Source organism: Lissotriton vulgaris, unplaced genomic scaffold, assembly GCF_964263255.1.
Source record: "Lissotriton vulgaris unplaced genomic scaffold, aLisVul1.2 SCAFFOLD_712, whole genome shotgun sequence".
In the NCBI taxonomy this organism is placed as follows: Eukaryota; Metazoa; Chordata; class Amphibia; order Caudata; family Salamandridae; genus Lissotriton; species Lissotriton vulgaris.
In genome coordinates this window covers 26,738-98,826 of record NW_028253998.1, presented here as the reverse complement: position 1 = coordinate 98,826, position 72,089 = coordinate 26,738, and the positions used below count along the sequence as shown (strand labels likewise).

The window sequence follows — 72,089 nt, the reverse complement described above, 5'->3', positions numbered from 1 at the left end:
GTAAGGCTAAGAATTAATGTGTTAGAAATACACATAGAGCAACGTAAAGTGTTCTGAAAGGCATTAATGCTATGTTAACCTAGAAATGTCGTTTGCAGTGAAGAATTACTCTAATTAAGAGATGCTCGATAGATTACCATTGTGTTTTAGATCTGCTTTATTAAACTCACAGTTATACCTAAACGTGATAGAATTGCTTAAGTTGGAGAAATGTATTTTGCTTTAATGATGAAGGCCTAAAGAACAAAATGTATTGTTCGTGTTAGGATGTTGGAGCACAAAACGTGCTGAGGCCTAGTTCATGGAAATCGTGTAGACTCGATTTAAAATGCTTGCTTAACAATAAACCATGGAAATGTTTTTGAGAAAGCTGCTTTTAGCTAAAAGTCAATTGCACCATTATGAAATTGTGAGCCGATTTGCATGTGTTCCTTTGCAGGTGCAGGACTAAGTAGATGGTGCAGAAAAAGGGCCCATTGTGTATGAGTGTTAGGATGGTAGGCCCAGACGTGGAGGAGTGCCTAAGGAATTTAAGGAAGCACCTTGAAGCGAAGAAGAGTCTGGGACCCAAGGACGATTTAACGGACAAGGATGGAGAGATGCCATGGTGGAAAATTCTGAAAACTAACACTTTCGAGAGGGGCGTACCTTAGGGCGTGTCGTCCGTATTGTGGGATTTTGAATTAGGGACAGTGCCCCGAGGGAATAGGCAGAGCAGATGCGCTGGAGGGGGAAAGAAAGCGGTTGATCAGGCAGAGTGCTTTGCTATGAGCGAGAAGTGCTTAGACTAAGTCCGGAGAAAGTGAGTGTACTTCTTTGGAAGTCACCACGGCTGACACCTTTGTTAGGAGGGAACATTGTTGAGTAGGGATGTCACTTAGTATAGTGTAGGAACAGATTAACCTGGATTTTATTCCTTTTCAAATGCATACTAAAACGCAAGTTATAGCGATTCTTGTTAGCCTGATGATTTTGGAACTGATCCTTGTATTATTTCTGAGCCGTCTGAGACTCTTCCGTAGGATTATGTTTGTATTAGTGCCTGTTTATCTTCTGAACCTTTTGCTGAGATGTTTATACATCCAGTTGTTTTTTGCTTTGTAATAAATCTTTGAACTTGGTCCTTAGTCGGTGGTTCTTTGGGGGAAAACTGTGGGAATCGTTGAACTTTGATTGACAAATCGTTTAGATAGATTGCCTACTTCACTCTATGACAGGTAAAAAGGTCTAGTCGACCTGTGACGGGATTCTGGAGAATACTATGATGATTCTAGAGAAGAAATCCCGCCTTCCCAGTTGGTAGCAGAGTAGGATGGTTTATCTTCTGGAGTGAGGGTAATCTAGAGTAGATTAAGATTTCCCCAAGGCCCATAGAGATCTGGCGATGAGCGTCCAGAGGACCGCGGACGGAGGATGGCGTTCCATGGAAAATGATGGAAAGTGACAGTGCGGCGGAAAGCAGCAGGTCGTAAGAGAGTGAGTATGAAAAGGGTCATGCGTGTTAGATTGCGGTGTGCATTGTATTGTTGAGTTGTATTGTCTTGCGGAGTTGAGTGCCTGTAGTGTGAAAGGAGATCAGGTTGTGAGCGCGCGCAAACAGAGAAAATCTTAAAGCTCAAAGAGAGTTTAAGTGGTTCGGGTGTATCGAACACCCATAGTAATTGTCGACCACTGAAAAGGGGGTCATGAGGTACCATTGATCGCCCGCAGGACCGAGATAGGGGGAACGAATGTGTGAGTGCGAGGGTAACGGACGCTGGTCGGAAGTTGCCGTGTGTTTGTAACCTATCAGTTGAGGCGATTGTCCGGTCGTTTGGTGGACAGACATTTGCCAGTTCGGTGACAATTACAGTCAGACTGTGGACGTACAGTCAAGGAAGTGGTAGCTTGGTCGGAAGTGATCATTTCCAGTGTATGAATGGGACGCATGCGTGACCAGGAGACAAGCTGAAAGAGGAGGGGAACTGCTGCGAAACGGAGGCGAGTGACGTCAGAAGGAGCCGCGCTGGGATAGGGCGGTTAGTGTGGAGCCGCGCTGGGATTGGTGGATTTTCATCGGGAAGTAAAAGAGCGCTGTAAACAAAGAAACGTTGTGGGTTTTCATCATGAAATGCTTAAAAGTGTTGCGAAATTGTTTCAAGGGAGAAAAGATGTTAGAACCTCGGGGTGGGGAAGAGGCTCCACCTGAGGATACGCCAGCTCATTACATGGCTACGAATGTTGGGTTGCATATCATATTGTGGCTTGAGAACTGGTGTAAGATGACTGACGGAAGCGAGGAATTGACTTTTCCTAGATACGGAAGGTTTAGATTTGAGGTGCTGAATCAGTTAAAAGCGACTATGGCTTCTTTGCGGCCTTTGCCTAGACCAACACAGTTTGAAGCACTAAATGCATGGATCAGGACAGCCTATGAAAAGAACAGAGATAGGAGACAGGAAAGAGTGAAGAGATCAGTTAGGGCGGTCCAAGATGCGAGATGGTATGCACTGGCCAAGAGGTGGAGAGTGCAGACCATCGAAGGAGACAGGCTATACCCGTTGTTGGTCAATGCAGGGGATGCACAGAGAAAGAGCACGGAGGATGACAACAGTGAGACAGACGACAGCCTGATAGAGAGACTGTTGTCGGAGAGACCACCTCCATATAATCCTGAGATAGAGGGGAGACCAGCACCAGCAATGGGCAGAGAAGCGTCTGTCGTGGACGGTGGCGTCCTAATGGAGAGCGGCTTGGGCCCCTTAGGGGACAGGTCCGGCTCGGTGGAAGGAGAGAGGGCACCTCAGCGTTCTCCTGAGACGAGAGTAGTGGGAAGATTTACGGTACAGAAGGTATGCAGGGAAGAGGGGGTCGATTCTCAGAGACTGCCAGACGCTCTTACGGTACCTGTCACCATAGGTCCCATAGTATCAGTGTACAATCCAGAACAGACACAAAGCGAGGGTCTGCCACAAATAGACAGGGAGAGAAGTACCAGTGAAGGAAGGAGTAATGTGACGGACGGGTGGAGCCAATTGCCAAGGCCTATAGAAAGGAGCACCCCTTTGGCAGCATCGGCAGATTCATCTGGAGAGCAGGGTAGTTTGAGAGGACCGATGGATCTGAGACGACCACGGCCAAGGTCGCTTAGGGAATTAAGGCCAGATTTGAGGACTTGGGAGACGGTTGTGGATACCCAGAGCGACAGGTCAAGGGACGATTTTGGGCATGGAAGTCAGGAAAATAGGGGGGTGTCTCACTCCACGTCTAATGGAAGCAGGCACGAATGGGACCGTGGGAGTGAGGAGAATAGGGGAGTGTCCACCCATGCACCTAACGATAAAAGACAGGAGTGGGACCGCGAAAGTTGGGAAAGAGGAAGGGTTCCACATAACACACCTGAGGAAGACAGACGAGGGAGTCAGGATTGTAAAGGGAGGGACTTTAGTGGAAGCTCTGGTCAAGGTACATTGAGGGCGGCAATAAAGGCAAGGAGAATTGATGTGATGAGACTTAAATCAGAGGTGGAGGAAATAGTGGAAGGCACCTTGCCACTGGAGAGAATAGAACTCTATGAACCAGATGAACTGTTGTTTGTAGCGAAAGATGTTACCCGAAGGGCTAGGACAGCTCATGAGAAACTATCTGAATTAGCGAACAAGTATGCTGTGGATTTGACAAGGACGAAAACCTTACAGGGTGGCCATAGTTTGCAGTACTCGGACCAAGATCTAGAAGAAAAGAGGGTGATCGGATTAAAAACCCACATCAGGGAATTGATTGTGGGACTCCAAACATGGGTCCAATTGGACAAATGGGAGGAACGGTGGTCGAAGAAAAAGAGCGTTAGATGGAGCGCTATTGAGACATCTCCGGGAGGGGGGTTGCTGAATGTGGAGGCGTACCCCTTGCGGGAGGTGGCTCATGGGGGATATGTGCATGTACCCTGGAGTAGGGGAGATTTTGCTGCCTTTACGAACACATTTCCGAAGTTGCGTGAGAGTCCAGTGGAATGGTACAAGCAGGTAGAGTGGTTCGTTAAGCTATCAAAGGTACTATGGATTGATCTGAACACATTGTTTGACATTGTGGTTCCAGGAGACCTGTGGATAGCATGTAAGGTCAGTGTTGAATGGCCCACAGTGGAGCCAGAAAGGGACACTGCCAAGAACGGACCCTCACCCAGGGTGATGATAAAATATGAACAGGCGATCACGTGGTTGAAGACTAAGGTACCACCACAGGACATCGACTGGGTGAAAATAGATCGACTAGGCAGGAACCGAAGGAGACAGTTCATGAGTATTACGAGCGGTTATTGCAGATATTCAAGCAGTACAGTGGATTGGATGTGATGGATCCAAAGGACATGGGACAGTTTGTGTCCAAGTTTGTTCTGGGATTGAGACCTGATATCTGTCTCATGATACAACAACATTTAATTTGTTGGCAGAACAAGCCTCTGGACGAGATTCTGAGGTACGCGAGGTACTGCAGTGATGAGATAGACTCTAAGACAAGGAAGCTTATGGATAAGGTGATGTTAGTCCAGATGCAACCGGGAGGACAGGGTCAGTCAGGAAATGGAACATTAGGAAGAAAATCGGGTGGTCAGGGACAGTGAGGACGGTCCAAGGCCAAGGAAAGACCTAGCGACTCAGAAAAAGACAACTAAGTGTCATCAGTGTCATGAGGTCGGACATTGGAGCCGCGAGTGTCCCCATAACCCGGAAAACCAAGTACAGGAGGAAGAGGAGGAGGAGGTTCAGGCCCCTCCGGCGCTGAAAGTAACAGTAGCCAAATTCAAGGCCACTAAAGGGGGGACTTCAGCTCCTAGGGCTCCGGTTCCCCAACCACCGAAGATAGTGGCAGGGAGCAAGGTCTACCAGCAGATGCCTTTCATATTTGAAGGGGACGAGTACTATTACTTTGACCCAGTGACAGGACGGTGCCTGAGTGGAGAGGAAGACTGTACCCTCGGGGCAGTACTGGAGGTAGACCAGAGGGGACCATTTGTAGAGGCAGATGTAGACAGACATCCTACCACCTTTTTGGTTGATACTGGTGCTACCCGTTCTACTGTACGGTCTGCAGTAGTCCCTAACCTACCTCTTTCCGGACAGACTATCCAAGTCGTAGGAGTTGCAAACAGGAGGATGACGAACCCACTGACTGAGCCGGTCCCAGTAAAGATAGGAAATTTCAGAGACAGACACCAGTTCGTGGTGTGCGATTCCAGCCCTGTGTGTCTGTTAGGAAGAGATCTCCTTTGTAAACTCAATTGTACCATCTACTGTACACCCAAGGGAGTGGAGTTGCAGACAAATGATGATAATGCTGCCTTTAAGGTTGCGAATACGCATGTGTGCATAGAATTGTATTCTGCGTTAACGGTGGAGGAACTCCCCTGGGGTTTGAGGGATACAGTCAGACAGGAGGTGTGGGACTTTACAGGAGAGGAGATCGGTTTGATCAGAGGAGTAGAGCCAGTTAGGATTCAAGTAAAACCGAATGCCGAGCTTCCAAGAACACCCCAATACAAGTTGACACCGGAAACTATTGCAACTATTAAAACCTGTGATCGAATCCATGATTAGACAGGGAATTCTGAAGGAAGTCATGGGCAGTCCATGCAACCTCCGATCATGGGCTTGCAGAAGCCTAGCGGGAAGTTCAGGATTGTGCAGGATTTGCGAAAGGTGAACATAGTTGTTCCCTGCTGTCCAGTGGTACCGAATCCATCAGTGATATTGTTTCAGATACCGTTCCAGGCTGAGAGGTTCACTGTGATTGATCTGTGTCAAGTTTTCTTCTCGATACCATTGCATGAGAAGAGCCAATTTCTTTTTGCGTTTAAGCTGGAAGATCGTGTTTTAACGTGGTGTCGTATCCCTCAAGGGTATACAGAGAGCCCATCGATCTTTAATCAATTGCTGAAAAGGAATCTTGAGAGTATAGTACTACCACAGAACCCGGTTCTCGTACAGTACATAGACGACCTCCTTGTTGCGTCAGAGACAGAAGATGCTTGTAGAATTGACACTATTGCCTTGTTGAACCATTTGGCAGAAAATGGGCACAAGGTATCCCCCAGCAAGTTACAGTACTGTTTGTCTGAAGTACAGTATCTGGGTCACAGGATAGAGAAGGGGAAAAGGAAAGTGTCGCCTGACAGGATAGAGGCAATAATGAGAATGATGGTGCCCTCGACCCAGAGAGAGGTTAGAATGTTCCTGGGGATGGTTGGCTTCTGTCATCAGTGGATTGCCAATTTTTCCCTGAAGGCAAAACCATTGCAGAAACTGACGCACAAGGACGTGAGTGATCCGGTACCATGGGACAAAGACTGCATGATGGCTTTCCTTGAGCTGCGAGAGGACTTATGTCACGCTCCGGCTCTGGGAATGCTTGACTACAAGTCATTTTCATTGTTCTGTTGTGAGCGAGAGGGTTGTGCTTTGGCAGTCTTAACACAAGATCATTGAGGTGTCCGTAGACCAGTTGCTTACTTCTCGGCTACCTTAGATCCAGTAGCCGCAGCGTTGCCCGGATGTCTCAAATCCGTTGCCGCAACAGGTGTCAGCATTGAAAGGTGTGAAAGCATTGTGATGGGACATTCACTGATGGTACATGTTCCACACTCAGTAGAATTGCTGATGACCAGGACCAAAACGCAGCACTTGACCAATAATAGGCTCACACGCTACGAGCAGGTCATACTGGCCGTGGAGAATGTGACCCTTAAGAGGTGCTCGGTTTTGAATCCTGCTACGTTAATGCCATTGCCAAATGCTTTAGATGATGATTGTGAAGACCACGATTGCCTTGATGTGACTGAACTTTGCACCAAACCCAGACCGGATATTGTTGATGAGCCTTTGATGGACCCTGATGAAATTTACTTTGTTGATGGCTCATGCGTAAGAGACAATGCTGGTCAGTTGAGAGCAGCCTTTGCTGTCTGTACGATTCATGGGATAGTCGAAGCGGCCTGCCTGGAAGGAGTACACTCCGCTCAGGTGGCTGAGATAATTGCGTTTACACGTGCCTGTTTGGCAGCCAACAAAATTCGGATCACCATATATACTGACAGCCAATATGGGTTCGGTGTGGTTCATGACTTCGGTCAGTTGTGGTCTCAAAGGGGTTACATGACATCGTCAGGTTCCCCTATCCGGAATGGAGAATTTGTCAGGTTACTATTGGAGGCTTTGCAGGGTCCAGCAGAGATAGCGGTGGTGAAATGCACGGCACATAGCAAGGGTACAGATTTTGTGTCCCTGGGTAATCGCTATGCTGATGAAGTTGCACGTTACTGTGCCGAGCAGGGATACTCATTTACTGAACAAGCTGTCGAAGGGGCACAGGGAAGGACCGAGTTAAACATGATACTTGAAGTGGCTGATACGTGGGATGAGTTGAGGAGCATGCAGGAACAAGCGTCAGACTACGAGAAAAAGTTGTGGGGGACAGCTGGTTGTGTCAAAGGAGAATTGGATCTGTGGGTTTCGGCTGATGGGAGAGCTGTGTTACCGAATGAGCTGGTGAGTCCGATGGCACGACAGATACATGGTCCTGTACACCTGGGAAGAGATGCAATGGTGCGAGTGTTCAGGCAGACTTGGTATAACCTAAAATCCCGAACGGCTGCGGAAGCAGTATGTCAGAGGTGTGTTACATGTCAACAAATGAATGTTGGGAAAAGAACACCAGTCACATTGAGTCACATTGGAAGGTCTGGTGGACCTTTCAAGAGGATGCAACTGGATTTCATTGAGATGCAGAGGTGTAATCGCCTCAGATATGTCTTGGTGATTGTGTGCGTGTTTTCCAGGTGGGTTGAGGCATACCCAACTCGTAGGTGCGATACACTCACAGTAGCAAAACTATTGTTGAGGGAGCTAGTGCCACGTTTCGGGGTTCCGACCTCTTTGGAATCGGACAGAGGGACGCATTTTAATAGCAAAATTGTGAAAATGCTCTGCTCTGCACTGAACATTGACCAGAGACTGCATTGTAGCTATCGACCAGAGGCTTCTGGCATAGTGGAGCAAATAAATGGAACACTCAAGGCCCGAATGGCGAATGTATGCTCATCTACGTCCCTGAAATGGCCAGATGCTTTACCATTGGTGTTAATGAGCTTACGTAGTACACCAGACAGGAGGACAGGTCTCTCACCCCACGAGGTGTTGATGATGAGGGCTATGAGATTTCCATCTGTCCCTTCAGCGGCCTTGCTAAATATCACAGATGATCTGATTCTTGATTATTGCAAAGGACTTTCTGATGTCATCCATTCTGTGTTTCTTCAGGTGCAGACTGCTGAAATTCCGGCCTCTAGAGACCTTTGTCATGACCTGTGTCCAGGTGATTGGGTCTTGGTGTGAAAACACATGAGGAAGAGCTGCCTAGATGTGCGCTGGAGAGAACAGTTTCAAGTTATCTTGGTGACGAACACCGCCGTGAAGTGTGGTGGATATCCGAACTGGGTACATGCTTCTCACACCCGAAGAGTTCCAGCACCCCTGGAAGAAACAGCTCCTATCGTTGATGAAAATCCAGCTGTGAAAGAAGATCCACTAGAGGGGACAAGCTGTGGGGGTGACTGAAGGAGCTGGTAACTCATCTGATCGAGCTGAAGGAAGTCACGACGACAGTGACACAGAATCTGCCTCTGAATGGGGAAGTTGCTGTGAAGGTGATTTGAACGCGGAACAAGCTGAAAGCAGTGATGAGCAGGGGGTGCAACAGAGAAGCAGAAGAGTGAGCAGCACAGAGACAAGTTGGCCTGAAAGGCGAATACGACTGAACGTAAGGTTGGCTTCTGAAAGGGATCTCGCCCCTGTGTCCGAAGAATCAGACCCGGAAGAGGGAAAACAAGAGTCAGAGCAAAGAGGTCTGAAAAGGTCAAGGACGGTGAGAGTACCTTGTCGAAGATACGCCACTCCTGAGTGGACCTACCATTTGACAAATGCCAGGTGTACTGAGGTCAGGGAGGGTGAGGTCAGTGACTGTGACCAGTACGATCCCAAACGTTAAGTTGGAAGTGATACTGTTGGTACCTGGACTGGAAATTGAAGGCGTACTGACACTCACAATCCCTAATCCCCCTTACCTAAGCAATATACGTGATTTAATCCTGGATAGACTGTTTTTTCCTACATTTGGTCCTTAAATACCATCATACGAAGCGGTTGTCCTTCGCATGGAACTTTTGGATTATGTGCTATGTGCAGTTGGAGCAAATATTATCATCGATTAATAAAGACTTTTGTAAATAGCTGTTGAATTTACCTAGAGCCGAGTGGAGGAAGAAGAAATTTAGGGACTTCCCTTAGAGGACGGAGAAGGGTTAGGGTTGTCTGTTATTGATGTAAATGAAGAACTAAAAAAGGAGGATTTTGCTTCAAGGTGTGGTTCGAGAGATTCAAACAAGACAAGAAAGAGACTTTACGTTGTCGATAAAAACGAACTACACTGTTCTGAGACCATGGAGGCTGGAAACCCGACTCGTAGAGCTAAGTGCATTGTAGGCACACTTATAGGTGGAGTGATATTCTTTATATTCTTAGTAGTTATAGTTTCCTATTTAGCACCACAAGAGCAGGCAGTGGAGGTTGAGGGATTCCTACACCCACCACTCCTAGCCAGAAAGAGGTCAAAATAGGAGCCGAGAAGGCTTTGCTAGTAGAAGAGAGTCGTAGATTACATGCAGATCTGACTAAAGGCAATTTTGGGCAAAACGCGTATGCGAAATTGTTGTATGAATACATTGATGCGATGGATGCAAAAGATTGCTATGTGTGTATGCAACTGCCGGCTTCAGTAGACGAGGGTACTAGATACCATCATCTTCCATTGACATATGGAATTTCATGTAATTTGCTGCTTAGCATATTTTATGGGCGAAACCATTTTGAGTATTTCTTTTCGAATTATGATGCTGTGCCTCCAGAAGTCCCTGCTTATAAACACCTGAATAAGTTTGATTATTATAAGTCAGAGGACAGACTTGGATATTTTTTCATTCCAACACAAGAGTTAGACACCTCATATGCTCACCGACATAATTTGACATGCTCGTTATCAGGGATAGAGAAGAAGTTCATAGAACAAGTGGAAGATAGATACAAAAAGCAAAAACAGTTGCAAGATTCAGGGCAAGGTAAAGTTGACTGGACGGATGAGGAGAAGTTGCACAAGATAAAGGGAAGTTATGGTCCGATAGCTTTAGATGAGGTGCAGAAAGGGAAGTTGTGCCTTCACAGACCACAGACGTATTATGAAAATGTGTATGTGGGTCATACAACCTGTGAGCACACTTTCACATTGGAGTATTACACAAAGGATTTCCTGAAGAGTGTGGTACAAGTGATCCCTACTGTGTACTTTGTCTGTGGGAAAAATGCGTATGTGCGGTTGCTGGAGAAGTGGTATGGAACATGTTATCTGGCGATTATTTTTCCCAAGATATACCATACTGAGGACTTTGCTCTCCTGGAGGGTGGACACCAGACGAGGGTGAAGCGGGGAGAGAGTCCAGTGCAATAATGGGTGATGTGTTTGGAGCAGCGATACCAATGTTGGGAGTGATTTTGAATTATGTGAAAATACGGCGGTTGGCAACTGTGGTAGATGAACTGTCAATGAGTACAGCTAAGTCATTGGTGTTGGTCGAGGGTGAGATGTTGTCGATAAGGACAATGGTTTTACAGAACCGTCTTGCCTTAGACGTCCTTCTAGCGAAAGAGGGAGGAGTTTGTAAACTTTTGAAGGTTCAGGAATGTTGCACGTATATCCCAGATAATTCCAAGGATCTGAAGAAATATATACGTAACATTACTGCCATTCATTACGAAATTGAGGACTTGACGCAAGAGAACGTGTGGGAGACAGTTGGCAAGGGATTCGGAAATGTTGGAAACTGGTTTGCAAGTTTGGGAAGGAGTTTCCTTGGATACGTATTGAAACCCCTCATCATCGTAGTGGCATGTGTGATTGGGTTGTGGGGTTTGGCTAGACTGTACAAGTGGTATAGGTCAACTAGGTTGGCAAGATCGATGAGAGTGCAAGAGCAAAGAATGGAGAGACTGCAGGACAGTCAATATCGGAGCTTGAGAGCGTTGGAGATGCTCAAGCGAGGAAAGGTAGCGACAAGTTCGGTCTAACTCGGTTCTTACCCTCAGGGATGGTGTGGTGATGGTGATGACACAGGTCATCAAAGGGGGGAACTTAGAGAGCGCTAAGCTGAAGGAAAGTTATAGGGGTGCATCATATGTACGAGTAGTCAGCACCCACATATATAGAAGACTTACTAATCGTGTTTAAATGTAACGTAAGGCTAGGAATTAATGTGTTAGAAATACACATAGAGCAACGTAAAGTGTTCTGAAAGGCATTAATGCTATGTTAACCTAGAAATGTTGTTTGCAGTGAAGAATTACTCTAATTAAGAGATGCTCAATAGATTACCATTGTGTTTTAGATCTGCTTTATTAAATTCACAGTTATACCTAAACGTGATAGAATTTCTTAAGTTGGAGAAATGTATTTTGCTTTAATGATGAAGGCCTAAAGAACGAAATGTATTGTTCGTGTTAGGATGTTGGAGCACAAAACGTGCTGAGGCCTAGTTCATGGAAATCGTGTAGACTTGATTGAAAATGCTTGCTTAACAATAAACCATGGAAATGTTTTTGAGAAAGCTGCTTTTAGCTAAAGGTCAATTGCAACATTATGAAATTGTGAGCCGATTTGCATGTGTTCCTTTGCAGGTGCAGGACTAAGTAGATAATGCAGAAAAAGGGCCCTTTGTGTATGAGTGTTAGGATGGTAGCCCCAGACGTGGAAGAGTGCCTAAGGAATTTAAGGAAGCACCTTGAAGCGAAGAAGAGTCTGGGACCCAAGGACGTTTTAACGGACAAGGATGGAGAGATGCCATGGTGGAAAATTCTGAAAACCAACACTTTCGAGAGGGGCGTACCTTAGGGCGTGTCGTCCGTATTGTGGGGTTTTGTATTAGGGACAGTGCCCCGAGGGAATAGGCAGAGCAGATGCGCTGGAGGGGGAAAGGAAGCGGTTGATCAGGCAGAGTGCTTTGCTATGAGCGAGAAGTGCTTAGACTAAGTACGGAGAAAGTGAGTGTACTTCTTTGGAAGTCACCACGGCTGACACCTGTGTTAGGAGGGAACATTGTTGAGTAGGGATGTCACTTAGTATAGTGTAGGGGCAGAATAACCTGGATTTTATTCCTTTTCAAATGCATACTAAAACGCAAGTTATAGCGATTCTTGTTAGCCTGATGATTTTGGAACTGATCCTTGTATTATTTCTGAGCCATCTGAGACTCTTCCGTAGGATTATGTTTGTATTAGTGCCTGTTTATCTTCTGAACCTTTTGCTGAGATGTTTATACATCCAGTTGTTTTTGGCTTTGTAATAAATCTTTGAACTTGGTCCTTAGTCAGTGCTTCTTTGGGGGGAAAACAGTGGGAATCATTGAACTTTGATTGACAAATCGTTTAGCTAGATTGCCTACTTCACTCTATGACAGGTAAAAAGGTCTACTCGACCTGTGACGGGATTCAGGAGAATACTATGATGATTCTAGAGAAGAAATCCCACCTTCCCAGAATCGTATGTTGTTTTTATTTCTGGCAGATTAGTTGGTAATACTGCTGGTTGGGATACATAGAGCCCCCACGCCGCCAACCCCTGGATGCTGCTCGCTGCATTTTCACATTCACTGAAATGAAAACAACTTTACGGAGTTGTGAGGCCAGTAATACTTTTAGTCCTGAGCAAATGAATAAACAAAGATAAGTGTGCGTGCCACAGCAATTTATTTTTTCGTTGATTTATTAAATTATCTGTGCAGAAAAGTAAAAAAAAAAAAAGATATCTATTCTCTGATGTTTTTCTAGGATAGTGTCAATGGGAGTAATGACCATGTCGAGTGCCTTTGGCATATACATAGTATATTGCTGTATATTCCTTCAGATTTCGAATGTACTCCTATGGGATTCTGCCCATAAGCACATTATACAGTAACTGATTATTAAATTGCATCTGTGGCAAAGATCAATCTGCTCTAAAGTTCATTTCCTTATGCATCAGCTGCAAAACTAGTGCATAAACGGTGGAGCCTAGCTGCGAGGTTCTTCAATTCTCCTATAGAAAGATATTTAGAAATGTATTATAGATTTCTTACAGGGGTGCACTTTGGTAGAAGTCAGTCCATTGTTAGTTAGTACAAATAGAAGGTCTGTGTTGACTTTATTCCTTCTTTTTTACATTGAATTAGAAGTTCTTTAAGAGTTTACATGAAAAGACTCAACCAATGAGTTTCGACCCATTTCATTGAACTACTTCAGGATATATATGGCTTCCTGACAACATAATGCTCCAAGCAAAAGGCGTCTTACTAAAAGGCCTATTCCTTGTGATTAAATCATCCTTATGCAGAGTATAAAAAAGACTTTAGTTAATAGCTGTAAGAAGCAGACAGATTACTGTACAACAAACAGAAGGGCCCTGGTAAGCCTCTAAACAGTTGGGAGCACATGAAAGGGGCAAAACGCATTGGCTGATCTTTTAATGTAGATTCTGGAAAGAATATGAATTTGAAATAGAAAAGAATGAGTGAATTCAACACCCAAAGTCAAGACCATTTATTTGTATTTTCTAATAATTGATTGATGTCTACCATAATGCATTCGCACCAGAACCTATAACATGATGTCATACAGAGTCTTGTCCCAGTGGCATTCACCAGCATGCCTCAAATCCTTAAAATAAATGAAACCCTACATTTCTCTTTTTCAGTAAATACAAAGCATGCTTGCACAGTCTGTTTCCCCTTTGTGTTTCCGTGAGACAGTTAATTGCCTACTTTGCTCATACCCGATAGAGAAAATTCCCACTTCCTTGGTTTTGTAAATCGGGTAGGTTTGGATCATGAAACACTTCCTTGATATTATTTGCCATCATTACCTTTGTAATATTTGTTGATCATTGTTGCAACTTTTTCGCTTGCGCACCTTTACCCCAAATAAATATAATCCCTCAACAGTATTACACCTCACTGCCCTAAGAATCCCCAAAGTTAGTGACAATGGCGGCATTGTAAATGAGATCTGAGCTGAAGCTGAGGGATGTCTGTTGGCCATGCTCAGACCTGCTCTGAGGGAGCAACGCCCAACAAGACATCTGCGTGGAAACCATCTGGTCAAAGTCTATGAACTCTGTGCCGTACATCTCATCCTGGTACCCAGATATAAACCTCTTCTCTGCACCATCCACATTACCATCAAAAGAGCTGAAGTTCTGCCAGTGGGCTCCATTCTGGCATAAAGATGATGGGGTTTGCTGAGGATGTAAAGTGTTCTCCCCACATATGTGCTGCTCCAAGAGCTCTGGAGGCATGTCTGAGAAGGACTGATACTGGCACTGCTGGAGGGTGGCACCATGTAGGCTCAGCCCAGGCATATGATGCAGTCTGGTGTCGCGGTCCTGAATTCTGGGGTCTAAGTACTGCGTCCTGGGGTCTGAGTGCTGCATGGTGTTCAAAGGCTCCATATGACTGTATCTCTGGTCTGTAAGAGAACCAGAGAAGGGCTGGAGGAGGCCCAGCTGAGGTGTGCGGCCAGACGAGCATATCTTGTACATGGACCGGTACAGCTTCCCTCTCTTCATTCTTTGTGCACGTCTGTTCTGGAATTAGACCTGGAAAAAGTGATACAAGGAATTAGAAGGGTTCTGAAGCTATCATGGGTACAGGTTGAAAATGTTGGAAGCAAGTGAATGAGGAAGTATCACAGAAGGCAAAACTTGCGGAGAATTCACCACAGGCCATAAAAACACGTGGACAAGACAGCTTGTCACACTGGCAGGGTCAGTGCAATGGTACAAATAGAAAACATTCACTATAGAAAACTGAAAATAAAAAGACCTTAGTTTCTGTTCGGGAGTGGATTTATTCCTAGTGGAAAAGGAAAAATGTGACTATCTACTACAATGTCTACTTCATTCCAGCAGGAGTGTCTGGGCAGTAGGGCAACAATAGAGCAATAGTATATATTGCACAGTGCAGAGATTGTATGAATGAGAAGTCCCATGATAGGCAAAGCTGGCAGATATGGCAGCACAGCGGAGTAGGCTGGTGGAACTATATTATGACTTGAACCCTGTTCCTTTCTTGAATTTTACCTCTGGAACTGAAGTTTAGCGAGATCGAAACCTGTTCCATCGAAAGGAGTTTTTCTACTTCCTTCTTCTTATCCAACGGAATTCACCAAAATACATCCCTCTCCTCTCGCTGCATTACTCATTCACACTAGCATCAGGACCTGTAAGGTGGTGCAAACACCCTAACAGCAGCAGTGAATCCTTACCAGTATCCCTCCCTCATTACAAACAAAATACATTCAACCATTAACATGAATCTCACAGCCACAGCTTACGACCAGTGGAAGCATATACAGATGGGCCAATGAACCAATGGAGAGATGGAAGAAGCAGCTAATAAACAGACCCGTTGATGGACGAATGGTTTCATTCAGTGGGTGATGGGCAACTATGTGGATGATTGGATAGTTCTTTGCATGCATGACTGAGTAGAGTTGGATATCCCACTTCCAAGAACAATGGACCTCAGACTGCTAAACATCTATGCCTTAACTTGCTGCCTTGGAAAGAGTAATCATAGTGGCTTTTGCAATGTGGGCATGCTCTTGCTCTTTTGAAAGGATTCTCAGCATCAGTTCCAGATTCAGCCCCAAGAGAAAATAAGAATGTGCTGCCTTTTCTGGAGTAGTTGACCACAAATAGTGTCAATAGAGGCTTAGGCGAAATTTAAAGGATGTTGGTGTAATTCATATAATGTGTATTTCATATTACTCAAAATTCCATTGTACCGCCATGTTGTGTAATTACGCAACCGTTTATGGCAAAATTATATTGCAGGAGCACAGAAACAATGTAAACAACCAGACAGCGAGAGGCTGTTTTCAGGCAGTTGTCTTTCTTTAACTATTGTTTAAGCACAAAATGTGCCTTTTTGTCAAAAATTGACCCACAGGTGTGTTTTGTGCTAAAGAATAGCCCTAAATGACAGTTTTTCATTTTGCATAATTACGAGTAATTGTGTGTATTTTTCCTGAAATTTTCTGTAATGATGCCAAAGAAAATTACAGTCATTGGTTAATTGGTGATTGTGATTGAATTTGTTAGACATTGCACGAGAAGAGATGTTTTTTTTAATATGTTAGAACGTTCGCTGGCTGTTTGGATTGTTAGTAGATCAGAATTGGTGGAGAGGTGCCTGCAGAGCAGATTAGTAGATCTTAGGTGGTGGAACACAGGTGTTGAGGTTCTAGTTATTAAATCATGTTTTCCAAATAGATGTGGCTGGTGCAATTGTTAAAAGAAGAGTGTTGGTGTAGCAAAGGTAAAGAGTTGTAGGAATTTTAAGAAAGAGCAGGCAATCTGAAGGCTGGAAATATTAGAAGCTCGTAGTTGGCCGCATGGAAATACAGGTTGGGGTTGTTAGAAGTTTAGAGCTGACTGAGTGGATGTGAAAAAAATATTAGGAGCCATAGTTGGGGGAATGGAGATGATGGTTGGGATTGTAAGCAGGTTATGGTTGGGAAGGTTAGAATAGGTCAAGTGGAAGTTGTTGTTTGTTTGCTAGTAGTTAATGGTTGGTAATGGTAGGGATGGAATAAAAAGCAAACTTAGTATAGTTAACAGGTGAGCAATGGTAGCCATCAGGATTGTTGGCAGGCCTTAAATACCGAAGAAGAGGTGATTGATGGAATTGGGATACATTAATAGTTGGTGTAGCACCGATCATGGTTGGAATTGTTATGATCGGGCTGGAAAAACTGAGGTGAATGTTAGAGTTGTTTGGGGGTTGGAGAGTGCAGTACTGTTAGAACATTAGAACTGGGTCCACGTTGGTAGTTAGTGAGATTTCCACAGAGTTAGAATTGGACGACTGGAAATGCTCAACTAGTGTTTGAGTTGGAAGAGGAGAGGTGGTGTTTGAACTGCCTAGGCTAGAGGTGAGCTAACTGAAAAGAAGAGCCTGTTGGTTTTGTTAGCTTGCTGAAGCAGGAAGAATCACAGCTGAAGTTGTAGTCATTGAAGGTTGACTAGATAGAGTTGTCATTCTTAGATCTGTCTCAGTAGAGCAAATGTACAAGGATTATTAGTAGGTGGCGTTGGCAGGCTGGAGGGATTGGTTGCCGACATACCTCTGCAGTCTGTTATGTTGTTCTGTACACCTGCTCCTGTAGACTGTGTTCTTTACCAGAGAGATAGCTTTGAAAGTCACTTTGCTTTTCTGAAAGTAATAGTGTATTTAGGATTACTCTGACTGCTGAGTATTTAAAATTCACAGTCTCCCTTTAAAATTTGAATTTTGTTTGTATTTTGGCCATGCATTTTTCTCAGTGTTAAAGGCAGTATTGAGCTTGGCGCGGTTTGAATTCTATAATGGTGAAAATCTGGGGCTGTAGTTCTCATTACCACTCCTATGACAACAGCAGAGTCGGAACAATGTTTTTCCACTTTAAACAGAATCAAGACATTCCTGAGGAACACCATGATTGAGGAAGACTGAATGCTTTAGCAATGTTCTCCATAGAGAGAGACCTTGTCAAAATAATCCCTTACTTTAATGTTCAAGTCATTGAGAAGTTTGCAGCTATTAAAGACACTTGTGCTGATTTTGTCTAAAAAAAGTGAACAATATGTTCATCCTAACATTTCTTAATTGCTGCTAGTTTGCAACCTGCTCAGTTGTTTCCCATCTGCTGTATGTATGTTGGAGACACTGAAATCACTGGTTTATGCCTAACTTCAATCTGTTTAATGTTTAACTTATGGTTGCTCTGAATGACATGTGCAGTGCCTTGTAGGGGACCTACTACCTTTTTAATGTCTATTCCTTGCTGTCTCGCTGTGTCCAGTCCAACAAATCACAATAGCGTGTATTTGCTTAGTAAATGTAATTTCTAAAGTTATATCAATAAATGAAAACAATCTGTGAGGTACTCAGCATTGTTATCTCAAAGTCTGTTATGAAGATCTGTGGTTATACTGAATACGCCACTACCTGTGTTATTATATGAAATCTCTTTATTAATGTAATAACTGCACTTTCACAATTGCTTTATTAACCTTCTTTATTTCTCAAATTTGCTTGAAAATGCACCATTTGCCAACTCTTTTTTCAAAATGTTCTCGGGGAAGAACTCCCCCAAACCCACCTAAGGTTGCTCGGGCTCGCTCGTTGCAGTGCACTCCACCACACATTTTACACGGCACCACTTTCAAATATCACCAGCCGCCACTAGTCCTGTGCACAGGAGTCTAAGTATCTAGTGGAAAGTGGAAGTTGATGCAGGTATTCATATGTGCAGTCATAGGCACCTGACCATTCAAACAACCAGGTTTTTGCTTGTGGTGACACTTGGACTGTGAAGATGTAAAGTGGAGTGAAGTGTGTGCACAATGGGGAATTGTGGATCAATTAATGGATAAATTAACTGATGAGCGGTTGGTTGGATACAAATCTTTTGACGGCTTGGGGGTTGGAAAGTCAATTGTCTCTGTTGAAGCACACTGTTGTTTTTCAACTGTGGGCACACTTGTAAATGTGCCTGTTGGGCAGAGGTTGAATGAGAGGTTTGGCTATAAACAGTGTGGAGATGAGTTAGGGAGTCTCCAGGCTGCCAGGGGCTCTATGGTCTGCTCTGGTGTCTCTCCAGCAGTCTACTGCTGTTTCTAACTATGTCATGGCCTTACTGCTCTCACTGTTACTCCTTGTCCTGATTTCTGACTCTTCTCTCACCTCTGTCCTCTGGCCTCCTCCCTAACGCCCATCCTGCCTCCTTAATCACTACCCCTAGACCACTGCACTGTCCGGGGTGGTGCTGATGAGAGGTACATTCCACCCACAGGCCTCTTCCATCATTCCCACTATTTTGTTCCACTACCCCTCTACTGATCCCTCTCTGACTCGCCCCTTTCCCTCCCCACACTTGGAGGAGACATTCGAGCCCTGCAGAATACTATGGAAATAGAAAAACATTTTTTACCAGGCAGGCACAATGCCTTTACCACACATCCTTTACCACGCAATTCCTTTACTGTGAAAGTTTTTACCACACAAGTGCCTTATGGAAATTAGTACAGCTAACGCAGGGGTCTCGAGCATACCTGGATTTTCGCCTCTGGGGGCTTTGTGAAAGCTGCAAGCTCCTCCCAGGTGCTGATGTCAGGGTAGGGCACCATTGTGAAGACCCTCTCCAGGTCTGCCAGCTGCCCCCTGGTGTAGGTGGTTCGCTTCCGTTTCCTCTGCCCCGGAAGGGATGCAGTCACCTCGTTCTCTGGGTCCTTTCCAGCTCGCCGCACACCTGAGAGGTGAAAAGAGACTCCTGTTACCACGAGGCCGCGTGGGTGTGTGACGTGAGACCCGGGCGTCTGATGCATGCTAGTAGCGCGCGAGCTCTCACACCTGCCAGCCATGCTGCCTGCAGCTAGTGAGCGCCAGCCCCTATGCTGGTGTTCTTATGTACTCTGGTGTTACTTTCCACTCGTGCAACAGCAAGCACACTGCTAACCTCATTTGTGTGTTTACTCTGACAACATTTGCATGTGTATAAATTAATGTACGCGTGTGCAAACATTTTGGTAAATTAATGTTCAGAAAGACAGGCAACTTCAAATGTTTTGGGGCTCATGTCAAAATGCACTTCAAAGTTTACCAGTAGCACCCTGGGGTACTTTGTATCTTGCCACTACCTACCTGCCGCTACCTACCTGGTGGACGTTTCCAGGAGCTGACAGCTCCAGTCCCGACCACCCCTTTGGCAGCTAGTACCATGGGTCACAGCAGCTGCGTACCAGGCTTATTCGCCCTGACGGGAAAGTGGCGCGCGCCTGCACCAGCCGGCCAAGGCCTGAATACAACATCAAAGCAAGCATGGGAGTTGAGGGGCAAGGGGGCAGTGCGTCACCGGCTTCAGGGATTTCAAACTATGTATCCAACTTACTTTGAGGTGAACCCCGAGTCTATGAGATGACAGGCAAGACTCTGAGATGACCGCAACCTAGAGAATCCACTAGGTTGTTAAAGTAAACCCCAGGAGTGGGGCACTTTGTCGCTGGTGCATTGGAGTCATCTAGAAACCTTACCACAGGGAAAAGTACGCAGCTAAACAGCTATGGACACCGCGCACCCTTTGAATGGTAAATGGAGCCACACAGAGGCAGAATAATAGACCAGGGTAAAGAACCCCAGAAGACTGCAGATTTAAAGAGGCTTGTTGAGGAAGCAGGCTGGGCCTGGCAGCAGTGTGACCTTGTGGATCACTGTACACGAACAGGAGACACTCTGTCTCCTACACTGCCCAGTAGCAGCAGCCAAGCTGTCTCGTATAGAGTGGGTTCATGCTGTCTCATATATAGTCCCGGGACAGGAGACATGCTGTCTCACATATTTCACCCATGCATTCCCGCACCCTCTTCTCTCCTGACGGTCCTTCTTTCCGAAGGACCGCGGACCCCCCTTCTCAAGTTAAGGCCATGCAGGACGGTGACTATTTCAGAGTGCCGTGTTTGGCGCACTGTATAAACCTGGTTGTTCAAGATTTCTTGAAAAATGAAACCGAAGTCATGAAGTTACTGTCTATTTGCCGAAGAATCTGCACACATTTCAGCCATTCTTTTAAGGCCCGGAAGCAGCTGAGGAGCATTCAACATGTACGTAAAGTGCCAGTCAAAGGACTCATCCAGGAGGTGGCAACACATTGGAACTCAACCTTTTACATGCTTGAGCGTCTGTTTGAGCAGTGCATGGTAATCAATGACTATATCTTTACAGCAGGTTCTGCTGTGAATGACATGAGGCTAGAGTTGGAGGAATGGCAGCTAGTAAAAAGCCTGACAGACATGCTTCGTCCTTTTGAGATCTTCACGCGTGAAGTCAGCAGGGAGGACTGTTCTTTGAGCAAAGCTATCCCATTGTTGCGCATGGTAGGACACCAACTGAAGGCGGTGTCTTCAACGTTCAGAGATGATGTTGGAAAGCAAGCTGCATATCTGTTGGCGGAGAACTTATTAAGCCACCTAGTTGACAATGAAAGGCTTCAAAAGATACATACAGAACAACATTACATTTGTGCCACTATTCTGGATCCACGGTACAAAAAGGCAGGGGCCAGCAAAGCATTCATTCCTTTTGATGAGGCAGATGTTTCAAAGTACAAACATTGGATAGCTGTGTCAGCCAGTCGGTTCGAAAAAGATCGGCAGAAAATTCAAGGAGCCGTCAGAAGTCTAACTGAATTAGCAGGCGATCCAGCGTCAAGTTCCACTTCTGAATCTGTGGGCGAAGGGAGTAACTTTCCTTCACAGCCATTAACGACACCAGCAGCAACCGTATCATCATCCTCACCTGCACCAGGCCTACCCATAATATTGTCGGAAGCGGATTGGCTAACTCATCAAGGGTTTGTTCGTTCCAGTGCTGAGAAGGCCACAGATGGTACGCAAAGTGGAGCAATCGTGGAGAACCTTGAGTTGATGGTGCAGGCCTATCTGGATGAACCAACACAGGTCTTTTCTAATACGAACCCATTGCTGTATTGGTACAGGAAAATGGCTCTATGGCCACTGATCACCAACCTGGCTATAAATTATTTGTCTTGCCCACTCGCAAGCGTGTCTTCTGAACATGTTTTCAGTGCTGCTGGTGCTATTGTAACTTCAAAAAGGACCCGCCTCTTGGCCAAAAATGTGGAGAAGTTAATACTGATCCAGATGAATCAGCACTTGATACCACCAGATTACAAAGTACGTGAATGCACGCAGGAAGAAGAGGACACCGACTTAGGTGACGGAAGTTCTTCTCTGTTACCTGACCTACTCCCGTCTGAATTCCTGGAGTTGGAGGACCAGCTCTACTTCCCTGACACCGAGCCCTGAAAATGACTTCCTTTTTTTCATCCTTATTCACTTTTATTCCTGTGTGTCTTTCTTTGTTTTGCAACTTTTACCACAACAAAACTCTAATCACCTTATCACAACAAGTCCATCAGCAGCACTGTCTTCATCTTATATTAGTTATTGATTTGAAGGTGTCGCAGTCTGCATTCCTGAGGTTCACAAGTTCACAACTCAATCATGCTCCTTTATACTCCTCCTCCAGACTCCCCCTATCCATTTCCCTTAAGGCAGATGGATGGATTACGACGAGTCCCCTCAAGTGGGACTGAAATTACTGACTGACTACATGCTTGCTGATTGCTGACAGAGTTACTTGTTCTGATATTGACAGGAGAGCCTGCCCTGTGGGCCCTCACTTTCCGAAGAAGATGCGGACAAAAAGTAAAACAGGTAATGAATAATTGAGAAGATGGCATGCACTGGACAGCAATGGCTGTCTGGCTCTGATGAAACAAATTGCTGTTTGTTTTTTGTGCATGAAATAATGATTCATATGTCTTGGGATAGCATAATTTTTATTGGATGTGATTTGAAGAAAATCCATGGTGGGAAAGAGGAGTTAGGGCCTAGCTGCAGAGCGCGTTTGGACCGATGTTGACTGGTTGGGTGAAAAGTATGAGTTTTTGCTTTTCTGCTTCTGCTTTTTTTTTGGTTGGCTGCAGGGGTCTGGGGGCATAGCTCGGAAGGTCTAATATCGGAATCAAGTGTTTTGGACCAAATCGGAGGTGAAAAAGGTTTTGCGTTTTTGCTCACTTGCCTCTCTTTGGGGTGCTGTTTGGGGGGCTTGCAGGTTTTTGTGGGTGGGTTTTGGGGTCTGGGAGCACTGCTGGCACAGTCTAATGTTGATTGCATTTGTTTTTCAGGAAATCCATGGTGGAAAAGGGGAGTTAGGGCCTAGCTGCACAGCGTATTTGGACTGAATTGAAGGTAGTAGGCCCATTTTTGCTTTTTGCCTGTTTGGGGGTGTTAAACTTGTTTCCGCCCGTGTTGACATGTCTGGGGGCATTGCTGTGAAGGTCTAATACCGGATAGAAGTGGTTTGGAGAAAATCGGCGGTGAAAAAGTTTTTCCATTTTCAGGAATTTCGCTCACTTTAGCGTTTTCGGGGTGCTGTTTGGGGGGGTTCCTGGTGTTTCTGGGTGGGTTTTGGGGTCTTGGAGCAACGCTGGGTATGGATACTTTTGATTGCAAGAGGTTTGACGGAACTCCATGGTGGCAAAGGGGAGTTAGGGCCTAGCTGCAGAGCGCGCACAGAGTGATTTTGGAACTAGGGCTAAATATTTCGAAGTGCCCATTTTTCCATTTTTGCTTTTTGGCTGTTTGGGTGGGTTAAACTTGTTTTCGCCTGGGTTGGCGGGTCTGGGGGCATTGCTGTGAAGGTCTAATACCGGATAAAAGTGGTTTGGAGAAAATCGAAGGTGAAAAGGTTTTTGCGTTTTTGCTCACTTGCCTGTCTTTGGGGTGCTGTTTGGGGGGCTTCTAGGTTTTTGTGGGTGGGTTTTGGGGTCTGGGAGCACTGCTGGCACAGTCTAATGCTGATTGCATTTGTTTTTCTGGAAATCGATGGTGGAAAAGGGGAGTTAGGGCCTAGCTGCACAGCGTATTTGGACTGAATTGAAGGTAGTAGGCCCATTTTTGCTTTTTGCCTGTTTGGGGGTGTTAAACTTGTTTCCGCCTGTGTTGACGGGTCTGGGGCCATTGCTGTGAAGGTCTAATACAGGATAAATGTGGTTTGGAGAAAATCGGAGGTGAAAAAGTTTTTCCATTTTCAGGAATTTCGCTCACTTTAGCCTTTTCGGGGGTCTGTTTGGGGGGGTTCCCGGTGTTTCTGGGTGGGTTTTGGGGTCTTGGAGCAACGCTGGGTATGAATACTTTTGATTGCAATAGGTTTGACGGAAATCCATGGTGGCAAAGGGGAGTTAGGGCCTAGCTGCAGAGCGCGCATGGAGTGATTTTGGAACTAGGGCTAAATATTTCTAAGTGCCCATTTTTCCATTTTTAATTTTTGGCTGTTTGGGGGGGTTAAACTTGTTTCCGCCTGGGTTGACGGGTCTGGGGCCATTGCTGTGAAGGTCTAATACCGGATAAAAGTGGTTTGGAGAAAATCGGAGGTGAAAAAGTTTTTGCGTTTTTGCTCACTTGCCTGTCTTTGGGGTGCTGTTTGGGGAGCTTCTAAGTTTTTGCGGGTGGGTTTTTGGGTCTGGGAGCACTGCTGGCACAGTCTAATGTTGATTGCATTTGTTTTTCAGGAAATCCATGGTGGCAAAGGGGAGTTAGGGCCTAGCTGCACAGCGTATTTGGACTGAATTGAAGGTAGTAGGCCCATTTTTGCTTTTTGCCTGTTTGGGGGTGTTAAACTTGTTTCCGCCTGTGTTGACGGGTCTTGGGGCATTGCTGTGAAGGTCTTATACCGGATAAAAGTGGTTTGGAGAAAATCGGAGGTGAAAAGGTTTTTAAATTTTCAGGAATTTCGCTCACTTTAGCGTTTTTGGGGGGCTGTTTGGGGGGGTTCCTGGTGTTTGTGGGTGGGTTTTGGGGTCTTGGACCAACGCTGGGTATGGATACTTTTGATTGCAAGAGGTTTGAAGGAAATCCATGGTTGCAAAGTGGAGTTAGGGCCTAGTAGATAAAAGCCTTTGACACTATTTTTAACTTAGGGCTCGTTAGGCTTAGCAGTATTGCATGTGTTTGGGGGAGTTCGAGATTTTGGCAACTGGGTTCTGGGGTCTACTCTTTGAGCACTTGTCGAAAAATGTCTAATCCTCGTTGCAAGTGGTTTGAAGAAAATCCATGGTGGGAAAGGGGGGATTTGGGCCTACTTTACTTTCAAAGTACGTTTTGTCACCATTTTCCATTAGGCCTCAGACAGGTAGCAGTATCACACGTTTTTTGTGGTCTGATTGGGGGTAATCTACATTTAGCATCGGTGTTTAAGGGTCTGGGAGCACTGCTGGGAAGGTCTAATTTTGTTCTAAAATCGTAGTTTATACTACACCTAGCTTGAGGGGAAAGATCCGCAAAATTCGCCTATCTAGGGTGCCTCAGGGGTTTTTGTCACTACAACCCTTTCAGTTTGAGGTTCATCATCGAAAAGGGAGAGACAACGGTAATGCTGACTTTTTGTCTTGCTTACCCCTTTTCCCAGAGCGGGAACATTTTAAAGGGGGCGGGGGGGGGTTGTCAGGCAGACCCCTTGCATGACCTAGGAGAAGGTGACATACTTTGGCATGTCGTCTTAGATGAGTCCTTACAGGATCCTGCCTCTTTGTCCCCACAGACTTTAGACAAACTTCAGACATGAACATGCATATCTGTCTCTCCTTCCGTGTACAGGGAGGATCACAGGGGGGACATAGAGCTATTGTAAAAAAGTGCAGCCCCTTTAAGAACTATTACATGTAATGGGGTGACCCTGTAACCCTCAGAACCTGGGTGGGTAATAGACAAAATAATAATGGTTCTGTCGGACGGAAATACACAGTGTTTTAGTATTTCAATGATACTTTATGCATACTTCGTTCCTAACCAGGATACAAAGATAAATGTACTTATACCAATACAAACAAACACACTGACCACAAAGTAAAAAACGAAAGTCAATTTTTACTCATAAGGTTTCATCTCTTGAGCACCACTTGTGGAACACTATTCACTACTGGGACATACATCAGAACAGATAGAATGGACAATATTGGAGAAGGTTATAATACACCCAAGGGGTGGAGACATTACCAACCAACTAAATTACAAAGAGTGTAGATGGATACACATAATGGAAGCAACAACACAGGGTCTGAATGAAGAGGAAGAGACCTATGTCAAAATGAGCCGTCTGTAAATGCCACTATATTGTCTCGTTATAACTTTGGGCTCAAAGGCAGAGGCGAACATAGTTTGACGTTACACAGTAGGGAGTAGTCTAGATTAAGTTACACTCTGGAAAAACATACAAAATGATTAATGTACAAACATGAATTTGAATGTCCATTCGGTACACCAATGATCTATGTATGTCATTAACAATATAAGTAGGTGTTGGGAATAGTTTGAACTGGTTGCAAATACAATACAGATATACAGAAATGTTTGAAAGTCATCAGTGTGTGTATAAAATTGCTTATACTTTTAGATCGTTTTGGTTTTCGGTGAAATATACATAAAGCAATGGAAATAGCAGTGTAGGATTGATGAATATCACCCACGAAAAATTTTACACAGTGTTAAATGTGTGGTAAACTGGTTTTTCTTGAATGTATTATAAATCAATGACTTTTGCAGTATGACAAATGGATATGTGTAAAGAACTAAAAGGAGGTCCGTAGCAATAACACAAATAGTAAATATGAGTTAGTATGAAACGTTATGTCAAAACTGATTTCCCTTTGATAAATACGAGGAATGTACTGCCATACAGCAAAATTGTATCGATGTGCCCAATGGTCTATTATGAGGTCAGGATGTCCATAACAATAACGTTCTGATGTGTTTGAGGGTTCTAAAAGGAGGTTACGATGTCCATAACAATAACATTTTGATGTTTACAATAATTACGATACTACGCCTTTAGAGGGCGATAGACCACTACCAGTATCATCAGTAGATTCCAGACTACTAGATACGTATCCACGTGGTCTACGTTATATACGTAGGCTGAATTGTAGACAGAAGATATCACCCACAACATACGGAAGGTTAAGGACACGAGCTACGCGAATAGAAGTAAGTGAAAAAGATACCCAGGCGAGACTATGGTTTAGTGTGAGTTCACACGTCTAGCTGCAAACCTGCATGGTTACGGGGCATGATAAAATAGTATAACGTAAGCACTGGGCTTGTTTAAAGTAACACCGTGATGGTGAGAGTAAACGTATCGCGTAAACACTTGGCTGGTTTACAGTAACAGCGCGATGGTGAGACTAAACACGTCAGACACCAGCCTAAGGATTAGGACCAAGAGAGTCCGCGAAGAGTAAGTCGAGGTGTAGTATACAAGGGTGGTGGATGTGTAAAGCGCTGCCATACATTTGGATACAGTAGAACCAGAGGAGACCGGCGTTAAAACCACGCGGTCCCCGAGCATGTCTTTTAATCGGTGTGACTCGTGAAAATGATTAGACACTTGAGTGTCGGTGGAAATCGAGACCCTCAGTATTTTTACGGGCATTAAAATGCAGTCATTAAAAGTTAAGGTCTCCGTGCAAGTAGAAAGAAAGTAGCTTCTTAGTGGGTTTTGAGTTTGGTCTGACTCAGGAGGATGGTTAAGACACCGAAATACCCACAATCTGTTATCATTGCACTAATAGTCAGGCAGGGTACAGTCGAGACCGGTAGCAGATGCTTGTGCACAAGAGTCACGGTTATTTAAATGTAGCCCAATTCCACTTAGAATTAGGCACTAATGGAATACATCACTCCTTTATTACAGATAAAAAGGAACAACGCTACACCCTACCTCCTGTATAACTAATCAATACAGAGGTATGTATCACAAACAGAAATCTGACGTATTAACTTAGCATAAATGAAAATACCAAATTAGGGATTTGAGTAACCCCCTCACCCTTAATTATAGGTCTAATGAACATCTATACGGCCTGAGTTGACGGACCGTGAGTACGCTTCAGAAAGAGACCAGGACTCCAAGCGGAGCTAGGTCTGCAAGAGGTGAGCAAATGAATATGCTCTCAATTGCATATTTGTTATACCACTGACCAATCCCTGATACTTGTCCATTATGATTAACAGGCTGTCCTACATATACACAGTCCTGATGAAGACCCGTCCTTGATGTGTTAAATCACCGCATCGCTCCCCAGGGTCGAAACGTCGACGCAATCCCTTCTGACACGAACCAACTATTCAAAATCTTGTAGGATCCAAGATTAAATTGATGTACCTACAGGATTATTGTATATATAGTTGTCACTGCCAATAAGTATATGAAGTAACAATTTTACTTGTTGTTTTAATTGTGTATTATTTCTTTGCACAAAATCTATGTGTCATGTATGTTTTAAGTATGTTTTAGGGACAGCAATTGGAATAATTGGTGTTTCAAATTCAAGAGATGAAACTTTATGAGTAAAAATTGACTTTCGTTTTTTACTTTGTGGTCAGTGTGTTTGTTTGTATTGGTATAAGTACATTTATCTTTGTATCCTGGTTAGGAACGAAGTATGCAAAAAATATCATTAAAATACTAAAACACTGTATATTTCCGTCCGACAGAACCATTATTATTTTGTCCTTTAAGAACTATGGCATGGACCAAAGAGGGAGAGACCTGGAAGTGCATTGAAAAACCAAAGGAGAAGGAATGCCAAGCACCAGAGATGAGAGGTGAGCCAAGACCCACCTGGTTACTGCCTCGCGAAGTCAAGAGTAGTTCCACTCTCATGAAGTCGGCAAGCCCTAGCCATGTCATGCCAAAGGCAAATTAGATCGACTATGAGGAGCGACCCAAAGATGCAGAGGAAGCTTCCGAATTAGGGCCATTTTTTTGGGGATAGAGATGTGATGCCACAGAGAAGCCCCCTGTAGAGCTTAAAACCCCACCACATTTGTAGAGAAACATGACGAAGCCAGGTATGCGGCTGCATACTGGAAAAAAGAGAGATGGTAGGGTCTTAAGAAAAATACTAAGAATATCGGCTTTTCTGTACTTTTTTTACTATTCTTTTCTGTTCTGCACACATTGGTTGAGAGTGAACTTCTGATCTATCTTTGCTCAGCATCTATTTTCTTTTTAATTTTGGTATGAAAAGCATGGGTGTTGATAACGTTTACCCGGGACGTGTTCACAAATTCCTTACCCCTTGTTTTCTGACTACTCAAGAAATAGAGGATGTGAAAGAACTTACCCCTGGCTTTTCTTTTGTTCGAGGGTGAATCCCTGCCAGGAAGCTGGATCTCACCAGTGTCTAGAAGAAGGAAACAAGACAAAGAGATTAAGAGAATTATTTTACTTTGTGAATAAATATGTTATTTGAAGCCTTAACTTTTTTCAGAGTCTATGTCATGTCTAAATCTTGCAAGTGGTGGAGAATGTGGGCAGATGAACCATTGATAAAAATTGAGAATATTGTTCAACAAGTAATACAGGGCAAGCACAAATTGGAATGGGACCTAGAGAGACCAATGTCCTCTACAAACGCAGACAGGGACATTTTAAAAGATTCCAGGAAAGCCCAGGTGGAACATTGACATAAAGTAGCAGAAGACCAGTTTCAGTTGACCTCCAGCCTTTCAGGTTCCTTTACCACCTCCTCTGTGGGTCCTAATATTGCCTTATAAAAGTACGGCACAGATCCAAGAGGGAGATACCCAGAAGAGCAGTGCATTGGACAACCAATCTCATGGACGGTGGTGCATGAATACCAATGTCGTACTTAACGTAAACAGCAATACATGATTATTTCTTTTTTCAATCCTGAAAGTTCTACATCGATGAGATGCATTTAAGGCATATCTCAGAGTGGAGCTGATTTCAATTATGGCTCATAATATTAAATCATTTAACTTGAGAAGGAAAGAATTGGATAAACACATTGCAAAATATGAACGTCTTTTTATTAGATGTAATCACAATAAATATAAGATGCAATTTCAAAAAACTTTGTTAGGAATTAAATTCTATATTGAGCAACAGGGCAGGCATACACATATCTAACAACATAGATACATTTAGTTGAAATGCTAATAGATCTGGAAGATTTTGGGCAAATTATCTTCATATCAAGAAAGATAAAAATCAAATTAATACCATTCAGAGTTCATATGGTCAAATAGCTCAAGATCCAATAAAGAAATATTTAATGAATTAATTAACTATTATTCAACCTTATATAATAAAGCTCCTCCTCAAGATAGGTTACATATTGATAAATTTTTGGAGAGGAGTGGTCTACCTCAAATGTCTTCATTAGCTTAGAATAAGTACAGTTATTAATAACTTTAGAGGAAATACAATTAGCTATTAAATCTCTTAAACTACATAAATCTCTAGGTCCAGATGGCATTCCTGCTGAATTTTATAAAGAATTTTCACCTCACCTTTTATCTCATTTACTCAATCTATTTACTTACTTCAGTAATACAGGATTAACTTCTGAGTCCTTTACTGAATCTTTGATGATTGCCCTTCCAAAACCTAATAAAGATCCCGCTATTATTTCAAATTGTTGCCCCATTTTTTTAATTAATCAAGATTGTAAATGTTATGCAGCGATCCTTGCAACTAGGCTGCTTACTGTGTTGTCTGTCATCGTGCACATTGATCAATCTGGTTTTATGAAAATTAGACATTGGTTAAACCTTTACTTATTGCTATTAGAAATTCTTCAGATATTGAGGATCTCACTAATAAAGCGTCAGCCTATGCTGAGGATGTTCTCCTATATATTGGTAATCCTGGGTCTTCTATTCCCTCATTGCTGGACTTACTCATTACTTACTCACATATTTCAGAATATACAGTAAATACTAATATAACAGGATTTGTTCCTTTAAATGTCCATTGTACTCCTGATATGCTTCTGAAAAAAGAAATTGTTTGGCAAAAAAATAAACTTAAATATCTTGGTATACTTTTTTCCTGCTCCATAGCATAATCAATGTCTTTAAATTGTGCTTCTAGACTAAATCATATTAAAGAGAAATTTCAAAAAATCTACTTCCAAAATAGCTGTTAATAAATAATAATAATTGCAAACTTTTAGATTGTTTGATTACCGCAGCTTTAAAATCAACTACTACCAATTGGAAAAATGCCTCATTATTATCAAGTCATGCATGGTGTGATTGGGTTATTTTTTACCAGAAAAGGAACAAACTTGACTTTATCAGGCATCATCCATAATACTAATAATGATCAACTATTCTGTAAACCAGTTGATAACTATATTTTAAATCTTTACATAGGTTCTACTAATAATAGTTGGTGTTTTTCTATGAATAAGTAGACTGGTTTTATTTGTAGCTCTGATAAGAATTATCTGTATTGATGATTATATTTACAACCTTTTTGCTCTTCCTTTTTAGGTCTTGCTAGAGCCAGCGCGTATGCGCTGCTCTTGCGAGAAATTTTGTAGCTGGTTAGAAAAGTGCTACCCACAGGCTTTTGCCGCCCACCAGCTTGCTATTACGCGCACACCCCATCCCTTCTCCCACTACCTCCTCGTTTCTCCTATTACAAGCTTCCCGCATTGTCGCTTGTTGGATCCATTTCACAGGGAAGCAACTCGCTTTCGTGTGCAGAGAGGTATTCCCCATTAAAGAACTCTTGATTTGTATGGCTGCGAACCATATTTATAACTGTGTGCATCAATGAAGACACGCCTCATAAAAGGTTCAAAACACAAGCCCAGTTGAAAACCGAGTTTGTCATCTTTTACCACTTACCTTCCACTGATCCTCCTACATGCCACTGGTAGTCTGATCCTGATCCCGTAGCCGGAAATCCCCAGACAAGTTTTATTGGGAGCAAAACAACAGCACTGAATGGATTCCTTTGTAATGCAAATAGAAGGAATCTCTAAAATATCTGCCCCAAAGCAGTGGCAGCACAAGTTTCACAGGGCTGTGGGGGAGAAAGCCAGTGCAGTGAGCTCGTTACAGATGTCACTCAAGGACAAAACTGACTTCTCTTTTTACATAAACATATCGGTCCCGCTGTTCCTGACAGGAATAGTTATCTACGCTGCATTTTCACAGACAATATTTACATTGTGGACAAAAGGAACAGCTCGCCAACATACTGAGCAGATAACTGGTCTGAAAGCTGTTAAATGTAAAGCAAACGGGACAGGAAACAGTGCTGCTTGGAGACGTCCCCTGTGCAACGTTCTGCAGCAGTTGCTGCAAAAGGCGAATCAACCCCTAGAAACCTCCTGAAGGGGAGCAGGTTATATAAAACTAACCTCTTCAGGCACTGGGACCAGCTGTCCCCGTGCTCCTCCCCCGCCGTCTGCATTCTTAAAGCACAAGATTGGAGCTCTGTGGAAGGGTGCAGCCAGACCTCCACCCCCCCCTTTCATTTCACCTCCCCCTTTCCTCCCCTCAGCTACAGTGACAAAGCACACTCTTGTGGAGCTCTAACGTGTTAGGAACTTTTTCCTCCTCTGCTGCCAGTAGATCCTCTGCTGCTGCCAGGAGAAGTAACTGAGTTAATAACTTTTATGCTTTAAGTACATTCAGCTTGCATTAAAGTTATGAACCTACTATCACCCTCACGTACTGGTCTAACCAGTGGTCGAAGTTCATTAAACAAAGTATGGGAACTGCGATGCTGCATGCCATGGGGTCAGGTGAGTGAGCGTGGCCAAAAAACCCTAATATTCGGTAACTTTTTTCGGTGTTTTACATTCAGGTAACTACATTTAAAATAACGCACAGCTTAAATGACTGTTAAAGGAAAGTTAAGTTAATTAGTAGGAAAGGAAATTTAAGTTAATTAGTAGGAAACGCACTATCAGACAGTATAAAACTCTAGGAGTTATTGTACAGCACTAGAGAGCCACAGTATTGAATCCTGGTTGGTGTAGTGGAGGCTAGGGACTTGAGTATTTTTAGTGTTACAGCGTCCCAGTCTGTGACAGGAAGCACTGTGAACAAGTAAATCATTAAAATTGCTTTGGCTGCAGCAAAATGCGCAACAGGTTTAAGATAAAAAAGTGTTCCCAAAATAAAGATTTTAGTATTGCTCAGACTGTACATATTGATTTTTTTATAACTGCCTTTTAAAAGCACTCCCTTCAGAAATTAGCTGGTAGCTCCTCCGCAATAACACTCATAGAGACACTCCACTTCAGTAGCCATACGCCATCTACACTGGCTAAGGGTGGAGAGCAGAATCAAATTTAAGGCTCTCTGCATCGCCTATAAGGCCATCCATCAGACCGGGCCGAAGTTCTTAAAGGAAGTCTTTCAGGTGTACACACCTGGAAAGAATCTAAGATCAGCAGCAAGTTGTCTACTGCACGTTCTCCGTACAAGAACGGCTACATGGGGAGACAGACGCTTCCTGGTAGCAACCCCCATACTATGGAACTCACTCCCCTTGCATATTAAAACTGCACCAACACTCATTGCCTTTCGTAAGGCCTTGAAGACCTGGCTATTTAATCAATAAGTTCGTGCCCTGAATCCTGTGTATCCCAGAGTATCTCACTGCGCCTAGACACCCCAGGGTATTAGATGCGCATTAAAAATCCCATAAATAAATAAATATGTCCTCAGGAAGCTTCAAGTGATTCTGTTAATTAAAGCCAATAAGGGCTTCCCTAGCACCCTATACATTTGCAGACTGACCAGTTGTGCACATTTAAATCTCCTTAAGGGAAGCAGGCACCCTTGCAAGAAGGCTTGTTCAGCTCTCAGCTTCTTCGGTTTTACAGCCCAGGAGACTCCCTGCCTTATACTTCTGCTGAAGCATTAACCATCCCGGGACGGGCATCTTTTCACAACAAGCATTGGCATACCCAATAGGTCTCGCCTTTGGGACCTTATAAGTACTAAATACTTATAAGGTCCCAAATGCGAGACCTATTGGCTATGCCAATACTTGTTCTTTTTATTACATAAGTATAAATCTTATTGTATGGGTACTATATTTCATTGTCTGTAATCTTTCTGTACGTGTACTATATTGCTTTATCGTTCATTTATTTTAGTGATATAATTGATTATGTACCTTCTCTGGTGCTCTTTCCTGTAAAGGCTTTGTGTAGGTACTTTTGTTTGAAAAATTGAATTAAATATCTTGAACACGTAAAACACAACTGAATAGGTAGTGACGTAATATGTCCTTGTCCATAAACACCTAGATGGAGAAGAAATGCACGGGCTGGTGTGGCCCACCACGGAGCCCTGGGGACCACCACCTCCCCAGGGCAAATTTGAAGATTGGAAGGGGACAGCGCCATCCCCCTCCTGGAGCCCTAGATGGACCGGGGCCACCACGCACCAGGGCTGGCTTCTGCAATGTCCCAAGGGGACCACACCAGGACATTGCTGTTTGCTCTGGCTTTGCAGGAGTACCACTCCCACCAAGCCATACCAAGTGTTGCTTTGCTTCTAGTAAGAAAGATCATAAAATGCTCTTGCTTACTAGAAGCAGAGCAGAATTGCTTTTACAAACAGGGATCTGCATTTTAGCAGCTCCCTGTCTGTAAAAGCATTGTCAACTCCACAGGAGGCAGGGAACCCACAGGAACTCCGGTGACTTTAGACTTCCCTCGCAGTCCCCAAAGTTTAAAAAGTGGCTGCCCTGGGTGGGACCAGGGCACCCACACAACAGACTGGGCCCCGGGGAATGGGGTCCCTGTGCCGAAATCAGCCCAGGAGGGGAGCTGCGTGGCCCTCCTCCCTTTTTTATTTAAAAAAATAATCATAATAAAAAAGGGGCAAGCTCCGGGGGTGGGGTCCATATGGCTGACATTTGCCTGGGAGGGGGCCCCCTTGGCCCACTCCCTTGAAATAAAAAAAGGAAAAGAGAAGGCCGGGGATGGGGTCCCAGGTTCTGAAATTGTCCCGGGGATTGGGACTGCGCAGTCCCCCTCACCCACTGCAAAAAGGCCCCCCCTTCCTTGAATATTATTTTTAAAAATAGCAAAATGAAATATTCAGCAAGTAGCCAGAGGCAATGCCCCCTTCACCACTACTCTGCAAACGTGCCTCCAGGCACAGTGGTGGTGGGGGATGAAGTCCCCTGGATCCTGAGGTTGCTTGGAATCCAAGAACCCCTCCTGTTACGTCCAGTAAGTCCCAGACAGCGTTATTTCTGATGCCTCCTTTCTCCACCACTCTGCAAACACACCTCCTGGCACGCTGCTGGTTGGGAAATGAATTACACTTTACTCCTGAGGGCCTCAGGACTAAAGTGGACTTCTTCACACAACAGTAGTACACGAGGAGGCATGTTTGCAGAGTGGTGGAAAAAGGGGGCATGGCCTCTGACATCCTCTCAGCAATCCATCTGTGTGGGTCTTACTGGAGGTAACAGGGGGGGATAGTTGGCCTGCAAGGACCCTCAAGAGCAAGTGGACTTCATCCCCAAGTAATAGTATGCCAGGTGGTGCATTTGCAGAGTGGTGGAGAAATGGAGCATGGCCTTCGACAACCTCTTAGCAATCCTGCTGTGTGGGACTTACTGGAGGTAATAGGAGGGGTAGTTGGCCACAAAGGATGTCCTTGGGGGGCAACTACCCCTCCTGTTAACTTCAGTAAGACCCGCAGAGTGGGATTACTAAGAGGTCTTTAGAAGCCCATCCCCTTTTTCCACCACTCTGCAAACATTCCTCCTGTCACACCACTGATTGGGGGATGAAGTCCACTTTAGTCCTGCGGGACCTTTGGGGCCAAGACGCCCTCCTGGTACCTCCTGTAAGTGATACACCGAGGGATTACTGAGAGCTAATCCAAGGCCCAGCTCCCTTTCTCCACCACTTGGCAAATTTGACGACTACTTACAAAACCATAGAAATTCACTTAAAAATACAAATGTTACAGGGATATTGTAGTTAGGCGCAGATTTCACTTGTACAAAACCAGCGAAATTCATCAGCTGAGCTAACTATAACTCACGCCCCCGTATTTCACTGCTTATGACCTCACATATTACATCACTCATGACATAGTCAGTGACATCACTCATGACATCCTCCACAGAATCACTGATGCACCCACTCACACACTGTAGAACTTTTCATACACCCACTCCCACACAACCATTCACAAACCCATTCACAGACCCATACCAGTACTTACACACCAACTCCCTGATTCATAGATCTACACACACAACCACTCACTCACCCGTACAGCCATTCGGACACCCATTTACTCACTAATACAGCCACTGGCGTATCCACTCATATACCCATACAGTCATTCACACACTGAGTCAGTCATACAGCCACTGACTCACCCTCTCACTCAATCAAACATACAGTCACACACCCTCTCACTCACCCACACAGACACACAGACAACCATACAAGAACTCAGACACCAATCACTCACCAATACAGCCAATTACATACCCACTCACACACCCATGCAGTCACTTAGACACAAACTGGCAGACTAATACAGAAATTCACACAACTAGTTACTCACCCATATATTCACTGAGACATCTAATCACTCACTTATACAGCCATTAACCCACCCACTGAATCATCCATACAGGGACATACACCCACTCATTCACCAAAACACCATTGTATATTTATTTAACACTCATACACTTTTTAAAAATACTCAGTGTCACCTTTTTAATTGCAGTTTTGTTTCCTTAAGTTAACTTTTTTTAAAGCAATCACAGACATGGTGGTCTGCTGACCGCATCAGGTCACCATTACTGTTAGGGATTCCTATCGTAGTGAGTCAGAACTTGTGACCTACCTCATCAATATGTACGAGATATATTGGATGCAGATCCACTACAATTTGGAATTTTAAAAACTGATCTATTTCTACAAAGATAAGTTTGTAAAAGTCTTTACTTGTCGCAAAAATACTCATAGTACACATGTCCCCTAGATGCTTCAGCATATGCGGGGCTCTCGTGAAAGACCCAAGGACAGGAGTATTTTTGGGCCACTTTCATCCCCGACTCCTCTGGGATTTTAAAATTCCTCAATTTTAATAACATCTAAATTGACTCTACAGTCTGATTGCAATGTAAGTAAAAGTAGACACCAATTATTTTGCATTCAACTGTACTTTACCTCCATTAGTTGTAGACTTCCATCTCCGAGCACACATAGCTGTTATTAGCAGTAGTATTAGTAGTAGTAGACAACCGTAAGGCAGAAGACTATACCTTGTGTTGCTTGCATTGGGATCTGCTGTTACATCTGAAAAGGCACATAATTTAATTTTATTAGATTACATTTTATCTTTCCTATTGTAAATTACAAAATATTTGATAATTGGCTCCACATGAGTTCAGAAATCTGTGGGAAATATTTACACCAAACACTGACCCAAACCCAAAATGAGCAGAGCTTTTATAATCATAGGATATGATGTGGCCTGGTAGCTACAGGTGCTGACTATATAACGTGGGGAACAAGGCTTGAATCCCAGCCTTTGTTTAGCATCCAGTGATTGCCAGCAAATCTCTCTTTGATGAAAAAAGTGTAACTTGTCTGTGTTTGTTGTGAAGTGCTCTTATGCCCTTGGGCAAGGTTTGCACCATCTAAAACTTCCAAAACCTCTCTTGTTTTTGATGTAACAGACTGTAGCATTGTTCCAGGTTCAATAGGAATCTAGTGAGGAGAGGGTTGTGAGCATATGTTCCTCTTTCCCAAACACATATATACACATCCATCAGAAGGTTAATTCCTTTTTTTGAATGTAGCACAGTACAAGTAGGTTGGAGGGAAAGTAGTTCTTTTTATTTTTCACTTTATTGAGTCCATTTCACTCATTATCGTTTTTTCATGGTGAATATTGTAAGAGAGAGAGAAGAGCCGAAAAGTGTTTCGCCCAGTATGGCGAGTAAAGCCAGGGCTTTCTCAAGGCTGTTGATGGAAAAAAGAAGAAAAGTGTAAATATTGGGGCACATGGCTCCCAAAGGGGGAAGGGACACCAGCCAAGTGTTGGAGTGAGGAAATGTATTGAACAGTATTGTATTGTTGTCCTAAGTACAGAAAGTGCCATAAATGAAAGATTAAAAGAGTGGAGAGAGAGTAACTTTTAACCAACGCTATGAAAAGGGAGGAAAATGCTGAAAAAGGAGCTCATTAAGTCCTATGTCCCTTCCAATAGTTCTTCACTAGAAACAGCTGTTTAAGAATAAATGATTACAAGCAGCAAGAATAGTAGTCCTGGCACATGGCATATTGCAGATTGTTTCTGTGCATATGCTACATAAGTATGATTGAAGTAGTGAAAAGGCAGACTAAGCACGTTATAGTCTTCGCCCGAGAACGGTGGCATGCAATATTAAAGGGTTCATACAGGATCAGAGCATGCTTGGTGGTAGTGGAAATAAGGTAAACAAGTATATAATACCTATTTATATTGTCCCAGTAAGACAAGGGATCAACGACAATTCATACATTTTCAAGAATTGTAGCGTGACATTGTTAAAAACATCCAAATCTGCAGACACAAGCATATTTTATAGACAAATTATTATCGTCATTCATAGTGATTGAAGAATAAATACGCAATGATTATTCAGGTTTGTGTGCAGAAGCACCCAAAAGTTAGCAAGCACAGTCCCTTCAGTTTAAGAATACAATCCCTTTGCTGATTTCAACATGGCATATCTTCAATAACATATCTGTGGTCAAAATCAGCAATTATCACATGGAATCCTCCGGAGCTGGTTGTCAAAATAACTCATCCTTGCGAAGTATAACGCTACAGCTGTAGCAGGGCATCGGAAGAGCCCTTCTGATCATTCCTAAGAGCCAGCCTTCCTCACTGTGAGGTAAGGCCTATCACTTTATCCACTATTGTGCACAGTAAGCAGACCGTCCCCTTGCCTGTCCACCATGTAAACCCAACCTTTTTTCTCTCCCCATGTACCTCACCTCAGCAGAACCCGGCTGGGTCCTCACATGAGTTTTCTTGTTCACTTCACACAGGGCACATCACACTCACACGGGCTGCGCCCTTTTCTAATCCAGGTAATCCTTCAAACTAGTCCTTCAATATAGTTTCTCGCATATTTCCCGGTACATGGGCCTAATGCTTGCCTCATTAATTTTTAGATGCCCCTACATTGTTAGTCCTGAGGAGACCCCACATTCGCAGGAGAGTCGAAACGCCGTAGACAAACTCACAGAATGGACCATCACACAGCTGGTGTCATTGTATACCGAAGCTGTTGCTATTGTATAATTGTATGGTCGCTTCTTGCAACTTATGGAAACCTTTTAAGAATTGTTCTCTGTATATAGTCACAAAAAAAGTTTTTGGTTCCATTTTTTCACATGGGGACACAATGCACAAAATGTTGCACTTTTTGAATTTAAGAAAGTGTTTATATATTTACCGTGTGCTTATAAAAACATTGAATGACTAAACCTGTGTAGAAGGTTTATTTTGCCCTCCAATATTATCAGGTCCCTATCATGTTTATCGCGATTGTGCTCATATATTGCTTAAATCATTGCTTTATTAACCACTGGAACCGCTGTTTTCCTATATATAACTAGCACCCTGGTTCCTCGTGAGTAGGGTTCCTCTGTTCTTAGTTGCGATAGGTCCATTCAGGGCCTCTGAATTTGTTATTCAGTCTTTTCAGTCGTGGACTCCTCCTTCTCGGTTGCTCTGTGGATGGTCCAGCTTGACTTGATATTTCATTTACTTGCTCTGGTTCTTCATTTATTGTTTTAAGGCAAAATTTCAGTCTCTTAACAAAACCATGCCACTTATCACCTTTTCTGAGTTTTTAGCTGGCACTGTGCTTTGATTTTCTTCAAATGCTCTTTTATTTTCATTTAGTTGTGGCACAATTTGTATATTTTCATCTTCTGTATTACTCGCTATCTGACTTTGTCCAGGTCTTGTTTCTGTTTCTTCTGCCTGGATACTAATCTGGCCTTGTTCAGGAGTGTGCTGATTTGACTTTGACTTGGTTTGCCTTCTTCTTCTTGAACACGTTTTTCTATACCTATCTGGTCCTGCTCAGATATCTCGATCTCTTGTTTTTCTTCTTCATGAGCCTTCGCCCTAGTACCTATCTGTCCCTCCTCAGACTCTGGAGCTGTGGCAGGTATTTTGATTGTCTGAGTATATTGATATCATCTTATCTGTTCCTCCTCAGAATTACTATTGGCTTTGATTTCTGTAATCTGAGTATGTTCTTCTATTTCGGACTCATCCTCACTATCACTCTGTCTATCTAAATAGGTTTGACTTCTGGTTCTCACAAAATCTGCAGGAATGTCAATCACTGGAATCCATTCATCCTGACTGGTGCTCGGTTGTTCATCATCAACTACTTCGGGTTCAACTTCCTAAGACCCCTCAGCTGCACGACCCTCAGCTTCTGGTTCATCAGGTTCAGTCACTCTTTTGTTGTGACTCGCATGGATTCAATTCGGAATTCCCTTGCACTTCACAGCTGTGGTAGTAACCAATATCACTTGATGTGGCTTTCCCCACCTCGGAGCTAGGCAAGATCCTTGAGTATGTTCCTTTATCACAACCCAGTCACCAGGAAGCAGATCATGTGCTGGAGTTGATTATCTGGTGACAGCATCTTCTCCAACCTGGTGAGAGATATAACGCACTTAGTCAGCCAGTTCTTTGCAGTACTCTAGTACTAAGTCATCAGATATATTTATCAGCTTGTGTCCTGGCACCCATGCCTGCCTCATTGCTCTTCCCGTGAGTATCTCATGGGGACTCAAGCCTGTGTTTCTGTCTGGGATGCTTCTGAGTCCCATCAGAACAAGAGGTAAAGCATCAGGCCATTCTAATAGAGTAGATTTATATATCTTTCCCAATCTTGACTTGATTGTGCCATTCAGTTGTTCTACCACTCCAGAAGCCTCTGGGCGGTAGGCACAGTGCAGCTTTTGTTCAATTTTAAATGCTTCACAGATTAGACCAATTATTTCATTACTAAAATGTCTTCCTCAGTCTGATTCAATTGTTACTGGAAAACCGAAACGTGGAATGAGCTCTCTGAATAGGAGTTTTGCTACAGTAATGCTATCGTTTCTGCGAGTAGGGTAAGCTTCCACCCATTTTGAAAACAGGCAGACAATGACAAGGACGTACTTCAGTCCTCGGCAAGGGGGTAACTGAATAAAATCAATCTGTAATCGCATGAAGGGACCTTCTGCTTTTCCAATCTTTCCTGATAACACTACAGTTTTCTTTCCAGGATTCATTTGCTGGCAAATTAAGCACCTATGGCAAATACTCTCTGCTACATTTCTGAACCTCACATTGAACCAAGTTTGCTTGAACAACCTAATCATGGCGTCCTGCCCAAGGTGGGAATCTCCGTGGTGCATCCTAGCCATGGGAGCAAGCATACAGTGTGGTAACACAGGACTACCATCAAGGTAAACAATGACACCATCTTCAGCCCTTCTCTGACAACCTATCTTCTCCCACTCTTCCTTTTCCTTTTGTTCTGCATCATTTTGTAAGTCTCTCACTTCCTCCCACGTTTTCACTCTTCCAAGCAACATAAGTAGGCACCACATGCATCAATTTTCTTGTTTATTGCCATTTTATGTTTAGCACAATATTCGGCTAATTGGTCTGCATATCCGTTACCTGCTGTCACTCTGTCATTGCCAGATTGGTGAGCAGCACACTTGACCACAGCCACTGTTTCTGGTAATTGGATTTCTTTTAGCAAGTCTTTCACATAATTTCCATTTTTAATAGTAGTACCTGATTAAGTCAGAAACTCCCTTTGCAGCCAAAGTTGGCCAAAGTCATGCACAACCCCATAGCCGTACTGGCTATCAGTATAAATGCTTACTTTCACATTTTTCCAAATTTTGCAAGCCCTTGCCAATGCAATTAATAATTTGGCTACTTGTGCAGACTTGTCTCCAGGTAAATAGGATGCTTCGACTGGACCCCATAAAGTACACACAGCATAAGCAACACTCAATCCTCCTTCCTCATGTCGCATGCATGAACCTTCTACAAACAGCTCATGTTCTGAGTTTATTAATGGCTCTTCTCTTATGTCTGGGCGAGGTTTAGTACAGTATTCTGTAAGGTCAATACAATTATGTTCGAATTCATTTTTGACTTCTGCAAAATGTGAGTCAGGCAATAGTGTTGCTGGGTTCAGAATGTTACACTTAGCATTGGTCACATTTGCTGCACCTAAAAGAATTCGCTCATACTCAATCAGCCGACTAGGGGTCAAATACTACGTTTTAGTTCTTGTTAACAAAATCACAACTGAATGTGGAACATACACAGTTACTGGATGTCTATATAATAATGGACTCAGTTTGCTCAAGACTCATGCAAGTTGCAGCTACTGCCTTCTGACATCCTGGCAATGCAGATGCCACTGGATCCAGTGTGGAAGAAAAATATGCCACAGGACGTCTCATCAGACCATGGGTCTGGGTCAGAACTGAAAGTGCACAATTGTCTCGGGTATCACAAAACAATGCAAAATCTTTCGAGTAGTCAGGCATCCCTAATGCTGGAGCTGAACACAGACAATCTCGTAGTTTTAAGAAAGATGATATGCTTTTATCATCCCATTCTACTGGGTTCTTTGCTCTTTTCTTTTTCATTTGTATCAATGGTTCAGCTAGGACTGCAAATCTCACAATCCATTGCCTGCAGTAACCTACAACTCCAAAAAACATTCTGATTTCTTTCTGTGTTTGAGGTAGATCCATGTTTCGAATTATTCTGATTCTTTCTGAGGTAACCCTTCTGACACCTCTCTCTATCTGGTGTCCCAGATATTTCACTGATGTGGTACAAAATTGCAATTTCTCAGGTGATACTTACCTACCTAAATGATTCAGTAAAGCAATGGTATCAACAACACAGTCATTTCGAGTTTTTGACGCCACCAGGTCATCTATATACTGCACCAGGACTGAGTGTACGGGCAATATCAAAGATTCATGGCATTTTTTCAAAATCTGATTAAAAATCGTTGGGCTTTCTGTGTACCCCTGAGGGGCACGGTTCCAAACGTAGACATGGTTGTCGAATTTGAACAAGAAAATATATTTGCTATCTGGATGTAATGGAATTGAGAAGAACGCATGACACAAATCAATTACAGTGAACCAACCTGCTGCCCATGGTATTTGATACAGAATCACAGCAGGGTTTGGCACAACTGGACAACATGGGACAATAATTGTATTAATCTTGCGGAGGTCCTATACGATCCTGTACTTTCTGTTCTGTTTCTTTATGCCAATTATGGGTGAATTACATGGACTGCTCATTATTTCTTTAAAACTGCCTGCTTCAACTAGGCGCTTTATTTCTAGTGCAACTCCTGCTTTTATTTCTGGGCTCATTTTATACTGTCGAATATTCGAGTAAACTGCACCTTCTTTTACTGTCACTTTATTGGATCGACATTTGCCATTAATCCTACATCCTTTCCTGTGAAATCCCACACATTAGGATTTACCGTATGCTGTAATTCTCTTGGCAAGTCTTCTAGAGTCAACTTTTTATTCTCAGTTTCCTGTTTTGCTAACATTAATTTATAAATTCCATCTTCATCTGGGGTTTGACTTTCAACACCACTTGGCGTGCAAAAAATAGTACAATTCATTTTACACAGCAAGTTTCTACATACCAGGCTTACTGGACTGGAATCGCACACAACAAACTTGTGCATCTCTTTAAAAATGCCTATTCTGACTTCCATTGGTTCTGTAACTGGGGTACTAATTTGTTTATTAGAAACACCCACTACTTGGATCGCTTCTCCCGAGAGGGGTAGGTTTGGCACGTCTGCTGTTCCCACAGTAGAAGGGGTAGCGCTAGTGTCCAATAAAAAGGTAACATCATTTCCTTCAACTTTCCCTTCAATATATGGACCTGACTGATCTACCGGCAAGGATGCGCCAAGTACGCACTCCTCGTCCTCCTCTCTCTGGCACCGTCAGAAACTGTCTTCATCAAAGTATGTGTCACTCAAAAGAAATTGTGATGTCACTGTGTCCCTTTTTACCACTTCCCTCCCAATTTGTGGTATCCACACTGTATGTGGTTTTACTCCCAGAATTTGGCATAGGTGTTAGTGGTAACTGGTTGTGTATTACCTGTTGTTGCTGCTTTCTCTACACCTCATTCTGCATCTGTGAATTCAAATTGTTAGTTTGCATATTATTATTTAGTAAAGCCGTACACTCGTTCTTCCAAAGCCCCAATTTTCCGCACCTGTGACATGGGACTTTTTCTTGGCCTCATCTCTATTGAATTTTCCTTTCGGTTTACCCTCACTTCCATTCCTTGGGTCTGATTATTTTTCATTTGGCTTAGTTGGAGTTCTTGTTGCTCTGTTAATTTTACTTGTGCCCACATTACCTTTTCTTCTCAATTCTTTCGTTTATTGTCTATCTCATCTCCACAGTATTTTGTATATTTTAAATTTTCATCTATAGGCTTCTGCCAACAGATTTTATGATCTTTAATCTTTTGAAAAATGTTTGGTTTAAATCCTGACACAAACCGATAAATAAAATACTTTTGTATCAATGTTTTCCAAGCCACTGTACTGCTTGAATACTTGTAACAGGTGCTTATAGTATGCATGTACTGATTCATCCTTATTTTGGGTAGTTCTGTCTATTCTTGTTCAGTCAGTTTCCTTTGGGGGTACCTTTCCTTTTAAGTACAGTATTACTTGATTATATTTTTTCATAACCTCATCTGATGGGGCTCCTGTCTTTGGGTCTCTAGGGTACTCCTCATTAGGTCAATTGACTGCAATTTTACATTCTGTCCATAGATCTACAGGAACAACAATGTCAAAAACGCATCCAAATCTTTTAGCAACACTTTTGAAACTTTTACAAATCTTTCAACCTGCCTGTACCATTCTACAGGTTTCACTCTAAGTTTTGGGAAATCATTCGTAAATGATAATATATCCTGTCGGGACCATGGGACATGCACATACCCTCCTCCTGGCACTTCTCTCATCGGGAACAACTTTTCTACTTTTTCTGGTTCTTTTAATACATATTCAGATACAGTGCTTTTCGCTTGGGCTTCTTCCTTTTTCTTTGTCCATCTAGCTTTCAACCTTTCTAAATCACCCCATTTTTGCAATAGTGTTAATAGTTCCTTAATTTGCAATTTACGACCTTGACACATTCATGTTTTCTAAATCTTTGTCAGAAAATTCAGCTCGATAAGGTTTCTGTAACACTTTAGATTTATCAAGATCAATTCCCATTTCATTTGCCAAACTCGTTAATTTTTCATGAAATGTTTTTGTATTTCGAGTGATACTTTGACATATAAACAACAATTCATCTTCATTCAATGTATTTAATCTGTCTAACCCCACATTTCCAGCAAGCAATTCTTCTAATTCAACTCTTAATTTAAAAATATCCAATGTTTTTGGCTGTGATTTTGGCTTTTCTATTCCTCTGGACCATCTCCCAATTTCTTCCGGGGTAACTACAGTAGTACTTCTCGTACCTGAGGATGTTTTCATTTGTACCTCTCTAGAACTTGCAGGAGTAGTTTTCCTGACTGAGCTACTTACCGGTTCTCTTAGAGGTAAATCCATCAGAGAAATTTCCGACTCACATTCACTTGCCTGATCATCCACTAATAATGTCTCTTTTCTTGGCTGCACTACAGGTGTAGTTAGAACGGGAGGTCTAGGACTAGTCTGCTTATCTTCGTATAAGGGAACAACAGGACCTATAGTCACTGAAATCGTTAAGGCTTCAGGACTTGTATTCAACTGTGAAATTTTCTGAATTAACTAATTTCTCTGTTTATTTATTGCTTCTTGTTCCCTTTCATGAAACACTTTTTCGAATGAAGTCTCACGTATTAATTACGGAACCAAAGGTGGTTTAAAGAACGGAGCACTAGGATTAACTGTGTTTGGCTCCTCATTATAAGGTGGCAGATTTTTCATTAGCAAATCCTCCAGGTGATCATCTTCTGGATCAATACTAGTCATTATATTTTTCGTTTTCTCAGTACTTTTATTTCCTGTTTGTTCTTCTAAGACTTGGACAGGATATAACCCTTCCACTAGCATTGATTGCCTGCATTGTTTCATTTGCTTATCTCTTGTCTCTTTAGGAAATCTGGGATAAAATTTACTCCAATTTCTGTCGCTTCTGGGTCTATCTCGCTCAAAACCTCTGTTTCCCATTCTTCTAATGCTTCGTACTGAGTTAATCTAGGTCTGGGATCTAATTCATTCATGCGAGTTCTCAAATTATGCAGAATCCTTCCATTGAAGGTACCATTTTCTGGGAATGCCAAAACTCCATCATCTTTGGTATATTTTATCCAGTTTTCTAACCACACAAAAGTGTGATAGCCCTTTCAACCATCATGTATGATGCGGGCGTATTCGGTGGTGGAATAATAATCCCTTCTCTGGTTTTAATCGGTTTATCTTTTTTAAAGAAATTTTTAACCTTCTTAATGAACGACATTTTTCTTTTGTCTCCATACATGATATGAGGTCTTTCTCTTATGTACTGCTCTTGCGCAACACCTAAGTATCTCCTATCAGGTCTATTTACTATTATTGCTGGGTCTAAATGCCACATGTAATTTTATGCTGCTTTTGTTTACAAAGACTCTCGATTGTTTACAAAAAGACTTCCAATACCAGCCCGTTTCTTAATTTTCAATGACCAATCGGCAATTAGAATTCAAATAAATCTAACCAATAGTTTTCCCGTGAGACGAATTCTCACACTCCTGCACTCACCCCTCCTTTACAGTATTACCTCAGCTACACACCCACTATCTCAACCAATACCAGTGCGGCTCTAAGTGACGTCAGCGCAGCTCCGCAACTGGCTCCCTTTTTTTTGCAAGGTAATACAAGAGCTTACTTTTATTAACTTTTAAATGCTCATTTCATTAATTAACGACGTACAAATATTTGCCACTGTGCCTGAGTGACTAATTCAAAGAAAAGATGATTTGCACTTACTGCGAGTAACTCCCTTCCATTTACTCTTCATACACTACAAGTAGATCCCTTCCGTCTACCTATCACGCAAGCATCAGAGAACCTGTTACTCCCTCAGGCTTACCCTTTCTAGTTGATATAAGGCCAAAGTTTACTAGCGAACCCCTTTGCTGTCAATCAATCTCAGAAGGACCTGTTACTCCTTCAGTGTGACCCTTTCTAGGGGATATCACACCAAAGTTTTACTAGCAAACTCTTTGCTATCAATTATTCACACATTTATACAGAAAGTCCCTAAAATAGTGCTCCAGTTTTACCTAACCATGCACTTACTTCCACAGGCAAGTAACCTCACTGCAGTTTGGCTTCTATTTACCACCCCTATTCTGCCCCAGGGATTCCAAAACAAACATATAACAGATACGAACAAGTTTGGTTAATACATAAATCAATTTAAAATACACATCAATAATCTTAACACGACTACCTATCTTAACTAAACCCTAACCACTTCTCTGCTACCAAAGAAACACTGATAGAGCGCGGGCTCACCTGCTCGTTTTACCACTCACCTGGGCCCATAAAAACATACACACTTTAAACAGGTAAGCCTACGCTTTAACCAGTTAAAAATAACTTTTAGGAACTATACCTTTGACTTACCAATCCTAGTCACTGGTACCTAAAGTCCTAATGGATCAAGGGAGTTAGGAAGAAAATAGGTAGAAATTACCAATTCCTGTATAAAATAACCACAGACTTGGGAAAGGTTTAAACACTATATCTATGAAAATGTTAAGTATCAGAGTCCACATAATGGAAAGGGGGGGCCGCTAGGCCCCCTCGCACGTATGACGGGGCGACGGCCTCCCCTTCCCCCTGCATCCCCGGTGGTGGGGCGTGCCCTCTCGCCGCGTCTTGATGACGCAGTGGGCACGCCCCACCCCGATTGGTGCCGGTTCCCGTGTTTGACCCGGAAGTGGTTCGATTGCTTACGGGTCAAGGTGGGGCAGCCCGGGGGGCGGACCAGTTGGAACTTGGTTGCCCCAATGCCACTAGTTAAAAGGCCGGGAGATCGCAGAAGGCGCCCCACTTGCTCCCGCGCTCTCCAGGCTCGCTACGTGCCCCTCCAGCAAGGGGCCAAATAATGTTATCTCTTTTCTTGTTCCGGGTGCGTGATTCCACTTCCTAGGGCCTTGTTGATCAGTGCTGTGCCGCAAGGAGGATCACCGGGCGATGGTTGGAGAAGGGGAAGCAAGGCGTTGTCGGAGGGTTCCGTGAGGACACGGGCAGGCCTGCATTTCACTGCTTCTGTTGAGTCGTCGGGCTAGAGTGCGTTAGAGTGCGCTCACCCAAACACCCGGGCTAGATGATGTGTCACCGTCACAGTTGCGTGGTGCTCATGGCCAGCCTGTGTGCCTCCAACGTGTACAGGTATTAGGAGCCTGGTGTGGTATTGAGTTAGGCCATGGCTAGCGGGCGTGGTGGAAAGCGTTCTCCTATGGAACATATGCTACAGGGCATGATGCGCAAGATGTCAGCCATGGATAGGAGGCTGGGGACAGTGGATCAGCTCGGGAAGAGTGTGGCGGAGCTTAGGCAGCGGTGGGAGGATCAAGTAGGACCCTCGGGGAGACCCAAGCGAGGTATAGTGCCCCCACAACCCAGGGGGGAACTGGAAGCGGTGCCTAGGCGAGGTAGGGACAAAAGGGGTAATGGCCGGGTCCCCAAGGCACGTTCGGTAGGGGGATCACCTAAGGGGGCCCCAGACGGTGTGCCCACACCACTCGTGGCACCGATAACTCCCCCACCAGCACCAGGGGCGGTGGCTCCCGCATTACCGCAGCCACCCCCAATAGTAGCACCCGTAGTGGTCCCAATCATACCAGTAGGGAACTCGGCACCTAAACCAGTGCCTGGCATTGGGCAGGTACCCCCTGAATTGGCAGCGCAGATAGCGGCAGTGCTCCATGGTTGGGCATCGGGGTGTTTATCCCTCTCCAGAGGACCCCACCGCGGAGGCACATAAAATGGTAGCTAGGATCCTCTTGGCCAGGGGTGGTGGCGGGGAACCAACCCCGTCCGTTTATCCTCAAGCAACAGGTTCGGGAGGCGTCGCTGGAACAGATAAGGGGACTACTCGGGGCTGGTACAATACCCTCCAGAAAAGAATACCTAGCCCAGCATGTTACACAAGGTTTGAAAGAGTTGATTTGGTCCAGCAAATATGTTAATATATTTTCATTACTAGTAGACAACAGGGAAATGGAGTATGCTAGGACGCAGAAAGATTGGATGTTCCCGAGAGAGTGGCGGGCCCAATTGGCAAAGTTCACGGTAGATGGGACACTGATTAATTGGATAGAGCGTTTTCAATGCTTATGGCGATCACAGCAGAGCGTTCCCCAGAGATATTGACGGAAATGGCTTGTTACCAGAGTAGATTTACAACTTTCAGTGATCAGCATGGTGGGGACAAGTGGAAAGAATATGACATGGCATTCAGGAAAGCAAAGGAGTTTGACAAATCTTTATCCTGGTATAGGGTCGATTCCATTTCATGGTATGGCCAATTTACAGGGGGCAAACAGTGAGTGTGGCCTCGAGTGGAAACAGGGGCTACCTGTCCAAACCCTATCAGCCCTTTCGGCCACCGCAAGGGGGTGACACGCCCGCTAGGGTCAGAGGCAGTGGTCGGGATCGAAAAGGGGTGTGTTGGGACTTCAACAAAGGAGCATGCACCAGGGCAGCAGGTACCTGTAAGTTCAAACACGCATGTGGCATATGTGGCAACCCCTCTCACTCAGAAACAACATGTCGCTCAAAGGAGAGCGCTTCCGGAAACAGGGGCAGGAGGAAGCAGGACTAGGGAGAGGAGGCGACAGGTCACCCACTCACCCGTTGATGTTATGGCTATGATTTCTTGGTTGAACAGGTACCCAGATCATGTCTCGGCAAGATTGCTGCAGGAAGGTTTCTCACAAGGCTTCAGGATTCCAGCTGTAGGATATACAGGGACACCAGAATGTAAGAATCAGTTGTCAGTTACGCATAATCCAGTGGTAGTGGCAACAAAAATTGAGAAAGAACTTCGGCTGGGTAGAGTGGCTGGCCCCTTTTCTGAGATTCCAGTACTCAATTTTGTCTGCTCACCCCTCTGGGTGGTCCCAAAGAAAGAGAAGGGCGAGTACAGACTCATCCATAACCTTTCAGCTCCTAGGGGTGCATCTTTAAACAACGCCATTGATGAAGAAATTTGTAGCGTTTAGTATGCGTCCTTTGACCAAGCAGTAGAGATGTTAAGGACTCTGGGGTCAGGGGCCCTCATGGCTAAATCAGATATTGAATCAGCCTTTCGGCTACTGCCAGTGCACCCCCTAGATCAGCACCTGTTAGGTTTCTCGTTTCAAAGGTAAATTCTACATGGATATGTGTATGCCCATGGGTTGTTCAGTGTCATGTGCCTACTTTGAAACATTCAGTTCCTTTTTGGAATGGGTCTTTAGACAATCAACAAGACACCGTCATGTCATGCATTACTTGGATGACTTTCTATTCCTGGGCACAGCGGGCTCTCGGGAGTGTGCGTGGGCATTGCAGGAATTTTGCGTGCTCATGCGGGCTTTTGGGGTCCTGTTAGCACCAGGAAAAACGGTGGGGCCCGGAACGTCCTTAGAATTTCTGGGCATAGAACTGGACTCAGAGGAAGGTTGTTTCAGGTTACCCAACGACAAAATCGGGACATTCAGGGCAGCGCTACAACAATGTGTTGAGAAAGAGAAGGTGACACTTGCGCAGCTGCAACAGGTTGTGGGATGGCTGAATTTTGCCCTAAGAGTAATACCCATGGCACGCCCCTTTTCCCGCTCAATTTCACAGGCCATGGCTGGCTTGCGGGAGAAACATCATCGTACAAGACTGACGGCTGAGGTTCGCCAGGACATGCGTATATGCATGGCATTCCTGGAGGATTTCAACGGCAGGGTAGTCTGGTGTGGACCACCCATTACGTCGGCCGAGTTAGGTTTATGGACTGACGCGGCGGCAGTGTTGGTTTTGGCGCCATACTGGGTAACAAGTGGGGGGGCACAAGAATGGCCGGTCTGGTGGCAAGAAAGCGGTTTGACAGGCAAACATTGGTTTGTTGGAGCTATTTCCGATTTGGGTTGCCCTAGAAGTCTTGCCAAAAGTTGTGTGCAATCAATCTGTGATCTTCTGGTCGGACAATATGACCGTGGTGGAGTGTATCACTCAGCAGGCGGCACAGTGTAAGTTTATACTCCACCTATTGAAGGAGATTGTGCTCAAGTGTATGAAATGTGCAGTTTAGGACACAACATGTCCCAGGGATGTTGAATGACGCAGCTGACACACTCTCTCGCTTTAACATGCAGGTATTCAGGGAGCATCTGCCAACAGCGGAGCCAACACCGACACACTTCCCAACCACACTCTGGCAAATTGGTGCCCACAGCTACAGGACCTCGTGGCAGGTAGCCTAGCTCCCAGGACCAGGACGGCTTATGAAGGGGCGTTTGTGTCTTATTGCTCCTTTTTGGGTCAAGGTTGGGAGAAAAGATGGGCTCAGGAGGGACACTTTACCCAGTACATTGACACCTTACATAAGGAAGGGCGATCAGCAGCTACAGCTAGCAGGCACAAGGCGGCCGTGTCCTTCTTGGCACAACTGAAGGGGGTAAAGGATCCCACAGACAGTTTCTTGGTAAAGAAGGCTCTGAGGGGGTGGCGGCGCTTGCAAACAACACACACTGATACAAGACAACCAATAGGTTTAGAGCGGTTGGCAACGCTAATGAACATCTTGCCTCACGTGTAGCTCTTCAGGGGAGTTTCTATTGTTCAGAGCTGCCTTTTCATTGGCCTTCTACGGGGCATTACGTGTGAGCGAGCTAGTGGCTGCCAGTAAACTGGACTTGCTGGGGGGCCTCCGGCGCGAACACACAAAGATAGTGGAGGACACGCTGTTGATTACCATTCGTAAATCAAAAACTGACCAGAAGGGTCGGGGGATAGTGTGGGACTACACTGGGCTAGGGACAATCCCTGTTGCCCGGTGTTACATGTGGAGGCCTTTCTCGAGCAGCAGGTGGGCGTAACAGAGGGAGCACTGTTAATGTACGCAGACAGTACCCCACTGACAAGGTTTCAGTTCCAGAGGGTGTTGGCAATGGCAATGAGCAAAGCTGGTTTAAATGCGAAAGTCTTTGGGACGCATTCTTTCAGAATAGGGGCGGCCACGGAAGCAACGGCGAGAGGGTTGCACGCCAACAGTGTAAAGAGGATTGGGAGATTGTCTTCCGATTCTATTAAACGTTATGTGTTGCTACACACGTTGTGAGGCAATGATAAAACGTACGCTGACTCTGGTTGTGTTTGTTTGTATTTCAGTTTCTCGGGCCTGTCACGCAGGGTGGAAACTATCAACGGAACAGCATCAGCAAACAGCTTCATCACAGCGGATTCAATGACTCAAGAATATGACACAAGTGGTATGGGTGGTCGGTCACTCGTACGTTAAGCGCGCTGAACCTGTTTTCTTTTCACGTGACTTTAGCCGTAGGGCGGAACAGGGAGGTTTTAAGGTTTCTTTTCATGGAAGGGGGGGACTTTGCCTCAGCCAGTTTAGGGGCTTCTTTACGGAGCTGTTGGATAGGAACACCCCACCACCCTCAGTGATTATCGTTCACGTGGGTGGTAACGATTTAGTTAAGTTGGGCAGGAGGGTGCTGATGGAGGAGATATGCTCGGCAGCGGGTTGGTTAGCTAAGGTACGCCCAGGCTGCACCATTGTGTGATCTCAATTGATCCCTAGGCTCCAGTGGAGGGGGGAGAATCTGTCAGGGCGTTGAATCACTCAGTAAAGAGGATCAACAACAAGATAGAGAAGATGTTTAGATCACCTCACTTACAGAGTATTCCGCATGGGTGCATTTGAGGGGAACAATCCTACGTACAGGATGGGGTTCACCTGACCAGGAGGGGCAACGAATTATGGGCTGAGAATATTTTGGCATGGCTGGGAGGTTTCTCTAGGTAGGCATTACCTTTCAGAGTAGGAGGTTTTGGGGGGGGGCAGATAGTCGGTCAACTATGCTGGCCTGTGGCGATAAGGTCATGATCGGTGAGCAGTCAATTTAAGGTCCTTAAGGGTCATCACCAATTCACGAATGAGTTCACCAGGGGGAGGGGCCATTGGTCTCTCCTAGAACTCCAGGGGCCGGATATCTGCTTGCTTGGATTGGGCGTGTGGGGGAGGGAGTCACGCTCTCTTGGGCTGGGTAGCCAACCCGCACATACACTATGACTTCACAAAAGGGTGCAGAGTGAAAGGGCACCCCCTGTTAATGGAGTTCACAGAGCATACGGGGAAACCGGGAGGAGGGGGAAGTACCCTCCTGGTAAACGGGCCCTCTGCGCATGCACCACTCATAACGTGAGGGCGTAGCTGGGTAATAAGGATCTGACACCGGTTAGCGACCTTGCCGTAGGCCCTTAACGTTAGGATGCAAAATTCATACGTGTGATGTTAGATTCGGTTAGGAAACACGCTGTATTAGACTTTTGTTAAGGTTAGCCATTTCTGATACCTGTCTACAATGTGTACAATCTAATGTCAGAATTTTGCATAATAATGAACGTGTAAATATTGTTTTATTTCAACAATTTTAATTTGTTTTCATATTTTAAATACGGCCGGGGGTCGCGAGACCCCCTGCCTTCCAAAGAAATTCTTCTCATGTCTGATTAAAGTTGATGTTTAATGATGTTGGTGTGCAAAACAGGGAGGGGGGTGGTCGGTGGTCCCAGACCATATGGAAAGGGGGGCCACTAGGCTCCCTCGCACGTATGGCGGGACGACGGCCTCCCCTTCCCCCTGTATCCCCCGTGGTGGGGCGTGCCCTCTCGCCACGTCTTGATGACGTGGTGGGCACGCCCCACCCCCGATTGGTGCCGACTCCCGCGTTTGACCCGGAAGCCGTTCGATTGCTTCCGGGTCAAGGCGGGGGGAGAGCCCGGGGGGGCGGACCAGTTGGAACTGGTTTGCCCCCATGCTGCGCTACTAGTTAAAAGGCCAGGAGATCGCAGAAGGCGCCCTCTTGCTCCCGCGCTCTCCAGGCTCGTAGGCTCCAGCAAGGGGCCAAATAATTTCCCACCCACCATCCCCTGAAGCAGAAGCTTGGTCATGATCAGTGAGCAGTCAATTTAAGGTCCTTAAGGGGCGTCACCAATTCACGAATCGGGTCGCCAGGGGGAGGGGCCATTTGTCTCTCCTAGAACTCCAGGGGCTGGATATCCTCTTGGTTGGATTGGGCTTGCGGGGAAGGGAGTCACGCTTTCTTGGGCTGGGTAGCCACCCCACACATACACTATGACGTCACAAAAGGGCGCAGAGTGAAAGGGCACCCCCTGTTAATGGAGTTCACCGAGCGTACGGGGTAACCGGGAGGAGGGGGAAGTACCCTCCCGGTAAACGGGCCCTCTGTGCATGCGCCACTCATAACGTGAGGGCGTAGCTGGGTAATAAGGATCTGACATCGGTTAGCGTATTCCCTTAACGTTAGGATGCAAAATGTATACGTATGATGTTAGATTCGGTTAGGAAACACGCTGTATTAGACATTTGTTAAGGTTAGCCATTTGTGATACCTGTCTGCAATGTGTACAATCTAATGTCAGAATTTTGCATAATAATGAACGTGTAAATATTGTTTTATTTCAATAATTTTAATTTGTTTTCATATTTTAATAAATACGGCCGAGGGTCGCGAGATCCCCTGCCTTCCAAAGAAAATCTTCTCATGTCTAAATGATTAAAGTTGATGTTTAATGATGTTGGTGTGCAAAACAGGGAGGGGGTGGTTGGTAGTCCCAGACCATATTCATTAAAGCTCATTCAGTTAGAAAACATATGATCAAAACAAGATGATATAGAAATACAATGACACTTTCTTTAAGCATTGAAATTAAAGGAAGGGTAGAAAAGGGAAACAATACAATGACATACCCACATACATTTATAGTAACCTAGAATGGTGTGAAGACCAACCCTGGCCACGGGTTGTGATAAAGGACAGAAACCTGAAAGTGCAGGTGCTTACAGGATAGAACAGGTGCAGACCAGAAATCAGGACAGATACAGACAAAATTGAATCAGGACAGGACAACCACAGGTCAGGACCGGCACCCACAGCTAAAGTGCAACACCTGAGTCACACCCCTCTCTGCAGCTAACAGTCGGACCCCAATTGGGTTATGGAATCTTCTGAGTGCTCCGCTAGCACCTCTGTTCTCGATCGCCAATTAAGTGCTTTGGGTCAGTGACAGGTCAGCTATTCGGACAAGTCGGACAATCTAACTAGCTAAGCCTACCTTAGATATACCATTTTCCAGGGCAGTGTACCACCCCCCAATGTTGCAAGTTGTGTATTTAATCTCATAAAAAAGGTCTCTATCGGAGGAATTATATCCATCTAAGTTACCACTCTGTTGGACCTGGCCTCGTGGTGTGGTTCCCCCCGTTCCTTAGCTCCCCATTAGCCAGCTCCGTACCCAGAAACCCCTGGTCGTCCTGACCATGTCCGCCCAAACGCCGATGACCAACACCGGCCTGTTCCCGTCCTCCTTCCCAGCCCCGCGCGCCCCGAACCTGCAAGGCCCCATAGGCCCACCGGCAGCCATTTTCCCTTTCCGAGACCCCAGGCTCCCTGGACATAGCATGACCTCAGCCCCAGCGAAACTTAGGCTGCAGATGTGCCAGCCCCAGCTGGGAGGGTGAGGGTGAGATAAGACAGGGAGTTTCGATTGCACCTTCGGCCTCCCCCGAGAGACTGGTTTCTCTCACACCTCTGGCCTTCCCCTGGGGGCCGGTTTCGATCTCACCTCTGGCCTCCCCGAGTGCTGTCTCCAGACCCTGCTGGGCATCTGGGAATTCCCGGATGCATCCTCAAAGAGATCAAAGAGCCAACTGCCGGACCTCACCAATGGCCAGCCCCCAAGGCCTAAGACCTCTGCCTGCGAGGGTCCGGACATCAAAGGGACACTGGACTATATCAAGGCCCGCCCAAGAACTAGCGGGCAGTTGTATCCTGGACAAGAGAGCCCTGCTGATCTGATCGCGGCTTCTAGGATAGTGTCACACTCAAATTTGCTTGAAAATGCACCACTTGCCTACTTAGTTTTCAAAATTTTCTCGGGGGAAAACCCCCGATCCCTGTAGGACATTCAGGCTCGCTCGCCACAGTAAAGTACAACAATTGTTTTAAGCCTCACCACTTTCAAATGTCACCAGCTGCCACTGCTGGCAATGTAACATGCTGTAGGATTAGGTGAGGCAGCTAAACCCCGAGACCTCTCACAATCATTTGCAAACAGGAGCCTGGATTAAAGTATTGAGAGAGCGCTAAGCTGAAGGAAAGTTGTAGGGGTGCATCATATGTACGAGTAGTCAGCACCCACATATATAGAAGACTTACTAATCGTGGTTAAATTTAACGTAAGGCTAAGAATTAATGTGTTAGAAATACACATAGAGCAACGTAAAGTGTTCTGAAAGGCATTAATGCTATGTTAACCTAGAAATGTCGTTTGCAGTGAAGAATTACTCTAATTAAGAGATGCTCGATAGATTACCATTGTGTTTTAGATCTGCTTTATTAAACTCACAGTTATACCTAAACGTGATAGAATTGCTTAAGTTGGAGAAATGTATTTTGCTTTAATGATGAAGGCCTAAAGAACAAAATGTATTGTTCGTGTTAGGATGTTGGAGCACAAAACGTGCTGAGGCCTAGTTCATGGAAATCGTGTAGACTTGATTTAAAATGCTTGCTTAACAATAAACCATGGAAATGTTTTTGAGAAATCTGCTTTTAGCTAAAAGTCAATTGCACCATTATGAAATTGTGAGCCGATTTGCATGTGTTCCTTTGCAGGTGCAGGACTAAGTAGATGGTGCAGAAAAAGGGCCCATTGTGTATGAGTGTTAGGATGGTAGGCCCAGACGTGGAGGAGTGCCTAAGGAATTTAAGGAAGCACCTTGAAGCGAAGAAGAGTCTGGGACCCAAGGACGTTTTAACTCTTGAGAACTGGTGTAAGATTACTGACGGAAGCGAGGAATTGACTTTTCCTAGATACGGAAGGTTTAGATTGGAGGTGCTGAATCAGTTAAAAGCGACTATGGCTTCTTTGCGGCCTTTGCCTAGACCAACACAGTTTGAAGCACTAAATGCATGGATCAGGACAGCCTATGAAAAGAACAGAGATAGGAGACAGGAAAGAGTGAAGAGATCAGTTAGGGCGGTCCAAGATGCGAGATGGGATGCACTGGCCAAGAGGTGGAGAGTGCAGACCATCGAAGGAGACAGGCTATACCCGTTGTTGGTCAATGCAGGGGATGCACAGAGAAAGAGCACGGAGGATGACAATAGTGAGACAGACGACAGCCTGATAGAGAGACTGTTGTCGGAGAGACCACCTCCATATAATCCTGAGATAGAGGGGAGACCAGCACCAGCAATGGGCAGAGAAGCGTCTATCGTGGACGGTGGCGTCCTAATGGAGAGCGGCTTGGGCCCCTTAGGGGACAGGTCCGGCTCGGTGGAAGGAGAGAGGGCACCTCAGCGTTCTCCTGAGACGAGAGTAGTGGGAAGATTTACGGTACAGAAGGTATGAAGGGAAGAGGGGGTCGATTCTCAGAGACTGCCAGACGCTCTTACGGTACCTGTCACCATAGGTCCCATAGTATCAGTGTACAATCCAGAACAGACACAAAGCGAGGGTCTGCCACAAATAGACAGGGAGAGAAGTACCAGCAATGGAAGGAGTAATGTGGCGGACGGGTGGAGCCAATTGCCAAGGCCTATAGAAAGGAGCACCCCTTTGGCAGCATCGGCAGATTCATCTGGAGAGCAGGGGAGTTTGAGAGGACCGATGGATCTGAGATGACCACGGCCAAGGTCACTTAGGGAATTAAGGCCAGATTTGAGGACTTGGGAGACGGTTGTGGATACCCAGAGCGACAGGTCGAGGGACGATTTTGGGCATGGAAGTCAGGAAAATAGGGGGGTGTCTCACTCCACGTCTAATGGAAGCAGGCACGAATGGGACCGTGGGAGTGAGGAGAATAGGGGAGTGTCCACCCATGCACCTAACGATAAAAGACAGGAGTGGGATCGCGAAAGTTGGGAAAGAGGAAGGGTTCCACATAACACACCTGAGGAAGACAGACGAGGGAGTCAGGATTGTAAAGGGAGGGACTTTAGTGGAAGCTCTGGTCAAGGTACATTGAGGGCGGCAATAAAGGCAAGGAGAATTGATGTGATGAGACTTAAATCAGAGGTGGAGGAAATAGTGGAAGGCACCTTGCCACTGGAGAGAATAGAACTCTATGAACCAGATGAACTGTTGTTTGTAGCGAAAGATGTTACCCGAAGGGCTAGGACAGCTCATGAGAAACTATCTGAATTAGCGAACAAGTATGCTGTGGATTTGACAAGGACGAAAACCTTACAGGGTGGCCATAGTTTGCAGTACTCGGACCAAGATCTAGAAGAAAAGAGGGTGATCGGATTAAAAACCCACATCAGGGAATTGATTGTGGGACTCCAAACATGGGTCCAATTGGACAAATGGGAGGAACGGTGGTCGAAGAAAAAGAGCGTTAGACGGAGCGCTATTGAGACATCTCCGGGAGGGGGGTTGCTGAATGTGGAGGCGTACCCCTTGCGGGAGGTGGCTCATGGGGGATATGTGCATGTACCCTGGAGTAGGGGAGATTTTGCTGCCTTTACGAACACATTTCCGAAGTTGCGTGAGAGTCCAGTGGAATGGTACAAGCAGGTAGAGTGGTTCGTTAAGCTATCAAAGGTACTATGGATTGATCTGAACACATTGTTTGACATTGTGGTTCCAGGAGACCTGTGGATAGCATGTAAGGTCAGTGTTGAATGGCCCACAGTGGAGCCAGAAAGGGATACTGCCAAGAACGGACCCTCACCCAGGGTGATGATAAAATATGAACAGGCGATCACGTGGTTGAAGACTAAGGTACCACCACAGGACATCGACTGGGTGAAAATAGATCGACTAGGCAGGAACCGAAGGAGACAGTTCATGAGTATTACGAGCGGTTATTGCAGATATTCAAGCAGTACAGTGGATTGGATGTGATGGATCCAAAGGACATGGGACAGTTTGTGTCCAAGTTTGTTCTGGGATTGAGACCTGATATCTGTCTCATGATACAACAACATTTAATTTGTTGGCAGAACAAGCCTCTGGACGAGATTCTGAGGTACGCGAGGTACTGCAGTGATGAGATAGACTCTAAGACAAGGAAGCTTATGGATAAGGTGATGTTAGTCCAGATGCAACCGGGAGGACAGGGTCAGTCAGGAAATGGAACATTAGGAAGAAAATCGGGTGGTCAGGGACAGTGAGGACGGTCCAAGGCCAAGGATAGACCTAGCGACTCAGAAAAAGACAACTAAGTGTCATCAGTGTCATGAGGTCGGACATTGGAGCCGCGAGTGTCCCCATAACCCGGAAAACCAAGTACAGGAGGAAGAGGAGGAGGAGGTTCAGGCCCCTCCGGCGCTGAAAGTAACAGTAGCCAAATTCAAGGCCACTAAAGGGGGGACTTCAGCTCCTAGGGCTCCGGTTCCCCAACCACCGAAGATAGTGGCAGGGAGCAAGGTCTACCAGCAGATGCCTTTCATAATTGAAGGGGACGAGTACTATTACTTTGACCCAGTGACAGGACGGTGCCTGAGTGGAGAGGAAGACTGTACCCTCGGGGCAGTACTGGAGGTAGACCAGAGGGGACCATTTGTAGAGGCAGATGTAGACGGACATCCTACCACCTTTTTGGTTGATACTGGTGCTACCCGTTCTACTGTACGGTCTGCAGTAGTCCCTAACCTACCTCTTTCCGGACAGACTATCCAAGTCGTAGGAGTTGCAAACAGGAGGATAACGAACCCACTGACTGAGCCGGTCCCAGTAAAGATAGGAAATTTCAGAGACAGACACCAGTTCGTGGTGTGCGATTCCAGCCCTGTGTGTCTGTTAGGAAGAGATCTCCTTTGTAAACTCAATTGTACCATCTACTGTACACCCAAGGGAGTGGAGTTGCAGACAAATGATGATAATGCTGCCTTTAAGGTTGCGAATACGCATGTGTGCATAGAATTGTATTCTGCGTTAACGGTGGAGGAACTCCCCTGGGGTTTGAGGGATACAGTCAGACAGGAGGTGTGGGACTTTACAGGAGAGGAGATCGGTTTGATCAGAGGAGTAGAGCCAGTTAGGATTCAAGTAAAACCGAATGCCGAGCTTCCAAGAACACCCCAATACAAGTTGACACCGGAAACTATTGCAGGAATAAAACCTGTGATCGAATCCATGATTAGACAGGGAATTCTGAAGGAAGTCATGGGCAGTCCATGCAACCTCCGATCATGGGCATGCAGAAGCCTAGCGGGAAGTTCAGGATTGTGCAGGATTTGCGAAAGGTGAACATAGTTGTTCCCTGCTGTCCAGTGGTACCGAATCCATCAGTGATATTGTTTCAGATACCGTTGCAGGCTGAGAGGTTCACTGTGATTGATCTGTGTCAAGTTTTCTTCTCGATACCATTGCATGAGAAGAGCCAATTTCTTTTTGCGTTTAAGCTGGAAGATCGTGTTTTAACGTGGTGTCGTATCCCTCAAGGGTATACAGAGAGCCCATCGATCTTTAATCAATTGCTGAAAAGGAATCTTGAGAGTCTAGTACTACCACAGAACCCGGTTCTCGTACAGTACATAGACGACCTCCTTGTTGCGTCAGAGACAGAAGATGCTTGTAGAATTGACACCATTGCCTTGTTGAACCATTTGGCAGAAAATGGGCACAAGGTATCCCCCAGCAAGTTACAGTACTGTTTGTCTGAAGTACAGTATCTGGGTCACAGGATAGAGAAGGGGAAAAGGAAAGTGTCACCTGACAGGATAGAGGCAATAATGAGAATGATGGTGCCCTCGACCCAGAGAGAGGTTAGAATGTTCCTGGGGATGGTTGGCTTCTGTCATCAGTGGATTGCCAATTTTTCCCTGAAGGCAAAACCATTGCAGAAACTGACGCACAAGGACGTGAGTGATCCGGTACCATGGGACAAAGACTGCATGATGGCTTTCCTTGAGCTGCGAGAGGACTTATGTCACGCTCCGGCTCTGGGAATGCTTGACTACAAATCATTTTCATTGTTCTGTTGTGAGCGAGAGGGTTGTGCTTTGGCAGTCTTAACACAAGATCATGGAGGTGTCCGTAGACCAGTTGCTTACTTCTCGGCTAACTTAGATCCAGTAGCCGCAGCGTTGCCCGGATGTCTCAAATCCGTTTCCGCAACAGGTGTCAGCATTGAAAGGTGTGAAAGCATTGTGATGGGACATTCACTGATGGTACATGTTCCACACTCAGTAGAATTGCTGATGACCAGGACCAAAACGCAGCACTTGACCAATAATAGGCTCACACGCTACGAGCAGGTCATACTGGCCGCGGAGAATGTGACCCTTAAGAGGTGCTCGGTTTTAAATCCTGCTACGTTAATGCCATTGCCAAATGCTTTAGATGATGATTGTGAAGACCACGATTGCCTTGATGTGACTGAACTTTGCACCAAACCCAGACCGGATATTGTTGATGAGCCTTTGATGGACCCTGATGAAATTTACTTTGTTGATGGCTCATGCGTAAGAGACAATGCTGGTCAGTTGAGAGCAGCCTTTGCCGTCTGTACGATTCATGGGATAGTCGAAGCGGCCTGCCTGGAAGGAGTACACTTCGCTCAGGTGGCTGAGATAATTGCGTTTACACGTACCTGTTTGGCAGCCAACAAAATTCGGATCACCATATATACTGACAGCCAATATGGGTTCGGTGTGGTTCATGACTTCGGTCAGTTGTGGTCTCAAAGGGGTTACATGACATCGTCAGGTTCCCCTATCCGGAATGGAGAATTTGTCAGGTTACTATTGGAGGCTTTGCAGGGTCCAGCAGAGATAGCGGTGGTGAAATGCATGGCACATAGCAAGGGTACAGATTTTGTGTCCCTGGGTAATCGCTATGCTGATGAAGTTGCACGTTACTGTGCCGAGCAGGGATACTCATTTACTGAACAAGCTGTCGAAGGGGCACAGGGAAGGACCGAGTTAAACATGATACTTGAAGTGGCTGATACGTGGGATGAGTTGAGGAGCATGCAGGAACAAGCGTCAGTCTACGAGAAAAAGGTGTGGGGGAAAGCTGGTTGTGTCAAAGGAGAATTGGATCTGTTGGTTTCGGCTGATGGGAGAGCTGTGTTACCGAATGAGCTGGTGAGTCCGATAGCACGACAGATACATGGTCCTGTACACCTGGGAAGAGATGCAATGGTGCGAGTGTTCAGGCAGACTTGGTATAACCTAAAATCCCGAACGGCTGCGGAAGCAGTATGTCAGAGGTGTGTTACATGTCAACAAATGAATGTTGGGAAAAGAACACCAGTCACATTGAGTCACATTGGAAGGTCTGGTGGACCTTTCAAGAGGATGCAACTGGATTTCATTGAGATGCAGAGGTGTAATCGCCTCAGATATGTCTTGGTGATTGTGTGCGTGTTTTCCAGGTGGGTTGAGGCATACCCAACTCGTAGGTGCGATACACTCACAGGAGCAAAACTATTGTTGAGGGAGCTAGTGCCACGTTTTGGGATTCCGACCTCTTTGGAATCGGACAGAGGGACGCATTTTAATAGCGAAATTGTGAAAATGCTCTGCTCTGCACTGAACATTGACCAGAGACTGCATTGTAGCTATCGACCAGAGGCTTCTGGCATAGTGGAGCAAATAAATGGAACACTCAAGGCCCGAATGGCGAATGTATGCTCATCTACGTCCCTGAAATGGCCAGATGCTTTACCATTGGTGTTAATGAGCTTACGTAGTACACCAGACAGGAGGACAGGTCTCTCACCCCACGAGGTGTTGATGATGAGGGCTATGAGATTTCCATCTGTCCCTTCAGCGGCCTTGCTAAATATCACAGATGATCTGATTCTTGATTATTGCAAAGGACTTTCTGATGTCATCCATTCTGTGTTTCTTCAGGTGCAGACTGCTGAAATTCCGGCCTCTAGAGACCTTTGTCATGACCTGTGTCCAGGTGATTGGGTCTTGGTGTGAAAACACATGAGGAAGAGCTGCCTAGATGTGCGCTGGAGAGAACAGTTTCAAGTTATCTTGGTGACGAACACCGCCGTGAAGTGTGGTGGATATCCGAACTGGGTACATGCTTCTCACACCCGAAGAGTTCCAGCACCCCTGGAAGAAACAGCTCCTATCGTTGATGAAAATCCAGCTGTGAAAGAAGATCCACTAGAGGGGACAAGCTGTGGGGGTGACTGAAGGAGCTGGTAACTCATCTGATCGAGCTGAAGGAAGTCACGACGACAGTGACACAGAATCTGCCTCTGAATGGGGAAGTTGCTGTGAAGGTGATTTGAACGCGGAACAAGCTGAAAGCAGTGATGAGCAGGGGGTGCAACAGAGAAGCAGAAGAGTGAGCAGCACAGAGACAAGTTGGCCTGAAAGGCGAAGACGACTGAACGCAAGGTTGGCTTCCGAAAGGGATCTCGCCCCTGTGTCCGAAGAATCAGACCCGGAAGAGGGAAAACAAGAGTCAGAGCAAAGAGGTCTGAAAAGGTCAAGGACGGTGAGAGTACCTTGTCGAAGATACGCCACTCCTGAGTGGACCTACCAGTTAACAAATGCCAGGTGTACTGAGGTCAGGGAGGGTGAGGTCAGTGACTGTGACCAGTACGATCCCAAACGTTAAGTTGGAAGTGATACTGTTGGTACCTGGACTGGAAATTGAAGGCGTACTGACACTCACAATCCCTAATCCCCCTTACCTAAGCAATATACGTGATTTAATCCTGGATAGACTGGTTTTTCCTACATTTGGTCCTTAAATACCATCATACGAAGCGGTTGTCCTTCGCATGGAACTTTTGGATTATGTGCTATGTGCAGTTGGAGCAAATATTATCATCGATTATTAAAGACTTTTGTAAATAGCTGTTGAATTTACCTAGAGCCGAGTGGAGGAAGAAGAAATTTAGGGACTTCCCTTAGAGGACGGAGAAGAGTTAGGGTTGTCTGTTATTGATGTAAATGAAGAACTAAACAAGCATTGGAAATCCAATAGGGCTCGCATTAGGAAAGTTTGAGCTATTGGTCTTATAAATGAATTTTTTTTTATTTATGTGTTTTTTTTAAAATAGCTAAATTAATAGCTTTGTCATTTACAATGCCAATAGTTATAACTTTCGCAAATGTGACACCTATAGCATTTGTAATGCAACATGTTTTGTATTTACGTGAGTTAGATGTATTGATATTACATATAACAATGGCTTTTAATTTTTTAAAATAATTAATACTTAAATAATTTATTTAATTTGTAATGGCAATAGCTTAAACTTTTGTAAATAACTTTTGTGAAGATTATGTTCAGTGTTTTTTATTGTGACGAAAAATCAAGAACAGAAGTGAAATATTAACATCTTTTTGTGATTTGTAATAAAGCGTGAAAGCTTGAAAACAACTTGAAACATTGAAAGAACATATTTGAACCAGTGATGCTGTGGTTGCGCGGAGTGATGCTGTGATTGCGCTGAGAGATGCTGTGGTTGCGCTGAGTGATGCTGTGGTTGCGCTGAGTGGTGTGTGCATCGGTGGAGCTTAGCGGGTGCATCAGTGGAGCTGTTTGGGGGGTGCATTGGTGGAGCATCGGCGGAGCTGTGTGGTGGGTGCCTCGGCGGAGCTGTGTGGTGGGTGCATCCGCGGAGCTGTGTGATGGGTGCATTGGCGGAGCTGTGTGGTGGGTGCATCGGCGGAGCTGTGTGGTGGGTGCATCGGTGGAGCTGTGTGGTGGGTGCATCGGTGGAGCTGTGTGGTGGGTGCATCGGTGGAGCTGTGTGCTGGGTGCCTCGGTGGAGCTGTGTGGTGGGTGTCTCGGTGGAGCTGTGTGGTGGGTGCCTTGGTGGAGCTGTATGGTGGGTGCCTCGGTGGAGCTGTGTGGTGGGTGCATCGGTGGAGCTGTGTGGTGGGTGCATCGGTGGAGCTGTGTCGGTGGAGCTGTGTGGTGGGTGCATCGGTGGAGCTGGGTGGTGGGTGCATCGGTGGAGCTGTGTCGGTGGAGCTGTGTGGTGGCTGCATCGGTGGAGCTGTGTGGTGGGTGCATTGGTGGAGCTGTGTGGTGCGTGCATCGGTGGAGCTGTGTCGGTGGAGCTGTGTGGTGGCTGCATCGGTGGAGCTGTGTGGTGGGTGCATCAGTGGAGCTGTGTGGTGGGTGCATCGGTGAAGCTGTGTGGTGGGTGCATCGGTGGAGCTGTGTGGTGGGGCATCTGTGGAGCTGTGTGGTGGTGGCATCTGTGGAGCTCTGTGGTGGGGGCATCGGTGGAGCTCTGTGGTGGGGGCATCGGTGGAGCTCTGTGGTGGGGGCATCGGTGGAGCTGTATGGTGGTTGCATCAGTGTAGCTGTGTGGTGGGTGCATCGGTGGAGCTGTGTGGTGGGTGCCTCGGCGGAGCTGTGTGGTGGGTGCATCAGCGGAGCTGTGTGGTGGGTGCATCGGCAGAGCTGTGTGGTGGGTGCATCGGCGGAGCTGTGTGGTGGGTGCATCGGCGGAGCTGTGTGGTGGGTGCATCGGCGGAGCTGTGTGGTGGGTGCATCTGTGGAGCTGTGTTGTGGGTGCCTCGTGGAGCTGTGTGGTGGGTGCCTCGGTGTAGCTGTGTGCTGGGTGCCTCAGCGGAGCTGTGTGGTGGGTGCATCGGCGGAGCTGTGTGGTGGGTGCATCGGCGGAGCTGTGTGGTGGGTGCATCGGCGGAGCTGTGTGGTGGGTGCATCGGCGGAGCTGTGTGGTGGGTGCATCGGTGGAGCTGTGTGGTGGGTGCATCGGTGGAGCTGTGTGGTGGGTGCCTCGGTGGAGCTGTGTGGTAGGTGCCTCGGTGGAGCTGTGTGGTGGGTGCCTCGGTGGAGCTGTGTGGTGGGTGCCTCGGTGGAGCTGTGTGGTGGGTGCATTGGTGGAGCTGTGTCAGTGGAGCTGTGTGATGGGTGCCTCGGTGGAGCTGTGTGGTGGGTGCATCTGTGGAGCTGTGTGGTGGGTGCCTCGGTGTAGCTGTGTGGTGGGTGCATCTGTGGAGCTGTGTGGTGGGTGCATCTGTGGAGCTGTGTGGTGGGTGCATCTGTGGAGCTGTGTGGTGGGTGCATCTGTGGAGCTGGGTGGTGGGTGCATCTGTGGAGCTGTGTGGTGGGTGCATCTGTGGAGCTGTGTGGTGAGTGCATCTGTGGAGCTGTGTGGTGGGTGCATCTGTGGAGCTGTGTGGTGGGTGCCTCGGTGGAGCTGTGTGGTGGGTGCCTCGGTGGAGCTGTGTGGTGGGTGCATCGGTGGAGCTGTGTGGTAGGTGCCTCGGTGGAGCTGTGTGGTGGGTGCATAGGTGGAGCTGTGTGGTGGGTGCATAGGTGGAGCTGTGTGGTAGGCACCTTGGTGGAGCTGTGTGGTGGGTGCCTCGGTGGAGCTGTGTGGTGGGTGCATCGGTGGAGCTGTGTGGTGGAGGCATCGGTGGAGCTGTGTGGCGAGTGCATCGGTGGAGCTGTGTCGGTGGAGCTGTGTGGCGGTTGCATCAGTGGAGCTGTGTGGTGGGTGCATCTGTTGAGCTGTGTGGTGGGTGCCTCGGTGTAGCTGTGTGCTGGGTGCCTCGGCGGAGCTGTGTGGTGGGTGCATCGGCAGAGCTGTGTGGTGGGTGCATCGGTGGAGCTGTGTCGGTGGAGTTGTGTGGCGGTTGCATCTGTGGAGCTGTGTGGTGGGTGCCTCGGTGGAGCTGTGTGGTGGGTGCCTCAGTGTAGCTGTGTGCTGGGTGCCTCGGCGGAGCTGTGTGGTGGGTGCATCGGCGGAGCTGTGTGGTGGGTGCATCGGCGGAGCTGTGTGGTGGGTGCATCGGCGGAGCTGTGTGGTGGGTGCATCGGCGGAGCTGTGTGGTGGGTGCATCGGTGGAGCTGTGTGGTGGGTGCATCTGTGGAGCTGTGTGGTGGGTGCCTCGGTGGAGCTGTGTGGTGGGTGCCTCGGTGTAGCTGTGTGCTGGGTGCATCGGTGGAGCTGTGTGGTGGGTGCCTCGGTGGAGCTGTATGGTGGGTGCCTCGGTGTAGCTGTGTGCTGGGTGCATCGGTGGAGCTGTGTGGTGGGTGCCTCGGTGGTGGTGGGTGCATCGGTGGAGCTGTGTCGGTGGAGCTGTGTGGTGGGTGCATCGGTGGTGGTGGGTGCATCAGTGGAGCTGTGTGGTGGGGGCATCTGTGGAGCTGTGTGGTGGGGGCATCTGTGGAGCTGTGTCGGTGGAGCTGTATGGTGGTTGCATCAGTGGAGCTGTGTGGTGGGTGCATCGGTGGAGCTGTGTGGTGGTTGGATCAGTGGAGCTCTGTGGTGGTTGGATCAGTGGAGCTCTGTGGTGAGTGCATCGGTGGAGCTGTGTCGGTGGAGCTGTGTGGTAGGTGCATAGGTGGAGCTGAGTGGTGGGTGCATCGGTGGAGCTGTGTGGTGGGTGCCTCGGTGGAGCTGTGTGGTGGGTGCCTCGGTGGAGCTGTGTGGTGGGTGCCTCGGTGGAGCTGTGTGGTGGGTGCCTCGGTGGAGCTGTGTGGTGGGTCCCTCGGTGGAGCTGTCTGGTGGGTGCCTCGGTGGAGCTGTGTGGTGGGTGCCTCGGTGGAGCTGTGTGGTGGGTGCCTCGGTGGAGCTGTGTGGTGGGTGCCTCGGTGGAGCTGTGTGGTGGGTGCATCGGTGGAACTGTGTGGTGGGTGTATCAGTGGAGCTGTGTAGGTGGAGCTGTGTGGTGGGTGCCTTGGTGGAGCTGTATGGTGGGTGCCTTGGTGGAGCTGTGTGGTGGGTGCATCGGTGGAGCTGTGTGGTGGGTGCCTCTGTGGAGCTGTGTGGTGGGTGCATTGGTGGAGCTGTGTCAGTGGAGCTGTGTGGTGGGTGCATCGGTGGAGCTGTGTGGTGGGTGCCTCGGTGGAGCTGTGTGGTGGGTGCCTTGGTGGAGCTGTGTGGTGGGTGCCTCGGTGGAGCTGTGTGGTGGGTGCATTGGTGGAGCTGTGTCAGTGGAGCTGTGTGATGGGTGCCTCGGTGGAGCAGTGTGATGGGTGCCTCGGTGGAGCTGTGTGGTGGGTGCCTCGGTGGAGCGGTGTGGTGGGTGCCTCGGTGGAGCTGTGTGGTAGTTGCATCAGGGGAGCTGTGTGGTGGGTGCATCAGGGGAGCTGTGTCGGTGGAGCTGTGTGATGGTTGCATCAGTGGAGCTGTGTCGGTGGAGCTGTGTGGTGGGTGCATCGGTGGAGCTGGGTGGTGGGTGCATCAGTGGAGTTGTGTGGTGGGTGCATCGGTGGAGCTGGGTGGTGGGTGCATCTGTGGAGCTGTGTGGTGGGTGCATCTGTGGAGCTGTGTGGTGGGTGCATCTGTGGAGCTGTGTGGTGGGTGCATCTGTGGAGCTGTGTGGTGGGTGCATTGGTGGAGCTGTGTCAGTGGAGCTGTGTGGTGGGTGCATCGGTGGAGCTGTGTGGTGGGTGCCTCGGTGGAGCTGTGTGGTGGGTGCCTCGGTGGAGCTGTGTGGTGGGTGCCTCGGTGGAGCTGTGTGGTGGGTGCATTGGTGGAGCTGTGTCAGTGGAGCTGTGTGATGGGTGCCTCGGTGGAGCTGTGTGGTGGGTGCATCTGTGGAGCTGTGTGGTGGGTGCCTCGGTGGAGCTGTGTGGTGGGTGCATCTGTGGAGCTGTGTGGTGGGTGCATCTGTGGAGCTGTGTGGTAGGTGCATCTGTGGAGCTGTGTGGTGGGTGCATCTGTGGAGCTGGGTGGTGGGTGCATCTGTGGAGCTGTGTGGTGGGTGCATCTGTGGAGCTGTGTGGTGAGTGCATCTGTGGAGCTGTGTGGTGGGTGCATCTGTGGAGCTGTGTGGTGGGTGCCTCGGTGGAGCTGTGTGGTGGGTGCCTCGGTGGAGCTGTGTGGTGGGTGCATCGGTGGAGCTGTGTGGTAGGTGCCTCGGTGGAGCTGTGTGGTGGGTGCATAGGTGGAGCTGTGTGGTGGGTGCATAGGTGGAGCTGTGTGGTAGGTGCCTCGGTGGAGCTGTGTGGTGGGTGCCTCGGTGGAGCTGTGTGGTGGGTGCATCGGTGGAGCTGTGTGGTGGAGGCATCGGTGGAGCTGTGTGGCTAGTGCATCAGTGGAGCTGTGTGGTAGGTGCATCTGTTGAGCTGTGTGGTGGGTGCCTCGGTGGAGCTGTGTGGTGGGTGCATAGGTGGAGCATGTGTGGTGGGTGCATTGGTGGAGCTGTGTGGTGGGTGCATCGGTGGAGCTGTGTGGTAGGTACCTCGGTGGAGCTGTGTGGTAGGTGCCTCGGTGGAGCTGTGTGGTAGGTGCCTCGGTGGAGCTGTGTCTTGGGTGCATCAGTGGAGCTGTGTGGTGGGGTCATCTGTGGAGCTGTGTGGTGGGGTCATCTGTGGAGCTGTGTGGTGGGTGCATCGGTGGAGCTGTGTGGTGGGTGCATCGGTGGAGCTGTGTGGTGGGTGCATCGGTGGAGCTGTGTGCTGGGTGTCTCGGTGGAGCTGTGTGGTGGGTGCCTCGGTGGAGCTGTGTGGTGGGTGCCTTGGTGGAGCTGTATGGTGGGTGCCTCGGTGGAGCTGTGTGGTGGGTGCATCGGTGGAGCTGTGTGGTGGGGGCATCGGTGGAGCTGTGTCGGTGGAGCTGTGTGGTGGGTGCATCGGTGGAGCTTGGTGGTGGGTGCATTGGTGGAGCTGTGTCGGTGGAGCTGTGTGGTGGCTGCATCGGTGGAGCTGTGTGGTGGGTGCATTGGTGGAGCTGTGTGGTGGGTGCATCGGTGGAGCTGGGTGGTGGGTGCATCGGTGGAGCTGAGTCGGTGGAGCTGTGTGGTGGCTGCATCGGTGGAGCTGTGTGGTGGGTGCATCGGTGGAGCTGTGTGGTGGGTGCATCGGTGGAGCTGTGTGGTGGGGGCATCTGTGGAGCTCTGTGGTGGGGGCATCTGTGGAGCTCTGTGGTGGGGGCATCTGTGGAGCTCTGTGGTGGGGGCATCTGTGGAGCCCTGTGGTGGGTGCATCGGTGGAGCTCTGTGGTGGGTGCATCGGTGGAGCTGTATGGTGGTTGCATCAGTGGAGCTGTGTGGTGGGTGCATCGGTGGAGCTTTTTGGTGGGTGCCTCGGCCGAGCTGTGTGGTGGGTGCATCGGCGGAGCTGTGTGGTGGGTGCATCGGCGGAGCTGTGTGGTGGGTGCATCGGCGGAGCTGTGTGGTGGGTGCATCTGTGGAGCTGTGTGGTGGGTGCCTTGGTGGAGCTGTGTGGTGGGTGCCTCGGTGTAGCTGTGTGCTTGGTGCCTCGGTGGAGCTGTGTGGTGGGTGCCTCGGTGGAGCTGTATGGTGGGTGCCTCGGTGGAGCTGTGTGGTGGGTGCATCGGTGGAGCTGTGTCGGTGGAGCTGTGTGGTGGGTGCATCGGTGGTGGTGGGTGCATCGGTGGAGCTGTGTGGTGGCTTCATCGGTGGAGCGGTGTGGTGGGTGCATCGGCGGAGCTGTGTGGTGGGTGCATCGGTGGAGCTGTGTGGTGGGGGCATCTGTGGAGCTGTTTGGTGGGGGCATCTGTGGAGCTGTGTCGGTGGAGCTGTATGGTGGTTGCATCAGTGGAGCTGTGTGGTGGGTGCATCGGTGGAGCTGTGTGGTGGTTGGATCAGTGGAGCTCTGTGGTGGTTGGATCAGTGGAGCTCTCTGGTGAGTGCATCGGTGGAGCTGTGTCGGTGGAGCTGTGTGGTGGGTGCATCGGTGGAGCTGTGTGGTGGGTGCCTCGGTGGAGCTGTGTGGTGGGTGCCTCGGTGGATCTGTGTGGTGGGTGCCTCGGTGGAGCTGTGTGGTGGGTGCCTCAGTGGAGCTGTGTGGTGGGTTCCTCGGTTGAGCTGTGTGGTGGGTGCCTCGGTGGAGCTGTGTGGTGGGTGCCTCAGTGGAGCTGTGTGGTGGGTGCCTCGGTGGAGCTGTGTGGTGGGTGCCTCGGTGGAGCTGTGTGGTGGGTGCCTCGGTGGAGCTGTGTGGTGGGTGCCTCGGTGGAGCTGTGTGGTGGGTGCATTGGTGGAGCTGTGTCAGTGGAGCTGTGTGATGGGTGCCTCGGTGGAGCTGTGCGGTGGGTGCATCTGTGGAGCTGTGTGGTGGGTGCCTCGGTGGAGCTGTGTGGTGGGTGCATCTGTGGAGCTGTGTGGTGGGTGCATCTGTGGAGCTGGGTGGTGGGTGCATCTGTGGAGCTGTGTGGTGGGTGCATCTGTGGAGCTGTGTGGTGGGTGCATCTGTGGAGCTGTGTGGTGGGTGCCTCGGTGGAGCTGTGTGGTGGGTGCTTCAGTGGAGCTGTGTGGTGGGTGCATCGGTGGAGCTGTGTGGTAGGTGCCTCGGTGGAACTGTGTGGTGGGTGCATAGGTGGAGCTGTGTGGTGGGTGCATAGGTGGAGCTGTGTGGTAGGTGCCTCGGTGGAGCTGTGTGGTGGGTGCCTCGGTGGAGCTGTGTGGTGGGTACCTCGGTGGAGCTGTGTGGTGGGTGCATCGGTGGAGCTGTGTGGTGGAGGCATCTGTGGAGCTCTGTGGTGAGTGCATCGGTGGAGCTGTGTCGGTGGAGCTGTGTGGCGGTTGCATCAGTGGAGCTGTGTGGTGGGTGCATCTGTTGAGCTGTGTCGTGGGTGCCTCAGTGGAGCTGTGTGGTGGGTGCATAGGTGGAGCATGTGTGGTGGGTGCATAGGTGGAGCATGTGTGGTGGGTGCCTCGGTGGAGCTGTGTGGTAGGTGCCTCGGTGGAGCTGTGTGGTAGGTGCCTCGGTGGAGCTGTGTGGTAGGTGCCTCGGTGGAGCTGTGTCTTGGGTGCATCAGTGGAGCTGTGTGGTGGGGTCATCTGTGGAGCTCTGTGGTGGGTGCATCGGTGGAGCTGTGTCAGAGGAGCTGTGTGGTGGTTGCATCAGTGGAGCTGTGTGGTGGTTGCATCAGTGGAGCTGTGTGGTGGTTGCATCAGTGGAGCTATGTGGTGGTTGCATCAGTGGAGCTGTGTTATGGGTGCATTAGTGGAGCTGTGTGGTGGGTGCATCAGTGGAGCTGTGTGTTGGGTGCATCAGTGGAGCTGTGTGGTGGGTGCATCAGTGGAGCTGTGTGGTGGGTGCATCAGTGGAGCTGTGTCAGTGGAGCTGTGTGGTGGGTGCATCAGTGGAGCTGTGTCGGTAGATCTGTGTGGTGGGTGCATCGGTGGAGCTGGGTGGTGGGTGCATCAGTGGAGCTGTGTGGTGGGTGGAGCTGGGTGTTGGGTGCATCTGTGGAGCTGTGTGGTGGGTGCATCTGTGGAGCTGGGTGGTGGGTGCATCTGTGGAGCTGGGTGCATCAGTG

General features: G+C 46.7%; 1 pseudogene; it reads right to left on the bottom strand.

Annotated features, from left to right (window-relative positions):
* Positions 1-14,070: 14,070 nt before the first annotated feature.
* On the bottom strand, positions 14,071-36,842 carry LOC147660698 (homeobox protein SEBOX-like; annotated as a pseudogene).
* Positions 36,843-72,089: the final 35,247 nt, after the last annotated feature.